The sequence below is a fragment of the Rhamphochromis sp. 'chilingali' genome, assembly GCF_963969265.1.
Source record: "Rhamphochromis sp. 'chilingali' genome assembly, chromosome: 12".
NCBI classification, from domain to species: domain Eukaryota; kingdom Metazoa; phylum Chordata; class Actinopteri; order Cichliformes; family Cichlidae; genus Rhamphochromis; species Rhamphochromis sp. 'chilingali'.
This window is the reverse complement of record NC_137939.1, coordinates 20,676,682-20,746,123: the sequence shown is the minus strand read 5'-3', so window position 1 is coordinate 20,746,123 and position 69,442 is coordinate 20,676,682. Positions and strand designations below refer to the sequence as shown.

The following is a 69,442-nucleotide window of genomic DNA, read 5'->3' as shown; positions in this document are numbered from 1 at the left end:
AAGATGAGCTGCAGCAGCAGAAGACCACACTAGGCGTCACTTCCCAAGCTCTGATCTCATTCCAATAGCTCACCTTTGTAATGTGGTGGAACAGGAGATTTGCGTCATGGATGTGAAGCTGACAAATCTGCAGGAACTGTATGATGCTATCATGCAAATATGGATCAAAATCTCTGTGAAATCTTTCCAGTAACTTGCTGAAAAACTAAAGCAGTTCTGAAGGAAAAAGGGGGTCCAAACCAGTGCGAGCTAGGTGTACTTAATAAAGTGGTGCGTGAGTGTATGCATGCATGAGTTAAACCATCAGAGCTACAAACACTTTATATTTGTTCTGTCTTTCAGATGAAAGTGAAGATGACGGTGGGGATGACGATGATGATGACGATGAATGGGATGACTGATCTAGCTGTTCTTGTTTTTTGTGAATTTTCCACTTGCTTGAGTTCTGATGTTTGTTTTAACCCCATGAACTGTTACACTGTTACATGCGATGATCTGTTACAGATTTGTTAACTGCAAACTGGAGTATAGCTTGGATATGTGATAAAGTACTGTTTGTAGGGGATTCGTAAAAAAAATGAAATAAAATGAAAGAAATATTTCAATATGAAAGATCGAAAGGAACAAATTGATGAGAATTCTGAAATGCTTATATTTTTTTCTAACACTTCCAGTGTAGGATTCATCAGCATCACAACACATAGCAGAGGTGAAAAGCGGCTCCGAGTGGAAAATATGCTTAAAGAGCCATTTAAAAAAGACACAAACCCAAAAACCAACCTGTGACTACAGCTTATGACAGAACACCAACAATACTAAATCTGAGCCAGTTTCGTTCCCATTTTTATAACATACTATACATAAAAAAAAGTAGGTTCCTGTATCATATTCTCAAACATCTGTGCAAAAATCCCCAGTTCCCTCAAATACCACCACCTACAAAGTGCATGACTGGAAGAACACTGTACGCTATACATAGCCTCAATACTCACATACTGTAGGTCACTAATGCACAGGACAGTAAGGGAGTCATTGTATGACAAAATCCAATGGAATTAGCTTAACATAAAACAATACACCTTACAAACATCGTAACACACCAGAAAACAGAACAGTTAAATGTACAACTTGCAACAAACAACAACAGTACGCATGCAAAATATGCATTCTTGTCATCGTTATGCAAGAGCAATCCAATGACTGCATCACGACCTTATATATTATATTCACAATCAATATATTACATTTCTGTTTCAAGATACTTAAAAGAGAACATACTTGTGTTTTTGCGTGTTGGAGCCCGTTAGCTATATCTTACATATACTTTACATCACAGTCATTCTTTGTCCAAATCAACACCAAAGTGTGTGTGAAATATGTGATCAACCCCAATGTGCAGTCTGTTATTCATTCATTTTTTTTAACCACATTGGTAATACAGCTGTGTTTTGGAGAATAGAAATGTATGCTACAACTTAGAATGTGGTCATCAGTAGTGTAAAATATATTTCATATGTATTTACTGGGCTGGCGTTTGCAAAACCACCAATACACGTTAAGGACAGAAAGACAGCATCGCCTGCCTAATGAATAGAAGTGACACCCAAAGATGTGTCAAATGAAAGTCCACCATAAAGTCTATACAGGCCAGTGCCGGACAGTGTTGGTCCCGTCTCCTAGCCGAGCCCTTGGTCCTGGCTTTCTGTGTGCCTGCGGCTGGTGCGCTTACGCTGCTGCTGCTGTTTGGGACTGATTTGTTCCCAGTAGGACTGACAGTACTGGTTGATCAGTCTAATCTCAGGCGGGAATGGTGTAGAGGCGAGGGAGGACTGCGAGTATGGCCGTGTCTGATGGGTTTTTGGCTCTTCGTCCTCGTCTTGAGCGGTGAGAGCTAAAACGATGTCTCGGTCAAGGATGCGCAGCGCAATGCGGGTCACCGTGTGTTTAAAGTTGTTTTCAGTGGCGAGGCAGTGGTAGAGCCCAGCGTCTGTTTGGTTGAGAGACTTCAGAAGGATGCCGTGGTTGGTCTTAACAACCCCTCCGGCACGGTTGAGCTGAAGGAAAAAGGGTGAAACAGCAGATAAGTCAAAGAAAGGGAACAAGTTTAAATAATAATTTTAAATAATAGGGCAAATAATTGTCCTGTGGAAACACAGAAACAGCCTCTTATATAAAAGGTAGCAAAATGCACGTGTTCTTATTTTAATATGTAAAATTATTTTGCTTTATATACACAGGGTCTGCTGTTGCTTACAGCATTGTGTGGCTATTTCTAAGCTGGAAGAAGGGACTTTTTTTCTTTGTTGCCAGTGATCACAAACCTCGATACTTACTGGAAAAAAATAAACTCTCAGCAATAAAAGCAATAAAGATAGTTACCAAAAAGTGAAGTGATTCCTTTTGCATCTTTAAAAAAAAAAGGAAAAAGAAAAAAGATTGCTCTTCCTCACCACTTTCCTCTTTCCTTCTCTCTGGAAGAGCCACTTTACTGTGGCCTGGGGAGAACGAGGCTGACACTCCAAGAAGGTGCTGCTGCCCTCTACTCCAAACTGCACTGTCTCTCTCAGACGTTTCTCAACTGGACATTTAAATGGTAAAAAAAAATTAAGTTAAAAAAAATGCTAAATTTTGAAGTTTACATCATTTTAAAAACACATAAAATTGCCACACCTTTGGCGTTAAAGCCTCTGCACTGCCTCAGCGGGTCGCCGTGTTTAACGTCCTGTCTTCTGCTTCTCCTGAGACAGAATTCAAATTCAAATTCATTGAAATTTGACGTTATATTGTCACATCCTTACTTTATAGTATAGAGGTTTGTGAGACGTCCCTAACCTTTTGGTTGATGGCGTGAAAGCAGAGCAACTCTCTCCATCCCAGGCACAGTAGGGGTCCCGAGCCAGACAGCAGTCAGAGCAGGCCCTGCCGTACACCCCGCAGCGGTGAAGCGACACTTGGGTCAGCCCTGCGTCTGATGACACGTACAGCTGTTGCTGTGGCAACACAAGCAAAAAAAACAAACAAAAAACTCAGCAAGTGTCTGTGGGGCATTTGTTTTAATACATGCAAAGAAATGTATATGACCAGGTTAGATTTGTCTTACTCTTTTAGATGATATTTTCATAGTCTTGACTGGTGCTCTGGTCTAAAAACGTATTAAAAAAAGAAAAATGTAAAAATAAATGACCCCTTTTCTTAGAACACACTGCACTGTGTACTTTTTAGGACCACACATTTAGACATACCCGAAAAACCTCCACTTCCTCTAGTGTCAACTCCTCCATGCTTGTTGGGTCCTTAGGCAAAACTATTACCTTTTGCACAGTGCCTCGATCTAGAAGTATGAATGAATTATGATCAAAAACAACATTTGCATGAAAAAAAAGAAAGAAATCAACTTCAACCGAGCATGTGCAATCATCCCTGAAGTTGTCTCACCTGTCCCCAGGAAGAGCACTTCATAGCGCCCATCAACAGCATCCACCTGATCCACCACCAGGGCAGTGTACCTATAGTCCACACCAGTTCTCACCACCAGGGGGCGGCGATGGATAGGGTAAACTGAATGAAACATGAGGGGATGGGCTCTGATGAAATTCACAGCCTCATCTGAAAAGTTCTTTGAGGATCGGATACCAGGAGTGAAGGTTCCTCCCGGACACTGGGTGGAAAAAAAAAGGAGGGGAGATTTCGTGTGCATCATCTGGTGACTTCCTTTTGATTTAAATTTCAGCATCTGGGTTTTATTCCATTGTGTCATTTTGGACATTACGTGACAGAAACCTACCGTTCCAGGCCTTGGGTAGGGAATCTTGCCAGTGTACTCTGTCCATTGATAATTATGGCCATGTTTGTGGGCAAACGGTCCGTTGAATACGTTGCGGATATCAGCCATCGAGTAAACACAGACTGCTGATCCCTTGAACACAGAGCTTGAGCACAAACAGACAATTAAGGTAATAAGTAGAGGTAGGAGACAGCTTGCACCCTACCCATGAAATTAAGTTATGTCCACAAAAATGTGTGAAAATAAAAACTGAGTTAATGAGATTGAATGAGAAGTGAATTCATTGGGCGAGTCTCCAAATATGTCTCACCCTGCTGTAGTGAAGAGAACGTACACCATAGGGTTTCGTTCATCCTGCGTTGGCTGTATAAACACATCCCCTATTAAAAGAATGACATGCAAATCAATAACGCTATAGGCAAGTTATAATGCAACCAGTTTAAACACAGTGCTTATTTTATTATGACTTTACGTAGTTCGTCAAATCGTGTCTCCACTCCGTCTTCTCCTATCACCGAACAGATAAGACGAGCCTTCAGGAACGTCGTCCAGCGGTTCACCAGGGACTTCTGTCCTCCTTCGTCATTCTAGACAGGAAAGAAATTAGGTCAATGCATTTTATATTAAAAAGGTGAGCTGCTTATAGTTTCACAACTTGCGCAGTGTGCTTTGGCTCACCAGACACACTCTTCCCACCCTGGCTAAAACAGTGGGACTCGCCCCGCCGCTGGAGTCTAGACTCTTCTCTCGGAAAAAGAAGTACAGTTTGTCGTCATTCTTTTCTGCACTGTCAGGGATCTGCTGGATTCGAATAAACACAGGCTCTGGAGGATAAAAACAGATAAGCAGAGAGAGGATTGAGGCAAGTGGTTGTCAAAAAAATGAACGGAACAATAACCTGTAATCAGTAATATTTACCTACTCAGACCCACACTTACTCACCGTTGAGCCATCTGGAGTCATACTGCTCTGTCCTGATTGCCGTTCTTCCTCCCATGGTCCTAAACACAGCAGCATCTGTACTCATGAAGTCGATATGTACCCCTGCATATAGATTACCATCTGCACAGGTGGGACAGTAAAAAAACAGGGTGGTAAAACAGTAGCTTAAGGAGTTTGAGAAGGAATTTAGTGGGTTTTTTTCTGGCTATAAATCAGTCATGTCTTACTGATCAAAACTGCAACATTCTCCTGTTTGGGATCATAGGAACATTTTCCCTTCCCCGAATCCACATACCCAGGGACCAGCCTAAACAGGTAGTCCTGCAGAGGCAGATTAGATAGTCAGTATGCATGAAAATAGACCGCTAAGACATCACAAGGGAGCATGGGAAATCATAAACAAATCAGCGCCCCGGGTGGTAGCTGTGAAATATTTAGCGAGGACAAAGCTGGAGGGGTTTTGCTGTAAATGCCTCTAAGGGAACGGTAATCGTCTTGTTCACCTCTGCCCTCCAGCCTCTGTTGATGAATGTGCAGATGGGTTGGTACGCTCCTGTTCCACAAGTGTAGAGGTGGGTGCGGTTCCACGGCTCTATCAACCGCACAAAGTTGGCACATTCACCCTGACAAAGGAGAGTAAGACAAATGGAATCCAAACACTGTATCTTGAAAGCAGGAGCCTCCAACTTTTTTGAAAGAACAGGATGTAAATACTTGACGCTACCTGTTTTCCCTTTCCTGTCATCTGACATTCTCCCTTTCTCTTAGCAGATGCTGGCCAGTGGATCTGTTGTTCCAAAAGCACAAATAGCCCCAAACAGTGAATTATTAAGGATCAATGCACTCTGAGACTAAATACCACATACCAAATGGCAGAGCGGATTTAGGAAGAAAGGAATTTATACACACTATGAGTGGCTCCTTGTTAACATTGTGCATGTCCAGAGCCACCAGGTACTCCCGGCTGCCCAAGTACAGACGTCCCTGGTCCTGATCCATCAGAAGTACACGGTAATCGCTGGTATTGAAGGTGAAGCTGAAGGGTCGTGCCGCTCTTGTGTCCATCAGTTCTGTTTGGAAAGTGTTGCCAGTTTGTTAAAAAATAATTACAACTTCGCCACTCGGAAAAACCAGCGTCATGTGGAGAAAATCCAGTCATATTATTCCTTTTATGCTTTTACCATGTTTCATTACAGACTTGGATGAACTTATGGTCCCTTAAACAGCATACTTCTCACTTGTGTGCAGGAAAATGTGTGTCACAGATTAAATATAACTCAACTTAGAGCATTTTAGGAAACATTTTCGCTTTTAAGATCTTAATATTTTATGCGTCCTGGCTGTCTGATTGAGTTTAAGGCACCGCGTGCCCTGTGGAGTTAGACGAAAAAGCGAGTCCCTTAGGAAACACGGTCAGTGGAACTCACGGCTAATTCTTAAGATCAGATTTGTGTTCAGCAGAGCGTAACCTGTTAAGACATGCAGTGAAAAATGTTTCCCCCTTTTTTGTTCTCCTGAAAACCCCGATTAGGCTATTTTCATCTGCTGCAAGACAAATGGACTCTACTGTGGAGGACTTTACTTCTGAAAGTTTCCATTCTTTCATCTAACAACTAGTTTAAACACATACAAAGTAAGACTCGCTCATACATCTGTGTCATGTGCAAAATTCTGACCACCATATGTGCACACTGTGACATGGCACACTCATGGTAAAGACAGCAGGATTATATATTGACAAATGTTCACAGAGACCCTTAGAAGTGGGCTTACAGGGAATCAAGAGGAAGCACAATCTCTATTTACATCAAAGCACCTTCCATTTTCCTTTTGAGGCCCGTGTTAACAGGATGCAGTCAAGGTGCAACAAAAATAAGCTATGCAATCGGATCTCCGGGCAACATGGGATGGAGTCTCAGAGGTGGGATGAGGTCTGGTTCTGTTCCCAAGAGGTGAACACAGGATAACAAGCTTCTGGACAAGCGCCACATCACTGGGTCATAGTGGATTCACTGAACAGGCTAAATGTAGAAACACCACACCCCTATACATGTCTCCATTCTCCAAAAATAGCAAACAATGTACTGCCATCATCTGGTAAACATTCAGCAAACACTTACCCCCTGACAACATTCTGACACTGACAGGGAAACACTGGGAAGGACACACAATTCAAGTATGAAGCCACAGCTGGGCCACTATGAGCTCTCGTGTTACAGCTTGACAACATATTGTCACTAAGGCACTAATGACTGCTGCCATTTACTGTAGTCCCAGACGTCTCTCGAGTATTAGCTAACTGCTGACAGCACTGCGAGGGCATAAGATTCTAAAACATGGCTTCAGTTACACTGCCGATTCTGCTCTCTAGCAACACTAATTCAACCGATTTACAGTTATTCCCATTTCGGCGCTTATGACTGATACAACTTCCCAGCAGCAGGGAAGTCAGTGTAGTGTTCCTTTCCTCTCCAGGCCTCCTGTACCCCCAGAGTGTCACTCAGCCCGGCTCATTCGTTCAGAAGAGTCACATGTCCTCCAGCCTCCTCAAAAACCTCCTCCACAGGCGCCTCAAGGGAACAAAGAGACTCGCTGTCACAAACAATGAACAATAAATCCTTGGAGTCGCAGAAAAGAATTGCAGAGTAAATCCAACTTTTTTCTTTTCCCTTTTTTGTTTGGTATTAGGGGGAAGGGTGACTTAAGTCTGCGAACGTACTCTTACGAACAATCTAGCGTTCACCTTTCAGCTCCTACAAACATCCTCCTGAAAGTGAAATTGTCAAGGACAGCTCCTGACAGATGTGAATTCCTTTTTCTGAGAGGAACACGATCAAGTTCAAGACCGAGCTTGCGCAACTGGTCAGACTTCTACTTTGTTCAAACTGCTGCAAAAACTCACTGGTATGTATAAGCTGTTTACCAAAAGGGGATTAGCGTTAAAAGTCACGCAAAAATGCACAGCAATTACTTTCTCGAGCCCCAAATGGAAAGTGTCTCCGTATGCAAGAGCTGTCAACAGCGTGTCTTTGGTGTTACAAAATCAGCTGAATTCAAAACAGCACTGGCTATAAAGCACAGATCCCGTGATTAGTTCACCTCTAATCTGCCTCAGGTGGCTTTTCTTGAAATTGTACCAAATCATAAATGTTTCCCATTAAATCGCTGCACTAGAAGAACGTAATGAAGCAAGCATGTCAGCACTGCCTAGACCTGACCTGCAAACAGAAGGTTCTGACTCAACTCCACATGAAAGCGCTCGGGAACGTTATAAATCTCACTCACACCTCTAATTCTCACTTACACGAAGTTCAGGTGTGATGCCCGCATGTGTGTGTTTGTGTGTCTTTCTGCGAGTTTAAGTGACAACATGATAGGGATGCAGAAAATACCTGTAATCATCCGACATTGTTTGGATCAAAGGTGTCTTCCACATATTTGTAACACGAATCTCTGCTATTATAGTTAATGACGACAGGGAACAGACAACACGGGAAAATCCCAAACACCTGCGAAAAAAAGCTTCAAAGAAAACACTATCTGCCCCATCTCAAATCTACTCTGGCTTTCAAAAAGGTCATGATCAAATTTCAGCTGTTTCCTTCTTGTGTCAGACCGTCAGACGTCAAAAAACAAAGAACTGACAGGCCACACTGTAGTGCGTGTGGATTTCAGGGTGTGGGGACAAATTGTTGAAGGGCACTACCAGTATCCACACGTAATATCCACCTTTTGTTTTCAGCGTTGCACAGTTTGACGTGTGGCAGGAAATACGTTCTTTACATATGCATGAAAAGGAAATAGAACCGCTAGTTCGGATGCGCGCGTGGGTGTATGGGTGAGTTTTTGCGCAAGCGAGTGGCTTTGCAGGAGAAACCAAAAAAGTACAATAAACTATTACGATAATCCCCGCTGACAGAAGAGTTCTAGTTAATCTGAACGAACTCACCTTTAAAGGAGAGGCGAACCCGAGGAGCAGACTGCTGCACGCCCAAGCTTCTGCAAACACAGAGGGCCAAAAGGAGGAGCTGGGCTCCAGATGCTGTCATGGTAACAGTCACGCAGGTAGCCCACAGAGATCTAAATCTGGACGAAAAGAAGAAAGACGAATGAACTATTATTATAGAGTGCCCCATGAGAAATGGGAGACATAAAAAGAAAGAAGGGAGGACAGGCAAGCTAGTCTCTCTCACTTTCTCTGATCTCTCTGATCAGAAGTTTGGCCTGCAGCCTTCCAAGGCAAGACGTCTCGTTTGGCAGGAGAGAACAACGTCCAAATCTTCGCACCTGCGCTGGAAAATATGACAGGCCTATTATTTATTTAAAGTGTAAGCGTAGTGAGTTATGTGTCAAGACTGTATAATAATACTTGTAAGTATACAGTCAGTTGGAAAAAGAAGACTAATGCCTTGTGGTCTTCATCTTGTACACATTACAGTTTGTTTTGCATAAATTTTGCCCATGTTTCTTTTAGAAAACTGTATCAAAAAGATGATGAAGATGCCCATCAATGAGTCCCTCTGGTTTTCCCTCAGTCTTTTCAACAAAGCATGTCAGTGTACTTTCAGGAGCTGAGAAATGAAATATATGACAGTTCAAAGACACAGGTAGTCCTGGCCGAAACAATTTCTGACAGTTTAGGGGTGTTGAAACGTAGCCTAACTGTTAGACCTTAACTCAGACATTTATTATGCATCTGCACTTTGCTTTGAGAGGATCCCATATAAATTATGAATACTAAAAGCTGAGTCCATAACATCCATTAAATTGTCTCCCTGAAGGTGTGCCTTGCTCGGGCTATAAGCTATCCCTCGGGCTTTTTCACCCCCTCCTTATGACATCCGTGTAGCCGAGGCCTCCAGTGCACATGGTACAAGCCTGGAAATGAGTTATTCATGGTCAAAAATGGGGTGGGATTTCACAAAAGGTTTTGTTGTTTTTTTTTCACAATAAGCCACTCATTTATCTGACACACATAATACAAAAAAATATGCAGCCATAAAAAAGCTGATGAAACTGAAATGACTGACATGGTAAGAATTTAGAAATTTAAAACAGAAGCTGCTGGGAATACCTCACAGTCTTCTTGGCATATTCACACAATTGCTATATTTACGCACCATGGGAGCTTGATTCCTATTCGCTTTTATCAAACCTCGTATATTACTTGCTAATAACCCGTCATGCACCGTGAGATATTTGAAATGAGGTAGAGACCAATGAAAATACAATGGTGTGAGATTTTTTTTTGTAGTCAGCCCATGTAACATTAACATTATGACTTTATAAATAAAAACATGATATACAAAATATTAATAATAAACTGATACTGACAAATAATTAGAAAACATATTTGACCCTAATTTGAATACATAATGGCTATGACCTGCTGACTCTGAAGGCTACATTTAACCTACCAATATTTAGATGAAGATGGAAAAAATAATTAAAGGGTGAGTCTACTTGAAATGCCTTAAAAATATCGTTACAAATGCAATTAGTGGGTGTTACTAAACCATTATATTGAGCCCGAGGGACTACATGTTCGAGATGGCCTGATTTTCGTGGTATTTGTACAAGTGGCGGCACTCCTGCTGGTTTTCTGTGCTTGGGTGGGATCAGCAGTAGAGATTAAAGTTCTGCTGTGTTATTATATGGTTTCCATTTAAAGAAAAATAATAATAATTACAGGATTTCTATAACCTTGTTCTTTTTTCGGGAGGAGTGCGCGCTTACCTGTGAACTCAACATCCAGAAATAGGAGCCGTGGGCTACAAATGCGTGCACTCCAGTCATCTGCCATCCAGACCACGCTACAGAGTAACCAAACCTGAGTTAAAAGTTAAACCAGAGAGAAGTTAAATGTCCTACCTTTGATACCGGGCTTTCAGATCCCAAACTTGCGGGATGTTACCGCTGCACTCCTCGCGTTTTGCGCCTCGGAGCTGAGCTGGAAAATCTCTGTCAGCAGCTCTGCGCAGGCATAAAACAATCCGATAGGTTTGCTAATTCCTCTTCTGAGGAAAAACCGAAGGCTAATCGGTCGCCATTGACCAAAGGCATTCACTCAACATATTTTTTTTAAAAAGGAGGAGGAGAAGGAGGAGGGGGAAACAACTAATCCTTTAACGCCTTTTCCACTCTTTCCAAAAAAAAAAAAAAAAAAAAGAGAGAGAGAGAGAAAAAAGTTTAAACCTGGATGGCAACAACCATCACCGTGATGTGATCGAGATGTTGGTCCGCTGATCCGTAAAAGTGAGTTTGGAGGTGACTGAGTGAGATTCAAGTGACCAGGTGCAGGTGTTGGGAGAGTGTATGCCCCGCTGTCCTCTCCCTTCTGTTCTTTCCCCACCCAGCCTTCGCTCTCCTGTTGGCCCACAGCAGCATTGGACCAAACCTCTTGGTACACCATATGGGTATGTTAACCCTATCACTGCTGCTGAGTTAAACTCACTGCTCCACTCTGCTGTAAACTGCAACTAATCTATATCAGTCTAATTATTTTAGAATGCTTAAATTATTGCGTATTTTATGGAAACTGTGAAGGGCATACAGTCACTGTTGAATGTTTTTTTCTTTTTCATTTTTAGTTTCTTTGAGGCACCAGAAGGGCCACAGACTATTCTTACACATGATGCAGGGACTGAAATTTACTATTAAGCATCTAGGAGTCGGGTCTGCTACTAGGACAATGTCACCATTACTTTTCAGAGCCAGGTCAGCCAAAAAAGATTCCAGGGATTCCTCTCTGGCTGGCTCCAGCGCTCATGACAACAGTGACAAAGCAACCAGAAAGGGGGGGAGGACTGAATGTAAAGGACATCCATCCTTTTAACGGAGCCTTGAGCTTGAAATTAAAACAGCTTTTAGGGCGCCTCTCATCATTGCCGGCTTTGTGGAGAGTGCTGATGCAATGTGGCGCACTAAAGACACAAAAGCAGACAGTGAGTGTATTCTGAGCAACAGCCCTGTAAGACAGTAAAATAAAATAAACCCATGAGGTGATGTGGTGTGCCAGTGTGTAAAAGGTCACATGGTGGGGGCAGTTCTTGGCAAAGCCTCAGAACACTCTAATCTTCAACGCTTAAATCTATCTTTAATGCACGTTTTCTGGTTTGATTCCTCATCACACCAGCAGAGTATGTGAAATCACTGACCTTATCAGAAGCTGGGTATCAGCCACATGTGATCTACAGGCGGCAAAGTGTGTCAAAATGTATCCAGGAGAGCGCCTTTGTTTCCTGCCCCACTGGAGGCATCCTTCTGTTTCCAGTTGCGGAAATGACTCATGACTGTGTGCCGGGTTCAAGTTTCCATGTGCTCTCAACTTTGGCCATGGACACCAATAAACTGACCAGCTCCACCCTTCACAAGCACTCATTAACGTCATTTGTACAGTATCTTTCACTGCATCATCCTGTGTTCTTATCTCCCCAGCATTCATACACTGCTGCCTCAACTTGCTAAAGTCATAGCAACAGCCCCTCACTGAGTGTTGCGGTTGGTATTTTTGCTCTGTGTACGTGAGTCTATCCCTGTTAACTCCAGCATGATGGATGATTTTGTTGGAGACAGACTGTAGGATTAGGAAACAACATTGGCTGGTTTTCTGGTCCACAAAAAGCCCCCCCTCAAGTGGCTCTTCTTCCCTAATGGATAGGTAATGTGAAATGTGAGGTAGACATTGATCCCTGTAGGCCAACCAAAAACTCCTGGTGAATCCTGGGACCTCAGACCCATCAATCATTTCCAGAGCCAGGGTATTGTCCCCGCAAGGAAAGACAACCTATTATTTTAACCCCCTGATGGGTTTTCATGCAGTGTATTGATGAACTGAAGAGTGTCTGAACATGCCAGCGGCTCTGGGGCATGTCCAGGGCATCACCATTACATGAAATCACCTTAAGAAGAAATTATAGGGTAGAGAAAATAAGACTATAAGACATTCACAAGAATTGTTTGCCCTGTGTTCAGTGACAAAGCTTTCCACGCAGATTAACAAGCCTTGCAATTATTATCTTACAGGTCCGAAAAAATGTAAACATCACAATGGATGAAAAGAGAGCAGGTGCTGTGCGACACTCACGAACTTCACACACCAGTGATTATCAAAGGAGAACAACTTTGGAAAACATCTTTGACATGAAGGGTGCATACGTGGCGCACATTCCAGACACAGCCTGCTCACCACACAGCGGATTGGGAATGAGGTGAGTGCAGACTTTTAGTGCAAACACTCTACAAACATAATGTAGCTTCGGCTTCTTTGAGATGGAGCACCGTCTGCAGTCGTCCAACATGCCACGTGTCTACAGGGCCAGCCAGCCCGCCATCTGCCTTGAAGACAAGACTGGCACTTTCCCTTGTAATAAAACGCAGCTGGGAGATTCAACAGCTGCTGAAGAGAGCTCTTTCCAAATAACAAGGGGTATGTGCGTGCGTGCGTGCGTGTGTGGTTGGCAGGGAGGGTAGCTGTATTTCAAAAGAGGATAGTGAGGATGTAAGCAGATGAGTGCAAGCACAGTCCCCGTGTCTTAAAAGGTAGACCTGTCAGCACTCTTTGAAAAGTCTTTGGTAATAGCTGGTTAATGGTTAAGTGTCCCAGTGGGAGAAAAACAGTTCAAAATGTTATTTGTTTTGAGTATTTATGACTCGAGCTCTATCTTAACCTGTGCCACAGACATTGTTTGCGCTAAGAGAATTAGTGAAAAATGTGGCAAGCTGAACAAAGTGAGAATACAGTGCATGCGGGTCTTTCTTTGACAGATAAATTTGTATGCCGGCGCACATGCATACAGTGTGTGCATGTCGGCACGGAGACACAAACTCGCGCGCGTTCGCGTCTGCTGCTCGAATTGAAATTAAATTGATTTCTCTTATCTCCGTCCACACCCTTGCTCCCTGCTCTCTTCGCACATATCCTTGAGACACCAGACTCCAGGTGAATTTCAATGTCAAAGACACAAAAGGTAACGCAGAAGCTGCAATCTGTTCATTCTGTCAAGAAGTTGTGTGTGTGTGTAGGTGTGCGCGTGCACTTGTGTGTGTGTGTCTACAGTACGTGCAGTGTGATTGGTTGGGGATAGGCCTATTCATCTGTCTGGTGTGATCGTGGCTCTGTAACTGGGCCTAGGCGTGAGTATGCACTCTGTGATCTCCCAGATAAGAGTCATCCATCTGCTGTGTGTATCTGTCAGGGCCCGGGCAGCCCTGCTTATCACTGCACTCATCCATTTCCCTCAGTCATACTCACTCCATTCTCTTCTCATTTTAGCTGTTCTCTCTGCTGCACTACTGAAATGCTGTGCTTCATCTTGATTATCTGATGAGCAGTGGATCCCGCTCGCGTTAAAAACCCGAAGGCGTGTTTATGTGACGCGCGGCTCCTGCAAGCGTGCGTGCACCCCAAAGCGTGCACATCGAACGCAAGCTTCGCAAACAGCACTACAAGACCTACATTTGCAGACACACACTCACACACAGGTAGTTGTTATTCAAGGAGGCCTATCTCACACCGTCAGATTATCCACTATTGATGAGCCTCAGAGAGCAGCTCATGCCCCTTTTTTGTACACATTGCAGGAGAAAAAAATAACCTCCCCCACTTTAATCACAGATGAGGAATTAGCTCCCGTGTGTTGTTCTTTCATTTTTTTTGTCACCGTTAATCGGCCTGAGATTCTTAAGATGCACTGAAAAAAAAAGCGAAGAACATGAAGCAGCATGACAAGATGATTTGTGTACAGTATCAACAAGAGCTCAACCCAGGGTAGTGTAGTTTACGCCGGAGAATCCATTTAGGATTTTGCCACCCCACACATAACAAAGGCTTCACAGACTACCCTCAGACCACAAAGCAGCCTGAGGATGGTTTTACCCTCCCAGCAATCTGTACTTAGTTTGTCACAATCAATATTGTAGGAACCAACCTCATTATTAATTCATAGTCATGAAAACATGTGGTGCTCTGAGATAGGCCAAAAAAAACTACTTCAAAGATGAGACAAACACTGTTTCACATGGGATCACTTCATGTGGCCATAATGTGTTTCATCATCAGTATTAATAGTATAGGCCCATCCTAGACCGCATACCCCGGGTGCTGCTACAACAGGACAGGTTTTCGCTAGTGGAATATTTATAGCTGTGCATTAAAAGTGGAATCAGGGGTTTAAGTGTACCATTGCAACAGCACTGCTGGTCCTTTGTCTGGGCCTGTCCAAAAATGTCTTGCCCGTGGCTATTTGCAGTGCTACATTTGAAATGTCAGTGATAACAAACACTGCCGTCAAATCAAAGTTGGAATACAATAAAGAACAGCTGTATCTCAGCGGGTCTTCTTTGATTCTTCCCGTCAAGATGCAAGTGCTGCAGCCAAACATATCTGAGATCACTTTAATAAGTCACACATCTATAACTTATTAGAAGCGGTTCGTGTTCGTGTGAGACAGCTGAGGGAAGACTTAATCATTTCTCATTTCTACACACCTAATAGCCTAAATGCTGCTGTCAAATTTGGCTGTTTATGAGATATTAGATTCACTCATTAAAAACAAAAAAATTGACAGCTATTCTAACAATAGATTGGCTTAACCACACTGCCATCTTGTGGCTATTTTATTATCATTATGAAATCCTTTGTTTAACTCTTTCCACCTTGGAAACTTACTAGAGGGCAAGCCTTGTTTCTATGAACTGAGTGATTTCTGTCTTGTTTTAATGCTACTTAAAGAACAAAGAGGCTGAGTGTGCATCAGAAGGTAGTGAGGGTGATCCCTGTCTATGCAGTTTATTGGGACTACTCTTGGAAAAACCCAGAACCTATTCTAATGGTTATAAAACCACTTTTTTATTAATGAATACTGAGTTGTAAAAGCTCATCTTTAAAGGTACAGGAGAGGTGATCAAATGTTGTCTTTATGGAAAGAAGAGCTAAACAGTCTTATTGAGATCTGGAACCTTTTTTTAAAGGCAGACTGATATACAATAACCTCAGTAATGTGCAAAAGTTTTGGACCACTCATCATTTCTTTACACTTTGTTTCTAAGCAGCCAGGCGTGCTTGTCATTTCTAAGTTGGCCTTGAGCAATAACACCACAATTTCTGAAGGTCTCTCACAGTTTTTCTTTAATAGTATTTTGCACCACCAAGGTGTTTCTCAAAGAGCTGTTAGCTGAACACTTGAGGAAACTGGACAAGCGATCAAATCAATGATGAATCCAAATGAGATATTTTTGGTTCACTATGTACAGAAGAGATCAAGAGGGAGAAACAACAGTGAATGTCTCCATCAATCTGTAAACATGGTGGAGGCTCCGTCATGGTTTGGGGCTGCATTTCAGCCAGTAGTGTTGAGGATCTCTTCAAACTTGATGGAATTATAAATACAGAAAAGTACTTATTGGGAAAGTGTCAGTGGCTTCAGTCGTGGATTGGCCTCCCTAGAGCCAGTATCGAAATAGTGTGGAATCAGACTGAAAACAAAAGACAAGCCAGCTAACATCCAAGGAAGAGCTTTGGGAGAATTTTCCTTTTTGTACTGTATTTGCATGTACATTTGCACATTTTCTTGGCAAAATGCAAAGAGGGCAATTTAAATCTTTTTCTCAGAAGTGTACTTGCACAACAATACAGGCACACAAACACAAAGAAACACATTATACATGGTCAGAATTAAAAGCAGGTGCAAGTGTGTCACCGAGTGCATTTGTATGCATCAGAGGATCTGAACCCAGATGTTCCAGGCTCGATGTGAATAAGAGGAAGAGAGATATCCAGTGACTAGATGTTGTAAATATTACATATTTATGTTTTTAAGATTTTTTTTATTGCGTAGTGGGGCAGTGAAGAGGAACAGGTAAGTGAGGGGTAAGAAAATATTTAAGAAGCCAAACACATAGCAGCAATTAAATACATTTAGGTATATAGATATGATCAAGACGAGGATCAGAATGGTGATTTAACCCTTGTATGGTGTTCGGGTCTGTGAGACCCGTGTTCATTTTTCTTCAAAAGAAAAATCAAACAATTAATTATTTTTTCACGTGTAAATGTGTTGTGTCTTTCCACTCACTCCACTTGATTATAACTGATTTATTTATAACATTTTATATAAAAGAAAAACGAGAAGCACATTAATTCATAAATGTGATCTAACAAAGGTAAAGGGAAAAAATTAACCATGTTTGCTGTTCATATGTCTTGTAATTGGGATGAAGTAAACATCTGTTGAGTAATTTAACGTAAAATTGTTTGATAGTGTTAATTTGGAAAGCCAAAACTCTAGCGGGTCCACCAGACCCATGAACACTGGCTGAGTAACAAAAATACGAACACCACACAAGGGTTAAGTGATTCAAGTGAGTTGTTAGTGGCAGATGGGCTGGTCTGATATCTGAAATTGCACATCAACTGGGAGTTTCCCACACAACCATCTCTAGGGTTTACAAAGAATGGTCTGAAAAAGAGAAACGATCCAGTGAGTGGCATCTTCCACTGGTGAAAAACTGGTCAGACAAGAATGGCTAAACTAATTTGAGATAAGTGCAACTCCTGTCAGCAGAAACAGAGAAGTGGGTGCTACAAGTGCTACAATTCACACAGAGGTTCACCATAAATTGCTGAATAGAAGACTAGAAAATGTTGCCTGGTCTCATGAGCCTCAATTTCTGCTGCAACATTTGGACGGTGGGGTCAAAATTTGGAGTAAACAACATTCACCCCGCCTTATATCAGAGGCTCAGGCTAGTGGTGGTAGTGTCATGATGTGAGGGGTGTTTTCTTGCCAGACTTTGAGCCCCTTAGTAACAACCGAATACTGTGTAAACACCACAGCATACCAGGATATTTTTGCTGAAAAAGTCCATCCCATTTTGACCAAAGTGTACCCATCTTCTGATGAGTCGCACCAAGTAAAAAGATCTCAAACTGGGATCTTGAACACGATAAAGAGCTCAATGTACTCAAACGTCCTCCAGAGTCGACAGATCTGAAGCCATAAAGAGCACCTATGGAATGTGGTGGAACGGCAGATTCAGATCACGATGTGCAGCCGATAAATCCACAGCAACCGTGTGATGCTATCGTGTCGATACAAATCAAAACCTCTGGGAAATCTTTCCTGCACCTTATTGAATCTGTGCATGAAGAATTAAGCCAGCTTTTAATGCAAACAGGGGTAAAACCGGGTACTAACCAGGTATACCTAAAGAAGTGGCCAGTGAGTGTATATTTGGGCATAAACTCCTTTTTTTTTTCTTTTTCTTTTTTTTTTTTTTTTTTTTAATAAATAGGACAGGGGGAATGAATGAGAGAGAGAGGGGGAGAGAAAGAAAGAAAACCAAAGGGGAGAAGAGACGGTGAGAAGGGGGGGGAAGAGAGAGAAAAAAAAAAAAACTCCTGGGTCACCTGTATGGAGAAAAAAAAAAAAAAAACAAACAAACAAAAACAAACAGAGGAGACAGCAAACAACAAAGAGCAACATAATAATAGAGAAAACAAAGCACCATCACAATAAACTAGCTAGTCATAGATATCAGTATTTACTAAGTAATAAACGATATTGTGCAGCACGCAAGATAGACAGCGCACAGTGTGCTTTGAGGCAGCAGCCAAGAAAGCTTTAGTCCGCGTCTGTGAATACCCATGTGTGCATACCTGTGTGGATCAGCATGCTTGCATTCCAAAGGTTTCTCCATGTAATGATCTGCTAGGGAGTGTGGGGGGGCCACAGCCCCGTCCTCCAGGGTGTGAAGCGGGTATGGAGGAGATCAAAACTCCAGACATCCAGAGGCCCCCAGAACACAAGAGACCATGGAAGACCAACAGAGGGGCAGCCGCGCCACTGTCCCAGTAAGAGCTGAGGAGAGTCCCAGATGAGGGCTCGCCCAGCAGCCGCGGAGCAGAAGTCAGGGGGAGTTGCAGTGACACGCCCGTGAGCTCCGCCGGCCCCCAGCTGCGCCTGAGTGACCGAGCCCTAGGCCGAGAGGCCGGGGGCACCCCACCTCCAAAGGGGCCCGAGCGAGCCCCAGGCCCCGACAAGCGGCCGCCAAGGAGTGAGCCGGTGTGCACCCGGGCATAAACTCCACAATAGATAACAAAAATTTTCTCTAGCACAGCGGTCCCCAACCGTTTTTGCGCCACGGACCGGTTTATGTCCGACAATATTTTCACAGACTTTCCTTTAAGGCAGGGATCTCCAACTCCAGGCCTCGAGGGCCGGTGTCCTGAAGATTTTAGATATCACCCTGGGTCAACACACCTGAATCAAATGATTAGTTCATTACCAGGCCTCTGGAGAACTACAAGACATATTGAGGAGGTAATTTAGCCATTTGAATCAGCTGTGTTGGATCAAGGACAAATCTAAAACCTGCAGGACATCGGCCCTCGAGGCCTGGAGTTGGAGACACCTGCTTTAAGGTGTTGCAGGAAAATACAACAAAATAAAACCGGTACCGGTACCAAAAAAAAAAAGATGATTTATTCATAACACACGGAAAAAGACCCAGGGAAACAGAGTTAATGATAAAAACAATGAAAAATAACGATAAAAACCAATAAAACCCCTGAAAACCATCCATGTCACACCCGAGCCTCAACTCTCGCGGCCCGGTACCAAACGACTCACACATCGGTACTGGTCCGTGGCCCGGGTGTTGGGGACTGGGGATCTAGCATATGTCAACCACACAGACAAAGTGAAACAACTGTCTATTTTATTAGGTCTGAGCAAAAACTTGACATTTATCTTTAAAACAAAAAAAGAAAAAAAATTACCCAAAACAACAAACAAGTAGGTATCTGTAACTACAGTGTTCTATAAAACACAGCACACAAAATATAACCTTCTGATCATGTTTATGAAAAACCCTCCAGATTATTTGATAAATTTATCCATGGATTAAACATGTTTTGCCTTATCCAAAAGACAACGCAGAAGTATTATTTACAGGTTCCTTGCTAAGAAAAGTAAGCAATACAAATACTAGCTTTGTTACAGTGCACCCCATCTGTTGCTGTGAATTTAACATTTACTAACACTGTGCGCAGAAAATTACTCCCCCCCCACACGGCCTTGTAAGGAATATAATCACTTCATCTTATATTTCGTGCTCACAGGCATGCCATAATTTGGATTTGTAGAAAAACAAAGTAATAAATACCATCATTTTAAGCAGATAACACAAACCTTAAACACGTTACATTAGATTAAACCTTCAATGATTTAGAAAGTAAATTTCAAATTAAGTTAAAATCTAAAAGAAAATCAAATATCAAAACTCTTCTTACTCAAGGAGTGCTTTACAAAAATCCACAAAAACGTCAAACTACGCAATGATTTTAAACACCAGAGATGGTTTACAGACTGCTGATGGAGGCTGGTGTGTAGCAAGACAGGACACGTAGAGTAGGGGAGAAAGAAAAACCCGAAACAAAACACAGGTAGTCTATTAAAACAATAATTGTTCCTACTTACTACAGTAGAGTACACGTTTCTTTATACACAACCGACAATAACCAGAGTGTGTAAATGTCTGAAAAGTCAGCACGGTTCTTTCAACGCGACTACCGCCATGATCATCCCTGAGAACAAATTTTGGTTCAGTACTCAGTGCATCTAAAATGTACTGTAACTATATCAAATTTAAACTGTGACATATTTGCTTTGTCACATGTCGATTCCTAAAAAGCCCAGAAAACAAACAAACAAAAGAAAAGCCCAAATGTGACAAGATTGCTAATAAAGCCTCTGAAGGCTTCACTGTTATTTGAAGAATATGCAATGCAAAGTTTTATGCCACCAAATAGGGGCAATCAGAAAACTCACCTACACGCGTACAGGTTGTAGTACAATGCTCTTTAAATCGAAAAACAGTAGAAGAACCAGGAGGCATAATATGCCCAAGAATCTGCTTAGAAAAAAAAAAAAAAAAACAACTGCAAAAAGTGTATCAGAGTACATCAGAAGACACAGTACCAACTGTATAAAACAGAGGGGAAACGCGCTGCCTTGGCTTTGTTGTTACAGTTAAACCTGATTTAAAATGCTTCTGTGTGTTTATTTGTTATAAAAAAACAAAACAAAACTGGATATTCTGTGCATAAAAATGACTAACATCAGGAAGAAGGGTTTAATGTTTGCTGTTAGTCTTCACAAACCAAGCATTCTCTTCATCCTCTCGGTCTCTGGTCCCTGCGGTGACTCCTTCAAGCTCACGTCTTCTTCTTCTTATGCTCCCTCTTCCTCTTCTTCCTCCTGATCGCTGTCATCGGAGCCTACAGGACAAAAATCAGACGTCTATCGTTTCAATGGGTCACTTTAATTATCCCACAAAGCAAACTTTAAAATAAAAAAGGTGAATAAAAATAAAAAAAATACCATAATTTAAAAGAGTAGGAAAGAGGAAAAAGATTATGAATTGAATCCATGTATTGTTCATTCTTTGATTTATTTGTGTTTGGTTTTAAATATAGATTTGGGGAAAATGAATTTTCTTATTTTGTTTCTTTTCTGTTTTGAAACCTAAATTGAAAGGAAAGAAATAGTGATGTTTTTTTATTTTTACTTAAAAAAACAAACAAACAAAAAAAACCGCAGGTAAGCATGCAGTGAAAAAGATTTAGTTTTGCTGTAGTAATTATGGCTCTAATTAAATCCTATGAGAAATGTATTAATGAGCCTTTTAAAATTGGGAAAGCACTTAAGAAAATCACAGCTGGTATGGCTCAAGAATGTTTTATAACACTGAAATAGACCTTATATTGCCTTATTATCCCATCGCTTGTGGTTTCCAAAAGTAGGATGGGAGACAGAGCCTTCAGCTCTCAGGCCCCTTTCCTGTGGATCCAGCTCCCAGTTTGGGTTTAGGAGACAGACACCCTTCCTGCTTTCTAGATAAGGCTTAAACTGTTGCGGTTTGATAAAACTTACAGTTACGGCTGGATCAGAGGACCCTGAATTTTCCCTTAGTTATTCTCCTATAGGCTCAGGCTGTTGGGGGACTTCCCAAATTCTCCACTCCCCATGTAACCCACTACTCAAGTCAATAATGTGTCCTGTAGTTTCTTGTACCACCTGCTGTTCATCATATCCCTATGCTCCTCTTTTCTATCTTCTCCATCTGTGGATGCCTGCACTCTTCCTGAGCCTGGTTTTGCTGGAGACTAAAAGGGAGTTCATCCTCCCCACTGTCACCGTCCTTGCTCACATCATATTACTGTAGAGTCTTGACATCACAATATAAAGTGCCTTGAGATGAAAGTTACAGTGGAAAAAAACTGAGAAAAACTGAATTGTGTTGAAATTGCGCTCTTATTTTCATTATAACACTATAACAAAGTAAATACAAATATTTTTTCAGTCATGGTTTAAAAACTCAAATAAAACAAGATGTTTTCGTTGCTTTTCTGATTCAGCTTAAATAAATCAAAGAATGAAGGATACGCAGACTGAAATGCCACCCGCAGATTCAACAGCCTCCCACTGATTATTTGTGACAATGGTGAATTTGTAGCGCTGCTGTTAAGAGTGATGTCTTACCGTCGATCACAATCTCTCCACCATCCTCCTCCTCCCCTGGGCTCTCATCTGAGGAGGAGATATTTCTTGTCTATTCAGTTTAACCCGCATTACTCATACATTTAAATTTCAGCTACAACACAGCCCAGCGAGCTCAACACTAAATGGACGCAGACATCCATTTTCAAAATAAGCTAGAAGTGAGAATGAGCTTCTGTATAATGCGGGATTTGAACCGTTTTATCCATCCCGTCTTGGCACTGACCTGCACTTTGCCCTCTTTCCTCCTCTTCTTCGCCTTCCTCCTCCTCCTCCTCTTCCTCATCCCTACTGTTGCCTTGTTCAGCTTCACCAGCCTCCTCACCGGGTTCATCATCCGAGTCAGAGATCACAACACAGTCGTCTCCGTTGCCGTTGTCAGCCGTTCTAGCCCCCGTGCCACTACTGCAAAATTAAAAAAAATAAACCTTCACATTAACAGTAAACACGCTCTTTGTTTTGATGTGCAGCCCACTCAGCTACTGAGAATACTTCTGTATTTTACGGCTTACGATGTGTGTTTCTCCCACTGACTGTTAGTTGGTAGGATCTGTAAGTTTATTTTACCTGCCGTTCTCCCTCGGTTCCCAGAGAGGAGTGAGGTAGTATCTCAGAGGGTCTCGGTACAGGTCGTCCTTAAGAATCTGAAGAACAGCACAAATTTCATTTCAGTACATTTCAATATGTTGAGATGCACATGTTCAGTTTCACACACCATGTGCATTCCTGCCAGAGGCAAATGTTTGAATAGAAAACACACAATGCACCCCCACAGACACACACAAACACGTTTTCCTGATGGCATTGTTTAAGAATTTTCCTATTATAGGGCTTCCATCAGAAAATGTAACCCTGGCGGCTTTGGTCAGGTGGGCAATTTAATGTCGCGCTCAATTAATATGGAACTATTAATTCAATCTTTTGAGGCAGAGAAAAAAAACGCATTAACTATTAACTGAAGAGGGAGCAGCATTTGGGCCTCAATGCGTCCCTGCACACACAGCGGGTGATGAGAGAGAGAGAAAAACAACAGGGCATTCATTTCCCAATTTACAGCTTATACCAGTGAAAGCCCACTGAAGCACATCACTAACAAAGGGCAAAGCCTGAGCCAGCCATAAGTGAACAAATATGGACTTAGAAATGGTAAATCGACTGGTATTTTTACAGTGATTTCTACTCTTACTGAGCTCTGAAAGCACTTTTTCACAACACGTCACTTGGATCGGATCAGCTGCCAGTTGTGCTTGGCATGCAAAACATTTATTAATAATCGTTCATCTCTCAATAGTTAAAAACCCTCAAATCGCCAGTAATGGCAGATCAATATATTGATCCGCTTCTGCTCCATACTTACAGTGGCTTATACATTTGTAGAACATGTGAAAAAGCCGGTGTTTAAGACCGAGAGGAGATACAAGGCATCCGGCTTCAAAATCTGGCAAATATCCTGGCGCCATCCGCTGTGGCGACCCCATGTGAATAACGGAGCAGCCAAAAGAAGCTTAATCTGTCACACTCACAAGCTGATTGATGCTTCAGATTAAATTTGGGGTTGCTCAAGGACACTTTGACATGGTGGGAATCAAACCACAGAGCTTCAGATTTGTAGATGGCCCACTGTGCCCATAAGGCCTCTTTCCATTAGTACCTACTTGGATCGACGGGTTTTCTGTTACAATTGAGTACCACCCAATGTGCGAGATCGTTGTCATAGCAACGTGGCTGAACTTCCAGCGATGTAATTAGTATGCGACATGAACGCTACAATCAAGGTGGACGTCGAGCGGTCTGAGGCTTTTCATCAGACTCTGAGACCACCGTGTTGTTTTTGTAGCCATTTCCTTGTTTTCGGGGTTTTAAAAATGTTGGTTTGATTTTCGCGAACGAGACCCTCTCATAGCTCATTGATTGATGCCACTTACCAGCCAATCGGTGGCATGCAGTCTGTTGAAATTACCTTGGGTTGCTTGGAACCCCTTGATGGAAAACCCTGAAAACCGTGGCAAGCCGACCAGAGTAGGTATTAATGGAAAAGGGGCTTTAGTGACCTCATCAACTAAACAGGTAAAAGAGTATTTAGCTATAACGTATGGGTTGGCTCTTTATTTATTTTTAAAATGTCTTTATAGTCTTTTTAAACTGTTAATTTACCATTGAAGCTTTTGTATAAAAATAAATAAATAAATGAACGCACACATTTGCCCAGTGGTGGTCCACTTGATAGACACCCTGATTTTTATATCTGTTAAAAACAAACCAAAACAAAAAAGGAAGTGTCCTTATTGGGGCTGCGCAATTATTTAACATTTATTTTCAACCTCAATTTTGGAAATCAAGATTAAACTGTGTCACATTCTCATTTTACCCCTCTCTTTTCTTTACTTGTGCTCCATCCTTAAAGTCCAACTTTACTCTCAACCAGACTGTGGAAGCTTCAGTTCACTTCACATTTATCTAGTTCAAAAATGCAATTACGGTAACTGAAAGAGGAATTTCTTCTATTTTTAAAGGGTAATAAAGTCGCCATTTTTCCAAAGTCTGACTGTAATCATGTTAACTAAATGTGACATAATTGCTTCAAGCATTTGAACTCTGACCCTTTCAGCACACAGCTGGCACACCATGCTTGCAAATAATGATTGTCTAGCAAAATCTAATAATAGGTTAACAAAATACCTCTGAAACTGTTGCAGCCTAGTGGGTCTGAAAGCTTTCGAATACAGCAACACACATTTAAAACCAGGAGATCCTGTTAATCAAAGCTTCAAATAGAAAATGTTTTACCAAGTGAAAACAGAAACTGGAGCTCCTACAACACCGTTACTAAGTCTCCAGATCTTGATCCAGGTTGATCAGACACAAACATGTTAAAATCTGCACAGTAAATTCTAGTAAATCTGTTTTTATTTTTCTGTTTCGATCTAACCTGCCTGAAATTCTTTACCAGGCAAGGTTACTGTTTCTATTATTTGTTGCTGCTTACTGTTTCTGTTGTATTATTGTATTAAATGTTTGTGGTGGCTGCCGCTTGTCTTTATATTATATTAGGAGTACATTTTTTGCTCTTTCCTCTTGTCTTGAATAGTGAGTGTAATTGTCTGTCCAATTATTGTGTTTATTCTATTATTTGAATCATTTTTAAAAACATCTTGCCAAAGAACTGCACTTGAAAATTAGCCAGCTGACTAACGCTGCCATACTCACACAAATGTTGATCAATGTGTTGTCCTTATAAACAAATAAATAAAATTATACTTATCGATTTATTTTCGCTACAATCCAATATGTGGGTGTACTCTTTTGTACCTGTGCTACATCATCTTGTCCTGGGCTGCTGTGGTCACTGAACCAACTGAAAAACGTCTCATAAACACCACGTGAAGACTTCCTGGGTTCACTGTGGGCTGTCAGGTTGTGTCCACGATGCCATAGAATGGGGTTGGAGAACGACATGGGAGATCCTGAAAACATGAGCAGCCAGGATTAGAACATGATACTGAGGATATAAGCTTCCTGCTTGACATCACAAATGATTCTTTCTATTCATGTGCATGATGACAAAGAGTAAAACAGTTAAAGTAATCTCAGCCAATCCTCCATTTCATAATGCAACTGTGCTGTCTGAATACGGTGTGTGCCCTTCTAAAAGCAAGTTTCGCCACTCACCAGCCGTATTGTAACTGGGCTTTTATTTACATGAGTCCCCTAAATCAGTGGTCCTCACTTTATCTTGAGTGCCCCAGAAGCTGAAGTTCACTCTCGCATTCCTTTTTTTTTTTTTTTTAAATCAAACAGTAAAAAGGAACCCAAACTGAAATGTATTACTTAAAGGTGCAATAACATCAGCAAACCATAAAGATAAGAAACACAATACTTTACTTATCCCAAAGTTAGGAAGAAAAACATTAACAAACATTGACCTTAGTTTCATTTAGTTTATTCCACCTGGCTCACCTGCAGTGAACCTGTATCCTATAGTTTGAAAACCACTGATTTAAATTAACTTTCAATTTAAAAACATAAAACCTGAATGTACAGAATCACTGGTAAGATTGTGGTAAAACAAACAACAAAAAACACATTTGTTGTAACTTCTGCTGCCCTTTTGGCCAGGTCGCTCCTGGAAATGAGATTTAAATCTCAATGAGACTTTCACCTGGATAAATAAACAATAATATAATAATAATGCTTCACAATGTGACACTGACAAATTTGTCAAGTTGTTTGGTTTACTTGCAACTTCTCATTCCCATATATTTTATAGGCAGCTGTAGGGCTGTGCGATATGACCAAAACCTCATATCCCGATATAAGAATTCTATCATCCCAATAACGATATAAATCACAAAAATGTAACATTTTCTGTAAATTCTGTGAATCTCGGGCAGCTCGAATTGCGGGAAGCGTTTCCAGCTGGGCGTCGTGTACCTGGAGTCGAGTGTTTTAACAGATGCATGAAACGATACATTTTTAGACATAAGTTGTCACGGCCGCCGTTTTCTTTGTGAGTATTTATTACATGGCGTGCTGCGGGGAAAAGCCTGTTCTAATGTTTGAGTCTAAGGTGTATTTTTTTTTAGCACCTGGCGGCTCTTTTTTGCTTCTCATCCGTAAATACTGCACACTCTTTCATGCGATTCAGTTTATTTTGAAAAGTTTCAACAGGATCTTGAGCTTTATCGTGAAAGGTTTATGTGGAAAATAAACAAGCAGACACGCGATGATTTTACCGTCGTTGTTGCTAACGACAATGCATAAAAACAGTCGCTTGTCTGTCCATAGTGTGGTTATATTAAATATAAGAGAAAGAGAGAACTTTAAGAAATTAATATAGCCACTACAGGGACCATCAAAACGATCAAAAAAATATTGCCGTAAACAGTTTATTTTGCGACACCACGAAACAAACGATAGCGTAAAATGAAACGATAGATGTTTTTATATCATCATCCGATATATATCGTTATATCGAACAGCCCTAGGCAGCTGTTAATGAAAATTTCCCATTTAGTTGTCATTTTCCCTTCCAAAATATGACCGAATTGGGGGGGGAAAAAAGCAAAATTGATAACTCTACTTTTTAAGATTAACCTTATATGCTAGGGCTGTACTGAACCTCATTTTTCACAATACCAGTGTAAATTTTTAAATGATATTAAAATGTCATATCAATATATTATTGACACACCAATGGCATGCATTTACTTTCCTTAGCACACACTACAATGACTCAAGCCCAGACACATCTGAGAGCAAGAACTGCATGTTAGCCTCCATTAACCACTTTGTACCTAATAAGGGAGCTACCATATCAAGCTCCGACAAAGCACAGTGCTTTCCAAAACATGCAAGAAAATTGATCCCAGTAAAGGTGGAAACGACAAACTTGTTCCACCAGTTGACGCAAAAACACACCGTTCTACACAAACAGGCTATTAAGGCACATGAGGAGGAGATACTAGGAGCTGGTGATGTGTGACCTAAAGTAAACAAATGCCTCACGTAAGCACTGCAGGAGCACTTCCTAGCTGCACATAATGCAACTAGGGAGTAACCCTTTCCTATCATAAGTTCCTATGTGATAGGAAAATCAAATGGTGGATGCAAAATTACTCATGTAGTTGCACGGTGGTAAAAAGAGGGCTTTAAGCAGTCGGTTAAAAAGGTCGACCCAATATACAACATCCCAGGTTGAAAATGTGTTTTAATTATATTTTATTATGTGACAATACTGTGCATATGGTTAAGTAGTAGCTGTCCAACTAAAGTGTGGCAGTTATTTTATGCTTTTTTGGAGAAAACATTTGACTTATGTGGGATGAAAAATGCCCTTCATTTTGATCACACTAATAAATGCTGCAGCCTGCAAGCAGCAACCACTAAAAAAATGTTTTGTGTTTTTTTGTGCACTGTCAAAAATCGTATTACTGTATTCTCCAAAAGACTGATATAATTTTGAGGCTACACTATGCTTTATCTAATATCACTTGATTTTATAATCACATGTTTATTTTTTACCTCCCATTCCGAGGTGCAGCTCTTTCATGATGATGTTGTTCTGAAAGTAAGGGTTTCGTCTGAAGTGGAAGCGAATTCTGTAGCCCAATTTGTTATTCTTGAAAGACTCAATCTGAGGAAAAAGGTAGGAAAACGTGTTTTCTTCCATTCTACAAATATGCATCAGCTGAGATTGTGAGAATAAAATGTCCTACCTCAAGATCAGTCATGTAACTAAGAGCGTCTTCATCGGTCTCATCAATGTGAGCTGAGAGATGAGGATGGTTCAACAGCTGGCACATCGAAGTTACGAAAAAACAACATGACAAATTCACTTTAAATACTCAAACACAGCATGGCAATCGGTCGAGCGTTACACTTTCATATTTTAAGGATACAGCTGTCACCCAAAACCCAGGGATCGTTTTCGTGATAGAACTTCTCTGATCCAGATGCGGGCGCCGCTGACGACTAATCTTCAACTCCAGCCTCTGGTGAAGCCGGGCACTTTTCTTCTCAAGGGCTTCCAGCCTCATCTGTACTTGTGCCAGGAGAGCCACCGACTGCCTCAACTCTGGAGCCATCTTTACAGACACAATGGCACATTCGCCATCATCGTTTTCCTCATTCTCTGATGGGAAAGAGGAGCTCGGTGTGGAGGAAGAGCCAGATACCGATTCATCGCCCTCATCTGCTTCAGGCACATCATCTGTATCCTCTCTGTCAGTGCTATGCACAGATGTGGAGCTATCTGCTGCCGCTGCTTGTGTTTTGGAGCCAACTTTTGAGGACTGGTGTCCCCCGCGCTGTTTAAATTTACTCCCTTGTTTCACCTGCTTGGCCTTTTCAGATGAACAAGGAGTCTCTTGGCTGTCTTCTCCGTCCCCCCCTGTGAGACTGGCCAGCGCTTCAGCAGCTGCTATGGCAGCTGAGTCGGATTTGTCCAGAGGAGCTGTGGGACGCCGCTCTGTTTCTACTGTTTTCTCTGCTTTGTCTTTTGCATGAGCCGACTCCTGCTGATCCGAGGACTGCGGCTTGTCGGTGCTACTGCTGGTGTGGTGGCTGTCAGCGCTGGAGCTGTTGACAGGCTGTGAACTGGTGCCACCAGCGCCCTCTGAACCCTGATCTGCTTTCACAGCGGCTTGTTCCTCTTTGCCATCTTTCGACTGGCCCTCGCTCCCGGCTGCTTCTTTACTCTCGGCTTCACTGTCTTTGCAACTTTCAGAACTAACCCTCGTTTCATCTGGCTGGTCACTAAGTTTTGCGGACTTGCTGGGAATCAGGCTGCCTTCATCCTTATCGGGTGATGGACACCGTTTCCTCGATGCAGAGTCAGCGGACTGTTTGCAGTCCATCACTTCACTCATGCTAGCTAGCTAACAAGCTAGGTAGCTCGCAAGCTCGTATAAAATAAACTGAAGTGCAAATAACTGCACGACTGCGCTCGTTTCCGAGATAACACTTTTGGGGTTGACGTTGTGATCGTAGCTCAGCCTACATTCTCAATAAAGCAACAACAGGAAGCAGTGCTCGTATTTCTCTGCGGCCTTGCGGAACGCTGAAAATTAGCACGCTGCTGCTAAAGCTGGTTAGCTTACCCAATTCTTGCGTCCTCGCAGTCACGGCCGTACCACATGCTCACAAATAAAATCCTAACAAGAAACACTCGTTCCAGATAATCAAGCCCTGCCACGCTATATCGCCGTTAAGCCGCAATCCGCCTTCTTTATAATAGTTTGTTTTTGCATTATCCGTTAGCTTACTATCCGTGCACCGACGTGATAGAAAAACAATCCTGTGATTGGCTGTGGTACGTCGCGCTAAAATGTCTCGACCAATCACATACAAGGGTGTGTTTACACGGTAATCTGTAGCGGAGCCGCCGCGGGTTTACTGCGCAGCAAGCGCAGGGTCTCGAAAATCATTGCGACAATACTGGGAAACATATTTAAGTGTTTACACGACAGCAGTAAAAAGAGACACTTTACACCACGCTGAACAAATTATGTTAAAATGAAAATATGCATATTAGCCCACAAAAAACCCGCCAGATGTAAGCAAGGACTTGGCTTTGTTTGCATATGAAATCATCTGCGGTGCCCACAGTGGCTTGTGTGGTGGTTAACTGAGTATTGCAGAACGGATGCAGCTTGGGCCTATTCCAAGAGACGATTTCACACATATAGCCATGCATCATAGCCTATTCTGTATATAGGTTGCGTAGCTTCTCCCCCTCGTCAAGTTGCTGAAGGTTATACAGAAGAATCACAAACCAGAGGTCATCTGATCCAAGATAATCAAATCCAAGCAAGAGTCATCTACAGCCAGGGCAACCCTCCGCAAAAAAGATTCGGAATTATAAGATTATCTTGTAGCATTTCATAATGCAGCCCACAACTAACGGTGTGATTACACTAGAATTAAATGAGATTGCTATGTATTTTATCTGAATTACAATGTAATTACAATTATCTAGCAATACTTGGCAGTAGATGTATTAAAATAAGGAGGTAACAATTCAAGTTTTTACAGAGAAGAAGCAATTAAAAGTAATATTAAGTAATGCTCAGCTTCCAGGTATTATAGCAGACCCCCCCCCCCCCCCCGCCCCCAAAGTTTCCCATCTTACACTATAAATATAGCATGCCATAATGTTCATCATGGATGCTCCACTATTGAGTTCTCCATTTGTATTATATATAAAATGTGATAAGGACTGTTCTCCCTTTGCTACACCGGCAAATATCACAGGGCACAGGTCCATACGGTCTTATCATTACAGAGGCCATAGTCTGCATTGCGTGCTGGTGTTTGTTGTTTCTGCTATATGCACGCCAATACAAGGTATAATTGAAATTTATACCTTGCATTACCAAGTTAAGCCACAAAAAGTGCAGTGATTTTAGAGTGTAAGCTGGAAAATTAGTGTTTTTCTGCTAAAATACCTGGAAATAATACATTTCTTAAAATTATTGGCAGTGTAATTTTTTTCCTGTGAAAACCTGAATTGTATCAACTACAAAGTGTTCCTAGGTAAATATATCACCCCCCTAGATACCCTTGCACTTTGAGAATTTTGTTCTTGGCAAGCTCTCAAATCTTACTTACTTAGGCTCCGTATTTCACGGCCTGTACAATAAAATAGGGCGGTATTATGAAGTCCAATCAATAATCTTTGCATAATTTCATATTTTTATCACAATGGGTTATACTTTAGATTTTCTTACCATCTCAACCACTGCTACAACTGGACTGGTATTAAATTACACTGACAGCTGTTCATACTGAATGGCAAAACTTTCCCCAGTGTGGTGGAATTAAAATGGCCTAAACTCTAACGAACATAATGTATCACAGACTGAGTCTTCGATGAATTCAGGCTTGGAGAGAGGGAATTTGGAGACGCCATCTTGAAATAATAATTCCCACCTGATTGTCTCTAAAGATGTTTCAATAAATACGCATGCAGCCTGTCTTTCCAACGCTGGCATTTATGACATTAATATGCTATTTCCAGCAGCAGGCGCAGAGCCAGGCCGAACCAAATAGAACAAGGGGGAGCCGCAGGATTATACCAACTTATCAACAAATTTAGGGCATGGAAACCCGGTAGGTCAGTGCTAAAATTAGGGGCTGGTGCTTCAACGACAGCAGTCAAACTGCCGTGCATAAAGTCATGTAAAACCAGGGGATACACTATCACAAGGGCTGGCAGTAAAGACAAGGTTTCCATGGGTGACATTTAACGCCACACGTTGACTGAAGAGGCACTGTGCGTTACGCAGCGACAGCGCTGGATCATCACTGACCACAGCTGCGCAAATCATGAGTGTTTGGTAGCTCTTTAGAGACGCCATATGTAGTCTTCGGCTCCTTTGAGTTTTTACGTCTGTAAAAATAATTTAAAAAAAATGTCTTTTTTGACTATACCAAGCCAAGAGGGTCTTTTTAAAACGATAAAAACAGGCAAATCAGGCGAGGACGCAGATAGTAGGTCACCAATGGACGCCGAAGATAACCAGAATGATGACGACGATGATGATGATGACACCGAGGACGCCCGCTTCATCCCAAGATGCTCCCCGGTGCCCAGAAAGCGAGGTGCGTCAATTTTCGATGAGACCGCTGAGTATATGCGGATCCACTTGGCGCTGTCCGCCGGGAAGAGAGTGTCATTTGCCGACACAACAGGTGGGGATTTGGTGGATGTGAAGGAATTTGTTGCCTTTGATTCGGACGATGAAGACTCTATTGCAAAGTGGGACGAAGAGGAGGCAAAGTATCGGAAGCCTGAGCTAGAGCCGATCTATCATGTGCTCCCAGAGTTTCATGCACCCACCGGTAATGCTCTGCTGCAGGCTGTGCGCACCAATAAAGTGGAGGTTGAGCAGATGTCTCCAGCTGAGAACGATCCTCTCGCCTTCACAGGGGTAATACGAGTGCTGAACATTTCCTTCCACAAAGCAGTTTATGTCAGATCGACAATGGACAATTGGGCCACTTACTTTGATCACCCAGCAGAGTATGTCCCGGGATCTCACGATGGAGAAACTGACAAGTTCTCCTTCAAGCTGTCTTTTGCGCCACCTTATACCACACATGGCTCTCGCATTGAGTTCGTTGTACGCTATGAAACCTCTGATGGTGATTACTGGGCTAATAACTCCTCTATGAACTATGTGGTGACTCTGCTCCTGACCTATGAAGATGATTCAGCTCATACAAACATCAACACACAGGAAATGAAAAGTATCCTGAAACCTCCAAAAGCTTACAGGTACATTTCCTGTCACACTTGTCAGTTAGACACCCCAGAGGACAAAGACTTAGAAGGGTATTTGTGTAATATTTTGCCCAGTCTCTGCCTCCCATGCCTTTTATCCGAAACATCCACAGAATTATAAGGTCACCATCAAGCCTCAGTCAGTTTAAGGTCCTCAAAAGCTGTCCATCCTATTAATCAGAAGAGAAATGCGGAGGCTCATAGACCAAAAAGGTTTTACTGAAAAAAAGGGATAATTTCTATATTAGTTAAGTAATTATAAAAAGAGATACGGATGCCACAAAGGTAGGGGCTGTGCAACAGCTACAAAACTATACCTGCTTACTAATTCACTGAGAGGTTTATGCCTGGAATGAGTATTCAGCTCAATGTAGTGGTTCTGCCCAGAGAGTGCATCTAGCCCAGAAAGAACTCAAACAGAGCAGGCTGTTCATAAGAAAAGTGGTTCGGTCTGTTGCATAATCAAAGTACAAGGACAACAGGAAAGCTACCTAGATGAGTTCACAAAGTTTTCCCATTACTAGTTTTACCTTTTACAATCACAGCCTGTAGCAAGGTACAGGAAGAGATTTTTGGAAGAACACTCCCTGCTCAGTGTATCAATCACCCAGCGGTGTCTGAGGCATTCAGAATAGGAAAAGGGCAGGTGTCGTTTTCAGCCGTGGCGTTTCCCTGCACTAAAATTTACCTCTGACCTTTTCTATTGGAGTCATCAGGGGAGCAAAACCATTTCAAAGGAACGGATTGGCTCCTCTCCTTTTTGTAATTAAAGGCTGGCACACAGACCCTTTTTGCTTCATTCGCTACTCCATTAAACTCAGCTAATCCCCTGATTTACTGTAATATCAACATGAAAGTTTGTGATAAATCTCACAATGTTCAAGCTTGGGCAGCACAAGCAATAGTTGCTTGTGTTGCCCAAGCTTGTGAGGACGTGTAAAAGCAGTAAGCTGAATATAAAGTGATGTAGTTGTCATGTAGGTATCCACTGCAGCTGTTTGGAGGGAGGAAGGAAGGCACCAGATGGGTTGTTAGGGATGGATGAGTCACTGATTGAAAAGAAGTTGGTTTGGGAGCAGAATCTGTATCAATCTCCCACCATAACAGCCACTACAGGTTGATTAAGTGCTTTGAAGTCAGCTGATAATTGGATTTTTAACATATTAACAAGGCAGCCAGTAAGATGAAAGGTTATTATGGGATAAAACAAGTCTAGACATGCAAATTTATTACATACTATTGAAATTAACTACATTTAGCCAAAACATTTCCACTTGAAGTAACAGATATCAAATATTAAACACCTGTGTGGAGTAGTGATGTCCTTTTGATTCAGTGTCATCTGCCTTGAGCACTACGAGTTGCTGAGTTTTGCTCGAGTTTTACTTGAGTTTTGGGGCTGAATTAGTCGAGCTTTCGTCTTGACCCGAGTCAAAAAATGTCATATCTGAAGATCGGCCCTTAAGTAGTGCTAACAGAATCAGCTCTATTACTTTATCTACATAAGTCTTTAATGTACAACACCTACCCACACAAAAAGATCAAGCACTATTTATTCTGTTAGGTTAAGATCGGGGTTTGGACTAGACACGTGACTGAGGTGTCTTCTTGGGCCAGATGAATCTCTCAGAGTTACTTCTCAAATCTTGAAAAGGGATAATGGAAAGATTAAAGGGAAATATTTTCCTTATTTTTGCTCATAACACTGTTTTTTTTTTTGGTTTTTTTTGTTTTTTTCAAAATGATCTTTAAATATTAATAACACAAAAATTGTAAGTCCTGACCCACCATATGGAATCTACTCAGGCTTCAGTCAGAATAAAAATGACTGCATACTCCTTTTTACACTACATATTTTTACTATGTACAATTACGTTGTTTGTGTCTTGGCAGACAAAGCCTCTGTGCAGTGTCGCTTTGTGCGTGTATACAATAATAAACACATTTACATTTGCATCTAAAGTGTGCACTACTCAATGGTTTTGTCACATCTTCATGTATTTCTTATAACCCAAATTTCTCTCATCTCTTTCAGTATGAACAATGATTCAGAGGATGAACTGGAAAAGGAAGAAGGTACAGAAGGGCGCAAGGACTATTAAAATGGGTTAAAATGGATATAAGACTATCCTGTTTCATAGTGGGGATATCACAAGTTCACTCCAGCTCAGATTTGAACTGTTTATTTATATAGATTGCTTTGGCAGTTATTGCCCACATTTGGAGATATGGGTTGATAAAATGTTTACCTTCTCTTAGATAAAATAGGACTAAAGGGAAAATGCTTTCTGCTACAAAAAAATGAAATTGAATCCACAAACCTTTTGTGAGCAGTTTCATGCCAGAAATATTTTCTTTCAACAGTCTAAATCCACCAATCAATAGAAGTGTGCAGCTAGTTAACACTTGGGACACCATCAATGTTTCCATGCTGTCACAAGCATGAGACTGTTCAGTTCAGTTCAGTTATTATTTTTATTGTGCCAAATCCCAACAACAGTTGCCTCACGGCACTTATTATTGTAAGGTTAAAGCCCCGCAATAATACAGAGAAAGCACCAACAATCAGATGACTCCCTATGTGCAAATATTTGGCGGCAGTGGGAAGGAAAACCTCCCCTTTAAACAGAACGAAACTGAATGAACCAGGCTCGGTGAGGGGCAGCCATCTGCTATGACTGGTTGGGTGTGAGGGGAGGAAGATTCAGAAACAGACCCTTCTATTGTGATTTTCACACATAACGTTCTGAAGATGAGTTTCATTTAATTCCCTTAGATTATTGATTATATAAGTGGGCACACTATAATATAAATTGCACTAGAGAGCAGAGGAAAAAGTCACATTTGCCACAATCCAGCTCAGTGGCAACATATATCATTATTAGGTAAATATTCCTACCGCCAGGTAGACTTACCCAAGAGTCACAGAGGTATTTACCCAGGCTAAAAAAATACATATTTTATTTTTTGATTAACATAACTTACTAAACACATTCTCATAACTTCTTCATCTGGTTTACAATTACAGAAGAAGCAGGGACCTCTGAGGCTCGTCCGGGACTTCTGCGGCCTACGCCTGTGTGTCCCATCATTGTAAAGCCGGAGATTGATGTAGAGGTAAGAGTAAAGTAAAAGAATGGGGATTGTAAGCCACCAGGAGGAGTACTGATTCATCCTTCAAAAGTTTAAAACAATCCGTTTTGATTGGAACTTGCTCCTATGTTGGCTCACCTGCCAAGAGAGGACACACATTCAGTAAATTACTTGTTGGACTGGTTAAAATGATCTTTATCTGCATGCAATTTTTGACAAATTCACATTTAACAGGTTACCAGGCTAAGTGCTTTATCCCTCTAGACAAGCCATGTATCTAATAAAACATAACAAACATGTTTGATCAACTTTTGAACCTTATCACCATTGGCTTGGTTATTTGTGTTGTTCACAGCTCATTGAAGCTTCAGCAACAACTTAGGTAACGTCTCGCTTCTTACTGCTGTATGTCTCTTTTTCAGTTTCTCATCACATTCATGACGCATGCTGTTCAAGTTTGTGCACACTTTAATTTGAATTCACATCTCTTGTACTTTTACGTAACTCAGGACACTAATATTTTTTTTACCCACATGTGATCACATCTAATATCTTCTATGCTTCCATTGTTTGAAACAGTACTGATGTCCACTGTTGTGCTGCGATGTATTGTTAGCTTTCTTTATGTGGAAATGGTGCTAATATTTGTGCTAGATTGCACACAGTGGTGCACAAAAAAGGAAAACTGAACCACTGAAAACTGAACCACTGTAACCATGCTGATATCTTCAAAGGAAGCGATTAAAAAATAAAATAAAATAAAGAAAATTCAGGAATATAAAGAAAAGCATATTGTGTATATTGCGCATTCATGTGGGATAATAATAATAAAAAAGATTTCCCCCAGTGGGAAGTCATTCTTCTGAGATTGTAGTGCTCCTGTGCCTTTAAGTCTGAATACGGAACCAATATGGATGATACAAAAATGTGTTTTATTTCATTGCTTGGAGTTTTTAAACATGTTCATGAAATCTTCAAGTATCTTATCATTAAAACCCGCTTTATGAGGTATACTTTCTGCAAATATCTAATCAGTTAATCACATAGCAGCAACACAACTTAGGCATGTACACAAGATGGTCAAGATGTTCTGCTTAAGCATCAGAATGGGGAGGGGGGAGCCACTCTGAATGTAGCATGGTTGTTGATGGTATTTCAGAGAACTGCTGATTTTCATGGATTTTCCAACATAACCATTTCTAGGGATTTTAGAGATTGATCAGAAAAAGAGAAACTATCCAGTGATAATGCAAATAACCACTCTTTACAACCAAGGCATGCACAAAACACCTGAATGGACAGTGCATTGAATCTTGAAGCAGATGGTCTACAGCAGCAGAAGACCGCACCAGGTGCCGCATATGTCAGCTAACAATGACAGAAACAGGAAACTGAGAGAAACCTGGACAAATGTTGTCAGGTCTACTGTTGTTGTTTATGCCAAAATGTGCCATAAACAACATGAAAGCATCCTGCCCTGTATCATCAGCTCAGCTGGTGGTGATGGTCCTGCAGTGTTGTGGGGAACATTGTCTTGGGTCCTTTGACACCAATTATGCATCTTTTCTACACCACAGCCACAACTGGTTTCTTGAACACAACAACGAGTTCACTGTACTGTAATAGTCAACAGTCCAGCAGAGCACCTTTGGGATGTGGTGGAACAGCAAGATTCATGTAATGGATCTGTGATGCTATCGTGTCAATATGGATGAAAATTTCCGAGGAATGTTTCCAGCACCTTTTTGAATATATGGCATGAAGAATTAGGGTAGTTCTAAAGGCAAAAGGAGGTATACCTAATAAAGTGGTCAGTGGGTATATATTCATCTGACTTGCTGCACAATTAGCATGAAGACTGAAAACATGGCAATGGAGCAAAAATGCTTCTGTGGAAATCGATATACCAGCTTCCATAATAACTGTGTATTTTAGAAGGGAAAGTTTAATTAGTTCTGCATAACATAAATCAGGGCTCTAGAGTGCGACCAATTTGGTCGCAAATGCGACCAAATTTTTCAGTGGTGCGACTAAAAATAAATATTTGGTCGCACAGGTGCGACCAACTGTTCCGGTAACAAAAAAAAAATCTCTGTAACTCTCCGTGTGGTCAACAACAGACACACATTATGCCCCTATCGTGGACTAAACCAATCAGAGATAGTCAGGGGCGGGACCTCTCTGATTGGCCGTGGTCCAGTTGAAAGTGCAGGTGGAAGAGAGAGGTGAGTAGCTTGAATAAAGCGATATCAATTCATTAACGGATTCCACACAAAGACCTAAACACGGAGCGGACCCAACACATCAGAATCAGCTTCGTCTTTCTCGGCTTTCTCACCCGACGGCCTGAACACGGACACGCTGTCGGAGCTTAGCGATTCTTCGGGTCCGCGCTGTGTTTACGTCTTTTTGCGCTGATTCTGAGCTGCAGGTTTTGCCTCTCTCCAACCAAAATTCACCGAGCCTGCAGCAAAAGAAGCAGCAAACTGCGCTTCACATTTGATCAATGTCGTCATGAATTCCCTCTGACTTTTGCTGTTTTGCTTCCACCACGATAAAAATCACACTTCCTGCACAGCTCTCTCTCTCTCTCTCTGTACTTCAGGAACAGTTTCCCGTCTCAAATCTGTTTTCTGCATTATTCATTCGCTTATTACCCACCAGTCTAGCGTTGTTTACAGCGCTTTTTCTTTTTTCACTTAAATGACCTCGGACAAGAAAGCCTAATTTCTGCTGTTCAATACTGAAGAAATTTAAATTTCTTAAAATTATGCAAAATTGCAGAATATTTTTAAGGTTATCTGCTATAAAAAGCCAGACCAGGAAAATCTCCTTCATGTTTTCCTGTGTTTTATTCTCAGTTACTTTCACACAAAGGCATCTGTTGTGATTTTCACAATTCTGATGAAGTCTCATGTGTATCAGTACTGATAAATGATCAGAATTATAATATTTCTGACTGTCTGAGGCTAAATTGAATCAAATCAGGACTTTGAGAACCGGAATTGAATGGATTATAGAAATCAGTGATGATACTCAGCCCTAGTGAGCAGCCTAGGCCTGAGAGAAGTGGATGTACTGTAGCTGTGGGTAATAAGAAAAGATGAAAAGAACTATTGATAACTTTTTTGTTAAGTTAAGGCCTGATCTGTCTGAAATTCATAGCCAGTGCTCTGACACGGTGCCATCAATATTTGAATGCTGAAAAAGCACAGTGTATCCAGAAAACACATTATATGCTGCAGTAAATGCACTGCCCAAGTGTCCCCTCTCCCCACGGCCTTTCAGCAGCAGACAGCAGCAAACAGGTCGTCAGAGGAGGCCAAGATGATGATTAAGTTTTTAACATTTTCTACAATATTGACAAAGCACTTTAAGCACAAGTTTGTTAGTTAATAATTTAGAAATTAATATTGTCTGTATGGACTTCCCCCCCCAAAGAAAGTGCACATGTAAAACTGCGGTGTTAAGCGATGCGGTTGAAAAATTTGAGTGCGCCTAACTTTTGTGCCGGTACGCCTAAATTTTTAAAGTTAGGCGTACCGGTGCACCCGTGTCAAAAAGTTAGTCTAGAGCCCTGATAAAAAAATTCTCACACTCCACCTCCTAACAGAATAACATGATAACGTGTGATCTGATATTAATATCTCACAATACTACAAAAGTGTCTGTTACGCTGTCCTGGCTCATTCTCACGTTTCACCTCAGTGATCACATGCATGCTTTTTCCTTTTAGCAGAACATTAAAAAAACCCCACAAATAAATAAAGGTGAACATCATTTCCCATCATTCCTTGTATCATTCCGTAGGTTTTGAGAATCTGGGCTTTATAATTCCCAACAAACTCATACCCCAACTTTTGTATAATACATTAAAGTTACACAAAGGCATTAAAACACTGATCTCATTAGCACTCCTTTATTTGAATTGATGGTTTCCCTGAAGCTTTTTAGTCATAGATTGTTGGTCTACAAAGTGATCTTAAATGATTCAGCTGCACATTTTACAAAAAATCAACAATAAAATTCTTTTAAGTCAAATTAAAAACCTTCTTGGAAAGTAGAATCCATTTTTTGGATTAACTGAACAAATATTGCATTATACACAATTATATGATTTTTGTGAAATAGAAGAATCTAGCTACTTTCTGCTGACTAAAACCCACCTGCCCTATCTCAGCTGTTACCGTTTTCATATTTTATGTGTCCAGCTTTTGCATATGTTCTTCTTGGTGCTGTTTTTCTTGTCTGTCTTTTGGTTTTATATTGCAATGATTTCATCTCAATATGACCTTGAATGTTTGTCAGGGCAGCCTCATAGCAGGGAAAACTCCTTTTCCATTATTTGCTAATGGCTATTTTCCTTTTTTGAATAAAATCCTGTTAAAATGTAAATAAGTATTTTTAGGCATTACATTTGGTCCAGTCCCTGCTGTTCAAACAGCCACCCTCACTTCAGTATGTGTAAACGTGGGAAAACTTGAGGAGAAAATAATTAAGAAAATTGCACCGATCCAATTTTCTTCTCCTTTGGATTCACTTGTGCCGTGTCGAGTTCACTTAAAGGAAGGAATATTTAAACTACATTCGTTGTTTTGCCCTCCTGGGAGGGAAATTTGAAGGAAGGAGATTTTTTCCCCCATAATTTTAAAAAAAGATTCCTGTCCACCTCTTCATACTGCTCATGAATTGTTTGCATTTCCTCACAGCTAAAACTTCAGCATGAGTTCCTTTTCACAGAAAAGCATTAGTATGCAGTATAATGCTTTTCTTCCCTCAGCGTGCAATGTTAATGTGGAATACAAATGTTCCTCCTTTGTCTCCTAGCTATCACTGTTGTCTTGCTGTTTTACTTCAGCAGATCGCAGCTCACCCGTCTGGTCCCTTTGTCCCACCCAACCAAGAGCTTCCATCTGACGATGGCACGCTGTCCGCTCACACTGTATTCCCAGGTGAACAGTTTCCTTCTATGTCTTCCCAAACCACACATCAAACTAATTCATCCTTTGTACTCTGTGCCAGCGAATCAGTCCAGCCAAATAAGTCACAGCCTTTACCCAGACTCCACTGTGAATTAGGCAACCAGACGTCTGAGGAGCGCGTAGACAGTAGTCCCTCTACGCCGCCGCCTGCCTCACATCCTTTTCTGCAACGAGACTCCAAACCCAGATCAGACATCTCCCAGACTGGCAGAGAGGAAATCCCTTTAGAAGCATCTTGCATGTGTCTTCCTGCCACAGAGACAACAACAGGAGAGGATGGAGCTGGAGAAAAACCAGCCAGTCATCCTTGCCTTGAACTGCCTGCTGAGCGTGCCTGTACTCCCAGTGTGACACAGGGCTTTGAGCGAGACGTTGCTGTGGGAATGAGCGAACCTGTTGAAGGATTATCAGAAAGTTCCAGCAGGTCTGCAGCAAATCATGAAGCCAGTACGCTTGCACTTTTGTCTCCCGTGGCTGAGACTCAGACATCTCTGAAAGCAGAAGGTGAAGCTCTACCATCACCCGAGCTTCCAGAGAACACCTCAGTGAGTACAGGTGTCACTGAGGTGAGTGAAAACGTAACTCAGTCTGTCTCAGCCTTGGAAGAGAAGGAAGAAGCTGCACATATTTCCCCCGATACGTCATTAGAGAATGAACCAAGCACAGCGTCAGAGTTTTCCGAGCCCCAGTCTGAGCATAACAGAAACAGGAATCTTCTGCCATCTGTCATATTTCTGAGTGGAGTTGTCTCCCTCTCGATAGTGTTGCAGGAACCCACTGCCCTCTTCCTAATTGGACTAATTTTCGTTTTGTGCCGTTTGTGATTTTGCCCCAAATCTTCTGTCAAGCTAAGTGCCTTTTCATGGTTTTAAAATAAGCCATCAAGCTAAGCAACATGCACACAAAGTCCTCTTGAAGTTATGCTTATTTTATGCAAAGTCAAATAGAAGGAGAAAGTAATTATGGCGATATTTTCGTACACATTGTGTTTTCTATAGATATAATAATAATCACCCCATTTGTACAACATTGTGAACCTAGTATTAAAGCACAGTGTAGTATTAGAGCTGTTTTGTAAGTGATCACTAATCACTAACCTTTTCTTGTCATGTGGAGAGTCTCTGTGGTGTTATGTTCTAGTTTATTTAGTCACTATCACAATGCACTTTCACTGTTGTCAATGTAGCAAAGCCTGTTGTTTAAGGACTTTGACTTTTGTGAATTTCAAGTCGTTATCGCTTCAAAAACGAAACAAAAGAACAACAGAAAGATTACCCTAGTGGTAAATATAAGAGACTTACTATAAAAATGGGATTTTGTTTACAAAATGCAAAAGAAAAACATGGTCATGTGTGTGTGTTTTTGCCTTAATACTTAGTGAAAACAAGACGGAAATGGTAGCCGCTTGAGCGACAGCAAAACAAGTGGAAAACTGTTCACCTCACCGTGGCACTTTTCATTTCACAGGTCTTCCTTCTTGCTCGTAAATGCATATTATTCTTGTTGTAGCGCAGCACTCAGCTCGTAACATAATAGACAATCTCACAGACAGACGGAGGCACTGATTGATACGTTTGGAGTGGTGAAAGTTTTTGCAGTGTATTGCCATTAAACATGGTCTCATATCCTGTACCACTTTGTGTCTTTGCTTATCTGTGTTTTTCTTTTCATGCAGTCTGCAGAACAAACACGAACAACACGACAGCTTTATGCACAGTAATGACACTGCGGTGCAGAACAGATCGCATTGAAGGCACTGACACACCTTTAAAATAACATCAGAGCCTTCAGCGCCTCCACAACTCGAGCGTGTTCAGCTTTGCTTGAAGTGGAAATACATAGACAGCAACATGAGCTGCGGATAGAAGCCAAAGGTCAGGCATTGCACTGAAGTCATGGCAGCTTATAGTATACACTGGCCACTGTAAGATGAGCTCAGTGTTTGAAGGCTGAAAATTCTCTGGAAATCTCCTCGGATGTTATACGATAAGACGGCACCTCTCGTCAGGTCTACCTCTTCTTATATTTAGGACTTAGTCTTAATATTTTATCTTCATTTTTGGCCAAATAAAGCTTTAATAACTTTAAACTTTTGATCCTTGGATGTTAGGCACTCTGTGGATTATATGCAGATTACGCATTAGCCTTAAAACTGACGTATTCATCCAAGCACATTTGTATTTTGCAGACTTTTGCAGGGAAAATAGCAGGAGTGACTAATTTGTGTGGTGGTCAAACATTAAAAATTTAGGCAATCTGAAAGCTGTCCCAAGCAGGATAACTGGTGTGAATTTTATAAGACCCACCCTTTGGAATAATTACTGTTTTTTTCAGGTAGTCCATGTTAAGCAGTGATTTCAAAAGGAGATCTGCGAGCGCTGTGGCAATATTAAGAAACAGCAGATAGAAGGGCATCGTTTTCCACCCAGGGTGTGGCGTCACCCTCAGCTTGTTTGAACAGAGGTATTTCATCACGAGAAGCAATTGCAACAGCAGGAGTACCAGCTTTTATTTAAATATTGTCTGTGACAGTGAAATCCTCCAAGACAAGACAAATCGGATTTTCCATAATACCCCTCCTTTAACTTGTCATTGTACTCCTCCAAGCGTGGCCTGTGAATGTTTATTGGTTTTATCAGGTCCATCACAGTTATCATTTCACACATATTTGCCCGTTTAGTCCTTTTTTAATTTTTTTTGTTCAGACGTTTCCATTTCCCAGATCCACAGATTTCGTTAAACCCCCTCAAAACATTTATTAAATGGAGGATAAAAACAAATGAAAAGAAATGCTTCGATGTTCAGTATTGTGCACTTATTTTTAGGCTGTACGCCTAAAGCTGTGAGCCTCTAATATATAGTTGTCATTATTATTGACTGTTGTCCTTCAGAAGGCTTTTTAATATCATGCATCAGTGTTGTGAAAACATTTGAGCTTCTTTTCAACCAAAGGATCCATGATCCTAACACTTATAATAACTGTATTTCATGTCACCTCTGTTATATATCAAAGAAAGTTAATAAGCCTCATTAAATGGATACAAAAATTCTAATTTATCATTTTCATTCGGCTTTGGTTTACTTGTACACTGGTGTTCAAAGACCCAGAACTTTATTCTGTAACAGATGATGGCATCTTATGGCATCTGCCATTGCCAGAAAGAAACAGAAGGCCTTTTGTGACCTTCAGGTGGCCTTAATGTTTAATATTAAATATCTAACCTCAGCATTGCGCTGCTGTCAATGTTCAACTAAGCACTGTTTGTGCCTGGTGAACATTTAGTTCTGTTTATATGTTTGAAATGACAAACTGAAGCTTCTGATTACATTCATCTACATGCTGCGTTAGATTAAAGCTCATTATAATATTAGCTAGCTTTGCCTTCATAATTTAATTCCTATTTTGTTTTAGCTGATGCACTTTTCTTTAAACACTGGGGTATTTCACATGGTTTTAACCTGTTGATTTTGTTTGTTTTGTAATACAACTAAATAAAGTAATATAAATTAAAGGTTTTATGTCAAAAATATTTGACATGTATTTCACATTTAGTATAATCAGCTTACATAGTTTGGCTGGTTAGCGTGTTACCATTTTCAAAGGGCAGTTGATTTCACAATAAAATCTGGGACACTCATTGTGAGGCTAAAAACTCAAATTGTTGTATTAATGATAATCAAATTATTTATTTGTATATTTATATTCAAACAGTAATGCTAACAAGGTCCTAAAGACAGATAATTAGATTTCATGCAGTAACATGTAAAACTCTTTTTTTAAAACTTAAACCTAAGTAGCTCATCATTACCATGAATGATGTAGAAACAAAAAAGCAGAATATACATTAGTAAAACTAACTAACATGTTAAACTGTGCATCCCAGAGTGAGAACTCTTGTTAATAATAAAAAATAAATAAATAATGGTGAAACGTGTTTTTTCCCAGCCGTAGTCGAGCATATATTTTTAACTGCAGATATTTCGTAAACAGAGGTGTATCCAGAAGGGGGTATGGGGTGGCACCAGCTATGACTGAAACTTCAGTTTAAAACCTTTCTCAGACATTTGAGTTAGTAAGTTGAACTTTTGCAATACCTGACTCAAAATTTTGACATAACAGCCAAAATTTTAACTCATGAGTGGCAATTTCAAGCTTCCATACAATAGAGCATGATTTTCAGCTCCTAAAAATAAAACTAGGAGCGCAAACAACCAGAAACCGCAGTAAAAGCCTGGCAGATCCAGGAGGATATGATGCATTAGGTGATATTCATGGATTCTGTACTTCAGACAGTTCTTGACTGGAAATTATTTTCCATCAATTATTAAAACAGTCCTTGTATTTAAAATTATGATAATTTGTCTAATTACTTTTGGTCCATTGTAAATGGAGGAAAATGCATTAAAATGGCTTTAATTACTAAACAGGGGCGACTGTGGCTCAGGGGTTTGGGAAGCGTATCTGTAACCGGAAGGTCGCCGGTTCGATCCCAGGCTCTCTGCCCTGGTCGTTGTGTTCTTGGGCAAGACACTTTACCCTGCTGCCTACTGGTGTGGGCCAGAGGGGCCAATGGCGCGATATGGCAGCCTCGTTTCTGTCAGTCTGCCCCAGGGCAGCTGTGGCTACAACCGTAGCTTGCCTCCACCAGTGTGTGAATGAATAGTGGCATTGTAAAGCGCTTTGGGTGCCTTGAAAAGCGCTATATAAATCCAATCTATTATTATTATTATTAGTTAACAGATATGTGAGGGGCGGGAGCATGGGGTGGATGAGCTGAAATATAATTTGCCTTGAAACATAGTACTAGTTACTGCTAATCTTACATCACCACTGGATGAGCGCATGGATAGGAACAGTAGAAATGTAACTAAATTCATTTCCTCAAGTACTTTACTAAGGTGTAGGTTTAATGTAAAGTATTAAATCTTTAGTTTAGAATTATTCTGCAGATTAACTGCATTATTATAGATCAACCTACCCTGCAATATATAAGTATTGAAAATAATCAACAGCTGGAACATTAAAGAGAAATATATGTACACACATACATGGATCAATAATAGTGATCATAGTGAGTATGCTTACTTTAGCCTACTCAGTATTTAGAATATATATATATTTTGATTAAAAAGCTTGCACGCTATAACCTACTTAAGTAGGATTGCAGCATTTATTTAATAAAAAGTCTAAAGTCTTTTCCCCCCACTTTGATAAAAGAAATTATCAAACACAAAATTATATTTACAGTCTTGTGCAGCATCATGGGTCACATAACACAGTCTTGTTCATTCACATATTGTACACCTACCAGCATCAGCGTAACTTTGTGCTGAACATTGGGGGGGGGGGGGGGGTCAAGATCTCTGTCTAAATAAATAAATAAATCTGGGTAAATTCCCAGATGATTAAACATGAAACTATTTTGCTGGTAATACCTGAAATGAGTAAAGAAAATCAACAGCCTATTTATGCAGAATAATTCATAATTTCATGGGGGGGTGGGGGGGGGGGGGGGCTTATTTTGATTGGGTCTGATTATTGGGGGGATCATAACCCCCCTAACCCCCCTGGAAATTATGCCCCTGGTGTCCATTGTTTTCACCCCAGATGGCAGATGGCTGTCCCTCCCTGAGTCTCGTTCTGCTGGAGGTTTCTTCTTATTAAAAGGGAGTTTTTCCTTCCCACTGTCGCCAAAGTGCTTGCTCAAAGGGGGTCATATGATTGCTGGAGTTTCATCTGTTTATTTTGTATTATTGTAGGATTTTTGCCTTAAAATATAAGGCACCTCGAATCAATTGTGTGTGCTCGTTCTGGTGATGTTTTTAGGTTCTTGCAGAACTTTAAATGAGATGTTTTTCCACTTTCAAAAAGGAGGCCCAATATTCTTCCAGAGCCCCCAGAATTCCTTGGACCCCGTCAGGCCCATGTGTTCCAGTCAACCCAGTTTGTCACCGAGGACAGGAGCACCAGTGTAAGACGTAGCTAGTTGACAGGTGGAGCTCCTCAGTGCACCCATACTGGACAAAACTGGCACGTCATTCAGAGAACATCACTTTCAAGTTATTGGGCCCACAGTACTGCACAGGTCCGCCTCTGTCTCCCTCCCTCCTTCCCTCCCTGCCTCCCTCCCCCTCTCTCTCTCTCCCTCCCGCTCTCTCTCTCTCTCCGAATAAAACCGACGGTTTCCGCGAATGTGCGAGCTGCCTCCTTGCAAGCAGCCATAATTGGGATTATTCAGGAATAATTCGCCTAATCCAGCCGTGCTGTTTTTGTTTTTGTTTTTCCTATTTTTTTTTTCATTTGATTTCGGCAGCGTCTGCGATGTGAAGCCCTCTGTGCCGTCGCTGGATTTGTCCAAAAATCATGTATTTGTTCTGCCACGGAGGCTTTTATTTTGGACCATTAAGATGTAGTCCACCTTCGCTGGACAGCAAAACAAAGACTGCATAATAACAGTTCAGGGTAAATACATCGCCTTTTACGCCGAAAGATGGGGAAAAGAGACGTATCGCGGCTGTTGTCTGTGTGGACTAATTGTCCTGGTGCCACTAGTCAATATAAACGCCAAGACGATTCATTTAGGGGATGCGCGATCTTTTTTTCCTCTCTAACGTTTGTGGGTGGGTTATTATAAGCATTGAAAATCTGACATCATTTGGATATATGAACAGAGCAAGATATGTTATTTTTCCACCGCGTGTGTTTCTAGGCTTCTGGAAACCCATCCTCGACGTGATGCAACATAAAATCTGTTTTCTCGGATGATATTCAGACACCAAATGAGCACCTTCTTCTCCATGAAAATGTAAAAGGGTGGCGGTGGATTTTTTTTTTTGTGTGTGTGTGAGAGAGTGTTTTTTGTATGCATATCTTTTAAATGTGGCTTTACATCAGTCCTCATCCTGGATTTTTTTTTTTGATCAGCTGTTGATTATTAGGTAGCCTCTGCCCGTCTTATGTTTATTAAATGTTGCTCAGTTCGCTTTCCTCGCGATGGATTTATGCATAACAGGTGTTGTTTGAGCCTGAGATCACACAGCAAGACCATGCAGCTTTATTATGTGCTTTTCTCTCCATTTAACGAACACTGAAGCAAAGCGACTGGGATCCCTTTTTTGTTGGTTTTTTTTTTTTTTTTTTTTTTTTTTACCGTGAGGAAAGAAAGGATGCAAAAATGAAGGGATGAAAGGTAGGTTATTATCTCTCTCCCCCTCTCTTTCCATCTCTTTATCGCTCTCTCTCTCTCTCAGTCACACACACACATACACCCACACACACACAATAAAAAAAAAATGATGGTGATTTTGACACCTGTTCATGTGTTTTTCACTCCACCCTGTGTTTCAGGCCTAGCTGCCATGGCAGCCATTTAATGAGGTGAAATGATATTTGTCAAGGTGGCAGAGAGCTGCTATGATTGAAAAAAGAATAAAGAAAAGAAAACAAGCTTACAGTTATGGCAAATCGTATTGGGTGTCATGGCCTACATAGACAAGGCCCACCCATACAAGCAGCACGACTGAGTATTGTTATCATCCTCTACCCACAAATGAGTTTGCAGGTCTCAGATTTGGTTTATATTTGATTTTTCATTCCCAGAATAAGGTTTACGTTTCCTTGCTTCAACACTGATGTCTGCCCGTGGTGATGGCAACAGTGGTTTTATCACCCTGTTGAGTAACATAACACATTTCACACACACACACACACACACACACACACACACACACACACACACACACACACACACACACACACACACACACACACACACACACACAGGCCTTCGGTAAAAACCCAAATGGCTCCGTGCTCTGCCATTATATTTGTTATGTGCTTTGAATGATACTGATTACACCCTCTGCTCTTTAACCGACTGTCACGCATACACGCATGCAGAGAGAAAGCAGAAATTGTTCTTTGCTCATTTACAACATCCCTGTTTGTTGGACATGCCCAGTGTCGGTTGTACTGTGTCTGCTCCAGCCCACCCCCCACCGTACACCCCCATGCATTCACTCAAACACCCACACTTGCACAAAGTATGTGAGCTGTTGTATCTTAGCAACGAGCAAGGTAATTACTGAGAGAGCCAAGGAGCTGGCATGCTGTAGAGCTGCTGATCTGATCCCAGCCTTAGAGAAACAGGAAGGCAGATATTTCCACTGTGTTGCCCAACACAGCACTTCTATATTCACTGTGTTTAAATGTAAGCTTTGCTTCAATTTAGTGGCGAGCGTGTTCGACCTAACGAGCAGGTCAGACGTGCTGTTTTTCGTTCCTCAAAATGTGTGTGTGTCTCTGTTCGCAGGTGGCGAGGTTGTGGACAAAGAGGAAAGATGATTCTGTCTTGTAGAAAAGATCCTTTCGGCCTCTCCTTGTAAAGACGAGAGAGCCGTGGGAGACGACGGCTGTAGGAGGATCTGTACTGTTTTTAAAGGGGCCCAAACCAGGCAGGCTCTTGTGGAAGGGGAAAGAATGGCTAACCAGAGCTTTGCCATCGACGGCCCTGGCAGTTTGCTGGCTGTGCTGGCCTCTCAGAGTGGACTAGCAAGGGGCGGCAGCAGCAGTGACAGCAGCAACAACAATGGAGGAATCTCTGCCACAGATGTGTCTGCCTACTTTAAGCTGGTCTTCTTGGGGTTGATCATCTGTGTCAGTCTTGTAGGCAACCTCTTGGTCTCCCTGCTGGTCCTGCGAGACAGGACGCTTCACAAGGCTCCCTATTTCTTTCTTCTGGACCTGTGCCTGGCCGATGCAGTTCGCTCTGCTGCCTGCTTCCCCTTTGTGCTGGTTTCCGTCCACAACAGCTCGGCCTGGACTTACAGTGCCTTGAGTTGTAAAGTTGTGGCTTTTATGGCTGTGCTGTTTTGCTTTCACGCTGCCTTCATGCTGTTTTGTGTGGCTGTCACTCGCTACCTTGCCATTGCCCACCACCGATTTTACGCCAAACGCATGACCATCTGGACCTGTGCCGCCATCATATGCATGGTGTGGACTCTGGCAGTCGCCATGGCGTTCCCACCCGTCTTTGACGTGGGGACTTATAAGTTCATTCGTGATGAGGATCAGTGCATTTTTGAACACCGCTACCTGAAGACCAACGACACCCTGGGTTTCATGCTCATGCTGGCTGTGGTGGTCCTGGCTACTCATGGCTTCTACGCCAAGCTGCTGCTGTTTGAATACAGGCACCGCAAGATGAAACCTGTCCAGCTGGTGCCCGCTATCAGCCAGAACTGGACCTTCCACGGTCCCGGGGCCACAGGTCAAGCTGCAGCTAACTGGATCGCAGGGTTCGGTCGTGGTCCCATGCCACCTACTCTGTTGGGCATCAGGCAAAATTTACACAATCAGCACCGGCGGCTGCTCGGGATGGAGGAGGTGCGATCAGAGAGGAGGCTGGGCAGGATGTTCTACACCATCACCCTGCTTTTTCTGGTCCTCTGGGCACCGTACATCGTGGCGTGCTTCTGGAGGGTGTTCGTAAAGTCCTGCACCATCCCTCATAGGTACCTTTCCATCACAGTGTGGATGAGCTTCGCCCAGGCCGGAGTGAACCCCATCTTCTGCCTCCTGCTGAACGAGGACCTGAGGAAAGTGCTGAGAGCTCATCTGCCTACTTACTGGAGGACTAAACAACACCTGCCCCAGGATGAGGCCTACTGCATCATGTGAGATTAAAAATGAGCCTAAAGAGGGGGATGTTTCACGTTTTAAGGGGGAATTTGGAGAGCAGAAGGGTTGCAATGCACCTTGCTTAAGTGTCAGTGTCTGTTTTGTTGTTTTGCACAACAAAATCCAAATTTTGCTAACAAATGCAGGCACAGTGCCGATATCTGAAGAATGTTTATATGTGAAAAAATGTGTGAGTTGCAAAGGTTTGGATAGGGCAGTAGAAACGCCCTGGTAACACTTTAAGGGTGTGCACCGCTGATGACGGACTATATAATTAATAAATTGGAAAGATCACAACAATCACCGCTCCAGCTAAGTGTGTCAGATGCCATTTTAAAATAACGTTGCCTTATTTCAGAGGGACACGCCCCAGAGCTTTCAGCTGAGAATGCGTTTCTGTGTCACATAAGGCACAAAACAGACACAGAGAGGCTTGAAATCCTTGAAGAAATGTGCCGTGGACTGTGAATAGAAAGTGTTGATCAGAGCGTTACTAACTCTGAAACACATCAAGGAACTCAAAGGGTCTAAATGGATTGATAGACCACCCTGGACGCCTTTTCATGTATTTCAAAAAGAGACTGCAGAATATCAAGTGGACTCAATAACCTTGGATACATTTAAATAGCTGTTGTGATCCCAGAAGCCCCTAACATGCTTGATTTTTTTGGACTTGATTTAGGGCGTGTCAGGTTTCTTTGTATCATAAAAAAAAAATTGCCTGTTTTCCTTTATTTGTAAACAATACATGTTAAGCAGATGACACTATTTTGAAATATGACTTGATTTCATATTGTATAGACCGTACAGGAATCTATATTCCTGTTTGTGTGTTTTTATAGAGCATTTGTGTGTATGTGTGTGAAAAAGAAAAAAAAAAAGGCAGAAAGAAAAAAAAATGCAGAGGGAAGTGGAAGGAGACAGAAAGAAATAATGATGATAGAAAAGGTTCCAGTAACACTGAGTCAATATGAAAGCAGCCTCATCTTGTGGTCTCAAAATCATGGAAAATTGAGCAATCTCATCATATGGAAATTTATCCTTCAAATGGATTTTTAAGCTGGATTTTTAATGCTAATGTGCAAGCAATTGTGAAATACAGATGGATAATGAAAAAAAGGGAGACAGAATAATTAGAAAACAACAGTTGTACATTGAAAACAGGCCATAGGATTTAATGACTTGAATGATGATGTATATTACGTTATTTGGAAAAAAAAAAAAAAAACCATTAGGAAGTGTACATTTATTTGCAAATGACGATCTTGGGAATGTTTTAAAGTGCTGTTTTGCTCTCACCAGAATACAAAAAAAAAGAGAAAATGAAGTGGCACTTAATTTGAATGAAACTTGAATGTTACCGTGCCATCTTATATCCCCCCCCACCCCCGAACATTAAAGCCAGCACTTGAGTGTCTGGATCACAGTATGTTCAAAATCCAAACATCTTCAGGTTGTATACGACCCCCAATCTGTGTGGTGTATGAAAACTGGCAATGAATACAATGAATTGTCTCTCCAAATTACAATTCATGTGACACAAATGTCTGACCTACGATATGTTAGGCATAGATATACACGTGCAGTCAATTTTTTTTAAATGTGGACACTTGCACAGCATACTGTACTAAGCATGCATTCCACTGCATTTCATAGATTCAAAACTGGGGATTACAACTTGTACAGATGTTGTTATGGAAAGAAAAAGTGAAAAGTGAACAGAGGTCCATAATTTTTACGTCTGGCATTCCCTCGCGAGATGATATTCTGTAACTGTACAGTTTAACTGAGTTGGTTCTTTTGCCCACTCATCAATAAAGACTCTACTTTTGATGCATTCTGATTTATGACCTGTCTCGATTGCGACACGGGCCCAGTGGACAGCACTTTACACAAAATAGGCCACTTAACAGTTTGTGCAGCACAAATTGCACCCTGTGTCCATTGTTGTTCTCGAACACATACAAAAAAGCTGAATTTATGACACATCGGTCTATCATTGTACACTTCACTGGATGAAATGAAAAAGTCATCCCCTCCACTGAGCACTGATCAACAATCACTATACAGTCAAAAAATTTTGTGATTTTCTTCTCCAGTAGCATTTCAGACCTGTGGAGACAGGTGTCACACAAAAAAAAGAACTGAAAACATAAAATATATGGACAAAAGTACCAGCCCACCTACACGTCACACCTGCAGGAGCTTCTCAGCCACGAAAACCAAAAACCATGAAGCTCCTGGTGCACAGTTTTAATGCCAGAGAGGGTTTGTAACTCAAAATGGGACTGAAAACACCTGATAGGCCCATAAAGTGCATCAGTGAATGATGATGTGGATGATGCTTCATAAAAAGGCAGCTTAAATGCTCATTTCCACCTCCATATGTTTATTCAAAGCCGCTTCTGGAGAAGCTTTGAATGATTTAGTGTTAGAAATAATCCCTATTTATCTTATACTTGGTTCATCATCTTGGTGACATCACAGAGAGCCAAAGGTAGCAGAAATGTAAGAAAGAGAGCATTTAGATCAGTTGAAGCCTGAGCTTTTGGATCACAGACATTACTTGCAAATATGCTACCCCTATCCTTGACGCTAATATGAGCGTCTTCTATTGTAACAGTGCATAAATGCAGAAAATAAGGAAAAACCTAACTGGCCTTTTTGAATATAATGAAACATTCCTGCAATAAAACCAAAGGTCACGTTATGCAACTCTAGGATGTTCATAAGGTCACAATAAACTATTGTTTATACCAGACGAAGCTAATCTTTAAGGTTCAAAGTGTACTCAACTGAATGAATGAAATGGATCCATTTGAAAGTGGAATACTGTGTTATTTTCTTTTATACTAATGGTCATGCACAGGAGTAACCTCTGGATATGATGGGTTGCAGTAATTTCATAATCATTAGTATTTCTGTATTGGTTAGATTGTATGGTGTATTCTAAGAGATAACAATTAATACAGCAGAAAACTGAAAAAACGGCCGCTGTATAAATTATGTAAATTAAAAGTAGCTTTTTCTTTCACCTACCGTTTTCAAGTGGCAGCTGTTGAATCTTTTGTGCAAACTGCAGAAAGGGTTTTAAGGGGTATCTAATCCCTCAAAAGATTTTATATTTTAAAATAGGCAGAATTAGTGCTCATGTTAAGATATTTGGATCAATATCTCTACAAGTATCAGGATCCTAAACGAATAGTAGACATACGATCATAGAAAATAATTTTGGATATACTTTATGGTTAACTCCTCTGCAGGATAAGAAACATCAATGTAGTGTAAAAAAACCCCCAGCTCATACAGATTCCACATGTACAGCAAGCCTTATGCAACAGAAGTGCTTCTGACACGTTAAAAGAAAATGGATGGCTTGGAAGAAAAATACTTCATTGTTGTAATTAGGACATGATTGAAATCCAGTCACTGTGTGGTTATGTAATGTCTTGATAAACAATTAGCCTATATTTTAAATTTGAATGAGAGATAATTTCCTTTGTCTTAATTGCTGTGCTCAAGCTGATGAAAAGGATGGTTCTATAGTGAGCAGCATCAATTGTGTGAACGCCCTCTAAATAGTCCAGGTTTAACAGGTTGCATCCAACTGTGCCTCTCTGTCTCCCCAGAACTGATGCTGAAGATTCATCTAAGCGCTTATTTTTAGTTTTATTCCCACTTCTCTCCAAGATTCACAACAACATAGGCGGTATTACTCATTTGTGAAAGCTCACCCCCGCCCGCTGTACGTTCTGAGGATGCAGAGTGCTGCATAGGCCTTGTTGCACTGTCCTATCAGAAAACATGTGGTCACGCGGGTGAAGTTTTGTGTTGACCTCATAGACAATTCTCTTTTTTTTTGTTTGTTTGTTTTTGATCAGCACCTATCATGGCTGCTTCAAACAAAGCCGGCGTTCCTTCCTTGCAGTGTATCCAAACTTGCATGTCGCAAACTCCTTACCAACCTTGAGAAGAATGTAATCGTGTGAAAGTGCTGTGCTGGAAATTTTGAAACTACAGGTTCCTTTGAACGCTGTGCTTTTCAATTACTTTAATTCAATCTCTTTTTCACTTGGTAATTTCTTTCTTTTCTCTGCACTGTGTAGAGACTGCAATGCAAACTGCAGTCACAATTTGTGAGCGCAGTGATTTCCAATGCAGGGGTGTGCAGTCATTTTAATATTATTTTTTCTAATAGTTCTTTTTACTGCAAATTCTATAATATTTTCACCCATTTAAATTTTAGAAACATTATCTAAATTAAAATAAAAGCAACTAATGTTTAGTTAAACTAGCCACACAAAAATAATCAACAAGCGTGACACCACCATGGCCAGTGAGGCCATTCTAACCAGTCCTCTGACCTCACACAACCAACAAAGGCCTGTAAGTTTTGCTACACTTCCTCAGAAAAGACGAGTTAACTCCACTAAACACTGTTTTCAGTGGAGCTTAAATATTATGAGTCTTCAAGTTGTACATCTAAAGAGGGGGAAATTATTATTTAATCTCGTGTTGAATTTGTAAGTTTGCTCACTTACAAAGAAATGAACAGACTCTAATTATATGGTTGTTTCATTTTAATGGAGTGAAACAGAACATCAACCAAAAATTCAGTTTAGAACTTTTTCCGTAATGAGGATTTTTGGTTGATTTCTTGTGACTCCCCCCAAAAATCAAAATCAAAATCAAGCTACCATGAAAACTGGAGTTCATTTCTTTGTAAGTGAGCAAATTTACAAATTCATCAGGGGATCAAATAATTATGTCCCACACCAAATATAGCCGTCGTGAGTGAGTGACTAAAAAAAAAAGTATTTGGAATACAGATCAGTGTGATAAATGTTTCACAGGATGCTCAGAAGAATAACATCAGTTAAAGGATCAGAAAGAAAGAGGAAGTATTGACAAAAGCACTATATTGATAATGTGAGCAATTTGTGACAACTTACATAAAGGAACTTCCCTAATAACAGTACTCAGCAGTGCTTCAAATTCACTGCTAATATCAACATGCTAACATGGTGATCAGATTAAAAAGTGACAGCAGTTCTAGTGTTTAATTTGATGCCAAACTGGAACAAGATACACTCACTGGCCACTTGTTTGCTTATAGAACTGCCTTAATTCTTTGTAGCACAGATTCAACGAGATGCTGGAAGCTTTCCTCAGAGACTTTGGTCCACGTTGACATGATAGCATCACAGTGTAGATTTGTCAGCTGTGCATCCATGGTGTGAATCTCCTGTTCCACTACATGGCAGATGTCCTCTATTGGATTGAGATCTGGTGACTGTGAAACCAGTTTATGACAGTTTGAGCTTCGTGACATGGCGCTTTATGCTGCTGGAAGCAGTCGTCAGAAGATGAGTACAGCAGCAAAACTCGGTGTTGTCACGCTGTGTTGTTTAAACAATGCTCAGTTGTTGCTAAGAGGCCCAAAGTGTGCCAAGAAAATATTCCCCACACCAGACCACCACCTGCAGCAGCCTGAACCACTGACACAAGGCAGGGTGGATCCATGTTTTCATGCCGTTTACACCCAGTTCTGACCCCAGTTGCAACAGCAATTGAGATTCATCAGACCAGGCAATGTTTTAGCAATCTTCTGTTACTCAATTTTGTTAATGCTATGCAAATTGTAGCCTCAGTTTCCCATTCTGAGCTGACAGGAGTGCCACCCAGTGTGGTCTTCTGCTATCTAGGCCATCTACTTCAAGGTTAGAAGTAGTGTGTGTTCAGCAGTGCTCTTCTACATACCTCAGTTGTAACGTGTTGTTATTTGAGTTACTGTTGCCTTTATCAACTCAAAGCAGGTTTTTTCACCCAGAGAACTGCCATTCACTGGATATTTTCTCTTTCTCACATGATTGTCTATAAAAGATGGCTGTGTGGGAAAAACCCAGCAGATCAGCAGTTTCTGAAATACCCAGACCAACCCATCTGGGACAAAAAACCACATTACGTCCAAAGTCGCTTGAATCATCTTTCTTCCCCATTTTGTTACACGTTTTGAACTTCAGCATGTCAGCTTGACTGTGTCTAAGTGTTACTGCCCTGTGATTGGCTGGTTAGAGATTTGCATTAACAATTAGTTGCCCAGGTGTATGTAATGGATTGGCTTATAAATATGGAACCATGGTTATCAAGAATCTGATTACATTTCTTATTAGATTAGCAAAAGAAAGAGGGCAATCACCAAAGTGAAAGTCATCCACAAGTGATACAAAATATTTAAGGTATAGAGATTTTTGAGATATTTCAATTCAATATCCAGTTTTATTTGTGTCAAATCACAACACCAGTCGCCTCAAGGCACTTCATATTGTAAAGTACAGTCCCCACAATAATACAAAGAAAACAGAAAACCCCAACAATGAAAAGAACACCGTTGGAGCAAGCACTTGGCGACAGTGAGAAGGGAAAAAAATCCCTTTTAACAGGAAGAAACCTCTGGCAGAACCAGCCGTCCCTCAGGGAGGGACAGCCACCTGCTGGGATCGATTTCACTCAGCATTAAGGCAGAATGCAAAATCAACCAAGATCAGAAAAGTCAAGATCACTGGATAGATTGCTATTCAGTAAAAAGGACTAGATGTTACAGTCCCCATGCATTATCAGGGACTGTAACATCTAGTCCTTTTTACTGAATAGCAATCTATCCAGTGCATTTTGCCACCAGATTGATGAACTATGTTATATTTTAGTCTTTAAGACCATGTTGGTAGGATGACCTTTATACCCAGAGAAGAATTTACCGCTCTCCATTAGGGCTGCCACAAACGGTTATTTTGATAGTCAACTAGTCACTGATTATTTTTGCGATTAGTCGACTAATCAGATCATCATCCATTGGAGGTAAAAACGTACAGCTTATTGCACCAGCAGCATCTGCTCTTATATAACTATCATTAGCTTACAGCTTTAACTGTTTAAGGTATGTGCTAACTAAAAATAAAGACAAGATGATAGTTTATTAAATTTTAATGAAATTTGCAGATTGTTTCGGTGAAGTTTAATAAACTCCTTGCTATCTAAAATATAACAGGACACTGGAGTATATTCTCCAGCATCTCACACTTCTGATAATCAGCTGTCTGCTTGACGTTTATTCAGCTGTGTAAAAACTATAACTTTAATCTCAGCCAAACCGATTTACTCAGGAACAAATGAAATACTAAAAAAAGCCAAACAATTACATTTTTAAGTTATCTAAGTGACTCATATATCATGTTTAACCTGAGTAGCGAAAGACGGCGGTGGGTTTGAAAAAGATTTGCCGGGAGTCCGGTGTTCTCACGGCTCTAGTTAGCCTAGCCCCCGGCTAGCTATCGAGCTAGTGGGTAACAGACGTCTCCGAAAACGTCGGAGCGCTTTTGAAAATATGCGGTGTCTTGATAAACTGAGCAGATATTTGAGGTTTACACAGCTACATTCTCGCCTGAAAATATGTTAAATGTTTATTTTGTTACCCAGAAAGAATAATAAGAGCAATATTAAAACTAACTAGCTGCCACCATTGTTGGAAACTGCGCTGGGCTGCGCTATGAATTCTGGGACGCTGCTTCTTCTTCTTCGGGGTTTAACGGCAGCTGGTATCCTTGTACATGCAGTGCTGCCATCTTCTGTTTCAGTCCGTTATTACACTCTTAAATCCTGCTACTTATTCCTGCGTTTTTCAGGATCTTACAAAGCTTCAAACGACGCGTCGACTATTAAATCAGTCGTCGACGATTTTGATAGTCGACGTAATCGTGACTAGTCGACTAATCGTGGCAGCCCTACTCTCCATATACAATAAACCATCTCTGAACACCAGAAATGACTGTTCCAGTGTAGATCTTGAAGATCCACACTATGACTAATATTCTCCTACACTGTAGGTTTGACCACTTTACTACTCTGAGCACCTCTGGTATGCACATTTCCGTTTCCAATTATACCGAGATCCATGTATGCCATGAAAAAGGCAGCAAAGGCAACTGACATTTACAATAGTTTATTGTGGATTTGTGAAATAAATTAAATGAATCAGCAACCAGCTTGACCCGAGTATACACGCACACACATACAGGTTAAGTACAAACACCCTTTAATCTTTTTTGTCATGATTTGATATGCCTGATCCGGATTTCAGTTTCATGCACATGGTCTCAAATGCAAAACAGCAACTGAAAGCAAATAAGGCCATTTTACTACACTTGATTACACTGATTGAATAACAGTTACATAAATAGTGAACTAGATCTATGCCAGAGGGACTGTCAGTGTGATATAAAGTGTTTTTTGTTTTGTTTTTTTTGGAAAATTATGTGTTCTCTTCACATGAAGTAGGTCGTATCCACCCAACTTGAGGTCAGCCATGACACATGCATGGTATTAGTGCTCGTTCATTCTTTACAAACCAAAGAAAAAAAAAAGAAAAAGCCATTTCTCAGCTGCAGCTGTAGGAGCACTGACACACACAGCCCACCTCCCACACCATGAATTTCTAAGACATCCCTACCTACACAGCATGGCGTTCTGATTGCACTTGAGTATCATTACATTAAACATTTGACGCAGCCTGTTACATTCCAGTGAAAATCTAAAGACTTGTTATTGGACGGTTAAGGAGCAGCAGGCTTTTTATATGCAGTGGATGGAAGCTTTTTTTAATTTTTAACATGGTTTTTTTCATTAGTGGATCAGTCACTTTTGCTCACGCCTCCAGATGATGACCATGCCGGTGGAATCAGCAGATGCAAGTAAACTCTCGTCGCAGTTGAAGCTGACATCCAACACTGGACCCCCATGACCCTGCAGCTTGTTTACTATCGCCTTGGTGTTGCGCTCGACATCGAAGAAGTAGACGCAGCCATCCTCGCTGCCAGTCACTGCAGCAGAGGGAGAAACACAAAAAGAAATGGCGTGGAGACATTACAAGGACAGCTTGAGAAGATTTAATTTGGGATTGTCTCTAGGCAAGGTGCACACTAATTACTGTGACAACAACAGGATGTATATTATATATTTTTTTCTCTTTCCAGCAGAAAGTAGAATCAACACAGAATTATCTGCACACTCTAATGCATACTTGGCGAAATCAGAAATGCACAGGTGGTCACACACTGCGCCTGACAAGAGGACGGAGACACACAGCTTGTTTATTTTCCACTTCCAGCATGAAGAGAAAGTAACACAGGCTATACACGAAGGAGAGCGCTTAATGAAGGTTGAGCTTATTCATAAATGTTGATGACTTAGCTTGCTGACAGATTTAAACAGACAGATGTTGCATGACCACCTGAAAATAAAATTATACTCCCTGAGCCTTGTTCTGCTGGAGGTTCCTTCCTGTTAAAAGGGAGTTTTTCCTTCCCACTGTCACCAAGTGCTTGCTCAAAGGGAATTGTCTGATGGTTGATGTTTTCTCTGTTCTCTCATTTGGTGCTATATAAACACAACTGATTTTAACTGAACTTATTCAAACATTTCTTTTATATCTTTAAGAGTCTCTTTATACTTTCCATCTTCTTTTTCTATATACAACAACAAATAATAAGAATAACAGGCCAATAAGAATCATTAGGTTAACTAACAGTAGTTTGCCTGGAGACACAAACCTAATAATAAAAACAAGTCTTAAAAATGATTGATAGATAGAAAATAAACCATTAAATCTAGCAAGGACAGACTTTGAGGTTGAGCAGCATTATAGTTTATAAAAGGGGATCCACACACAGGCTCCATATTTCTGTCCTTGGACTTTACATGACCAGAGTAGCTTTAGATGAGTCACAGTTTAAAATAATCTCAGTTCATCCACTTTCTGAGGCCATTTGAGCTCTTCTCCTGACTAAACCAAGCATTTAGAGCAGTATGAAGCCTGAGTGAGGATGAGCAGAAATATTAGTTGATCATCACAAGGGAAATATTGGAATATTCCTTGAATACTGATTATACCTTTGATTCTAATCTCAAATGACTTGACAAACCAACTTCCCTGGAGGATTAGCACTAGAACTCATTTTCATTTATTTACAGAACTATCTGTGTTTTGCATGCTTTTCTTGAAAACAGGAAAAACAGCAAAAACACAGATAGTTCTTTCATGTTGTCACATATTTTATGGGTAAATTCTACTGAACTCTTAAATGCTGGCAAGCACCTTCTAAATAAATGTGTGAAAGTATCTATTTTAAGACATGAAATAGCCTGAGCTTCTGGCTTTCAGAGGTTGGACATGCATATTTTAAACTCGGCTCATTTTTGCTATAAACTTCCATAAATCTAAAATTAAGGAAAATTAAGAAAATAAATAAAAGCATAACAGGTTCACTGCAACCGTGCTGGTCTCATGTTAGCAATTTACTTCATAGGAAAAGTACTCTCTCTCTCAAAAATTGTCTTTTTTTTTTTGTTGTTTTATTCCAGAGGCAGTGGTATGCTATTTTGGTCAGTGTTTTACACTGAATTGCCTGCAGCAGGATATAAACTATGGTCTAATTTTGTATTCAAATATTACAGCAGGAACACTGGGAGACTTCTTACCCACACAGGCCCCCTGTCTGAAAGACATGAGGGGGCAGAAGATGCTATGAACGAGCTGGGATCCATGCTGGATGGGGAAGCTTCTCTTCAGCTGTAGTGTTCCCTCGTTGTCTACCACCCTGCCAATGTGAAGGTGTCATAACTGGTCAAATTCAGCGTAACAGCATAATCACAAACAGATATTACAAGTAAACATGTTACAGCTTTAAAATCTGCACAGTGGAAACAAAGCTGCTTATTAATTAACAGTGACTTGATCTTGCAGACTGACCTGTACAGCAGAAGCTTATTGACACAGGCGTTAACCAGCAGCGAGGGGTCTCTGGCCTCTCGGCTAATCCAGGAACGAGCGGATATGCTGCAGATAGAGCTGCCTTCACTCACCACCAGACGCTTGGCTTTAGTAAGCTTCCCTGTGGTTGGGTCGGGAGGAACAAAACCAGCAAAGACCGACAGAAACAGATCAGCTGCTGACCCTCCAGAGCAGACATACTCTTCAGAGAAAAACTCATTATAATTTCTAATGTGGCCCTTTTCCAAATGTAAATGTGGTAGGTGTACCTGTGGCCATGTCAAAGAGGAAAGAGAAGATGCTCCCCCTGTCATCACCGGCCCAAAGGATCTTCCCTGGAGCATCAAAGGAGAGAGACAGCACGCGGCCTGTCAGCTTACTGGAGCCCCCCTTCACCTTCTTCCCAGTGGAGATGTTCACCACCTGCAGGTGGTGCTTGCTGTTTCCCACCTGGAACACAGATCCGGGAATGAAGACCTTTAATAATTCCACAGCGCTACACGGAGAAACTGACAGTGTGCACCATTTCTTTCTGTTGTAATTTAACCTGCGAAACCCAAATTTATCTTTCTCATGTTATATTTAATGAGGCATAAATGGACACTGCTGTGACAACACGTCTTTCAGCTTACATTCTGTACATCCGTTAAAGTATTTGTCATCAAACAGCTAAGTGAAATCCAAATTATCCGTCACATTTACCACTTCACAAAGGCTGACATTTCATTCTAAAATTTTAATCAATGTCTGCACAGTGGAAGTATTCATTTAGTTATTGAGACTGGGATAAAAGGGTTCTCTTTGGAGGTTATTGCCTCAGCATGAAAGGCTTAATTTAGACTTTACTCACAAAAGGGGAAACATCTGGAATAAATGTGACAATGAATTAATTTCAGAGCGCGCTATGAAGTTTGAAGGAAATAAAAGCTGTAAATGTCCCTTGAGGTTACTCAGAAAGGTAATTTCTTTCAGCCTTTACCAAAAGTGTCGGATAACTGAAGTGTGACTTTAAGCATGCGGAAAACAGTAAAGGTGTAAGCAGACATCTGGTGACGGACTACACAGTTATTGTTCAGGTTTAACTAGTGTCTCGTCTTAACATATCTTAACAACAACTAAAAACTAGCACGCACATTCAATGTGAAGCCTGCAACTAAAGTCCGAGCCCCTGAAATTTTGAATTTCAATTTTAAATGTTATATTTATCACCCAATAAGAGAACATGCATCCAGTCTACACACTCACACATTATTGACTGTCATTCATCCACCTTGCTTTAAGATCCTTTAGGAATTTCAAAGAAAGCCATCATTTATTGTAATATTTTCAGCAACTAATCCCTTTAATCCTTTCAAGCAAAACACATTAAAGAAAAATAATGCAAAATAAAATACATCAATTATATCCTCTGCAACCAAGGATATATGCTCAGCAACCACTTTATTAGGCACACTTTTTCAACTGTTTGCTAAGACAAATCACATGGCATCAGTTCAATGTATTTAGGCATACAGACTTGGTCAAGACAACCTGCTAAAGTTCAAACCAAGCATCAGAAAGGCTAAACTATGGAAGCACCACACTGGATCCACTTAGCACCAATTAACCCTTTAAAACCAATCGGAGCAGGCATGCTCCATTTTGCGTAACTATTTTTAAATGAACTGGAACCACGTAAGCTAGCGCAATAATTTTTTTTGCATTTGAAACCGGAGGAGTTGTACTTACAACTTATGCCATCAGTTTGTCCTAGGTTTCCTTCCACATATAGCTTTGCAAAGATTGCATAAAAAGCACTTGCAGCAACAACAATATAATATTCCAGAAACAGGCTTTGCTGATCCAATCAGCTGTTCATAACACTTCCTACGTGGGAATAGACGTCAGCGCGAACTATCACACATCCGCCAATACCTGCCCGAAACCGGAAGTGGCATCAATTTTGTGAAAATTTAGTTTTTTTACCTTCAGGGCCTTATAAGCCTACACTGGTGTTTTTTATGTTTGACTTCATGCTTTTCTGTATCGTTTCTGGGATGCTTAAAACTCAAATTGTACTGCTGGAAATAGTTTATAATAATGCACATGCTGTTTTTTTTGCAAATTTGCATGATAATATTTATTTTTTCGTTTTCCCTGCAGTATATAACTAGAAACTAGAAATTTCTCTAACTAGAAATATGTGTAAAAAAATGATTTTCAATTTTTTTTGTAGTTTATTGCACTTATTTGCAATTTATGTAGTTACTATGGACTTAATGCATAGATATTATTAAAATTTGGGCTATAATGGTTGTATTGATGTATAGCAACTTGAACTGCTCCCTACAGCATGTAAAAATATAAAAATAAGCTCTGGCGGACTTGGTTCTATGGTAGGTTCTAAAGGGTTAAGCTTCGTTTAAACACCACAGCCTGAGTATTGTAGATGACCATGTCCATCCATTTATGAACAGTGTACCCGTCTTCTGATAGCTGATGATAACACGCCATGTTAAAAAACTCAAATCCTCTCAAACTGGCTTCTTGAACACGATAATGAGTTCACTGTACTCAATTAGCCTCGGTTATTTAGTCATCTTTCACATTTTAGTCTTTCATTCAAGGTGATTTTCAAAAGTAACTTTTATTTCAGTTCAACTTTCTTTGTTTTGTGGTATTATCTTTTTATATCACATGTAATATGGGACTCACCACAGTAAGGTTATTATTCATGGGTTGGAAGGTGCAGCAGAGCAACTCGCTGGATTCTGGGTCTCTGACCTCTCGGATGCACCGGCCATCCTCTGTATTCCAAATACGGAGTGTCCCGTCCAGCGATGTCGACACAATGATGTCATTGCTCAGAGACCAGGCAAAGTCTGTAACTGGACCTCCATGACCTTTTAGGGTCACCTTCACACTGGGAGGAGGTGGTGAGAGTGTCATAATGGACAGAGTGCCATCCAGTGAGCAGCAAGCAAGGAGGTGCTTGTCATCATTGGCAAACTGCAAACGTGGAACTTAAAGAACAAAAAGAGGACAGAAGCGTGGAATACATGGAGATTTTCAGTGTATACACATTGATTATAATGAATTCAAAACCATTTACCTACCAGCAGAGTCGACATGTTGATCAAATATGTGGTGCATGCCAGCAAAAGCATAATTTTCACTCAATGTTGTGTCTCCTGCCATGGCACGACTGGCCTCTGCCACTGAGGTGGGCACCAAACTGCCCGGAGGCCTGAGGTCACAAATAAAAACTGTCACGTAAGCACATAATCAATAAAACACACCTCACAACCCTTGCCTACAGCTGACCACTCAATATAAGAGATCCAGTCATTACTCAGTGCCACATAACTAGAATTACGGCCAGTAAATCTAAACTAACGCATCTACTCATAGCAGAAGTAAATCAAAAATGAATTTAATTGCTTAAAGCAATGAGACAAAATGCTGGATGTGAGCTGGTCTCTGAGTGCACTCTTCTGGGTACCTCTCATCGTAGACAGCTCTGTTCATCTGGGCCTGTAGCTGGTACGAGCCTCTACTGACAGACCGGCGATGACCACGAGCCCCTTGGGCACGGGGGTCCTCCTCAAAGTCCTGACAGAGAGCAGAAGGGGCCGCAGAGAGAGAAAGAACCTCAAAGGAGTGAGTGCAAGAACTCAAGACCTCAAACAATCATGAAACAAAAACAACCACGAAATGTTGAAAACTTGTTGAAATTACCATGCATTTTCAAGTTACTGATACTGCCCACTTACATGGGCAATGCCAGCAATTTCAACCAAGCTGCTCAGTTTAATATGAACGGGCAACCAAAGTGTTGCTTGGCTATGTTGCTCACTGATCAAAACTCACATTAAGCCTTCCAGATGGCTCTTATATCCTAAACTTCCTTTCCAGCTTTAAGTTATTTTAAAATCTTTTCCCCCCAAATTAGTGCAACCACACCCGCCTACTCTCTCGCCTGTTCTACTTTTCCTGCCCTTTCTATTTCTTTGGGTCTGACCTCCATTCGGTCCAGTGTGGTGCGGGAGCTGCGCACACTGCTGGCCCTGAAGCTGCTCTGCTCAGACAGGGGCCCGTAGCGCAGGGCCAGCAGCTGACTGCGCAGCTTCAGGTACTGCCTGCGCAGCCCTGGCTCAAAGCCACACTTGGCGTTCTCTCTGAGCAGCTGGCTGCGTCGGCGGATGTACTGAGTTCGGAACTGTGGGAAGGTAGGCGTGCGGTAAGCATTGTACCTGGAAAAGGGGAAAGAAATGACACAGCACAGGCAATAACTCACAAATGATCCATATACAATTACACGTCTGAATGGCTTCGTCATCAGTTTGGACTATTAAAGCCAGCTGCCTGACTGAATCTCACCTTGCGTCCACTGCCAACACCTGCTGCCAAACTGCTGCCATTCCACAAGCACTCTGGGTAAAAAGGAAGCCACTACCAGGGCAGATACCTGTCACAAGACACAACACAAAATTCACATTATTAGCAACTTTAACGGAAAAAAAAATAGCATGTACCAACTGTATGAGGTCGAAAAAAGACAAGCTAGTATTAATGATGCGCTGATAAAACTGAAATATTACCCCCACCATCACATCCTCAGCGTCAAAGGTAGCAATGATTCAAATTCTAATGGCAAATGAATGGTTGTGTTACTGAAATGTTATGCAATGCGAGTTTGACACTAGAAAACAATCCGTAAGGAGAACCGACATAATCTGCTGAACGGTTTCCGCTTTTATTTTCTCGAAACAATGTAAGCAGACGAGCTAAACTAGCGCTAGCCTGTCATTTAGCAAGTTAGCCACAGCATCATATGCGACTACTGCTCATAAAAAACACTTTCCCGTTCAATTTTCAGCTTAGACACACAGTCTAGGAGCTAACAATTTAATACAGCGTATAAGACATGACTGGTGATCACAGAGCAAAGAAACTCAGTAAAATACGGCTAGAAATCGCTCACCTTCCTTAGCTTTTCTCCATCGCTGCTTTTTCTGTCAAATCACGTGACACACTGTAACCAGCCCAGTCACTGATGTGGAGCTGCTGAATCCGGATGATGATTCACAGCGTTTACATTTAACGTTACATTCAAAATAATTAACCGACCATGGATCGACTGAGGTGCAAAAGATCTAACAGTCCATTAACTCATTAAGTACACGGCTATAGGTTTTTTTTTATTCAGAAATCAATAAAATATTAGGGCTTTATATTTGTTTACTTATAGGAAAAAACTATGCATGGTTTGGTTGCATTATGGTGATCACTTTGACCCGCTGAGAAGCAAAATAATCAATTGATTAATATCAGCAATATTTTACTAGTCCACACAGAAAATGCAAAGCATTGCAAATCTGAGTATAACTTAATGATCCCTGCCAAAACCATCCACTCCTAAAGTGCTGACAAGGCTGGAGGCCAATTCAGTGTAACAATATGTAGCAGAAACATTTAAATTTCTAAGGACAAAGTGTTACCTTCTATCAATGTGGGAGGAAGTGTGATCCATGACTTAGCCGAAAAATAACAACAATAATAAAAAAAAAAAACATGATCACTTTGCCTGTAATATGATGAAAATACTTTCTTGCCATGCACAATAGGTGAACACATGGTTCCAGTGGGTTCACAATGGCAGTATTACAAGGTCAGCTCCGAGGTTTCGCCTGGCTCAGCAAAGACCTGCAGAGCTGTAGGGCGTGCTGCTAAGCTGACGGGGCTCTTTGCTTGTTCATGGTGCTCTTTCTCGAAGGGGCCCCAGTGACAGAGCCATTCACAAGCACGGGCCATAAATGACCGAGCTGAACACCACATTAAGCACTGCATTCTCAAAAAAACCCCACCATCGACTCTGGAGGATAGCCAAAATGCCAGGAACAAAAGGTTAGTAGCATGCAACAAAAAAACCCTAATAATACAAAAATATATTTTAATTTATTTGCATACCAGAGCTCCATGTCCAATAAAATCAGCAAAAGCTACAGAAAAGTTGGCCTTGCTGCCAAATGTTTAAAACTAATCTGAATATTTGTGCCATTTTCAGGTAATAAGTCGGACAAGAAGTCAACTACCAAGGTAGGAATGTCATTATTATTCTAACTCTTGTCTCAATCTGCATTTTGTGCTGCTTGAGTTTATTCGTTTTACTTTAATTTCACAGCAACCTCAGAGTCCTAAAGAGCAGCCGAAGAAAGGTGATCAGAAAGGAGATGATAACAAGAAGCAAGGAGGTAAGCATTTATATTAACTATATTATTTAAAGAAAAATATTAATAATAATTAGAAAAGACATTTATTTTGTGCAGACTTGATTTTGACAGATTGGAGCAGCATATGAAATCCCCTACATGTGGCACATAGGGGTGAAATGAAGTGCTGTGTCCCCAGTGAAGGTATCTGTCTGTGTTTTACCCCCTCGCAGGACAGCCGAAGGGAGAGAAGCAATAACTTCCAGGCATTTGTGAAGATGGCTTTGGAGACACTGCTTGGGTCTTGCCGTCGTAAACATGGGGGTCCTCGGGGCAGACAGGGCTGAGCGCACCTCCCCTTCCCTCCATTTTGCTCTTTTCCCCAGAGCCTGCAGACTGTGCTGTTGTGTGGCCTGGCAATACAGCATATGCTCACCCCTGGCAGTGGCAAAAAAAAAAAAAATTTAACCTGATCTCCATCCATCACCATCTGTCGTTCAACCTTTTTCTGTCACCTTCCTGACATTGTCCTCTTTAGCTTATTGGATGCTCAGAAATAGACTCCAGGTTTGACCAGATCTTTGCTTAAAGATCAAAAAATAAAATCAAAAAAATCATGCAGTCCTTCTCAACTCACCCTAATGCCATGATTGACTTTGTAACAGTTGATACATTATTTTTGTAAATCACTAAAATAAACAGTTATTTATTACAGCAGTCCATGTTTTTATGGCATTTGTTTTTTTAAAAAGAAAACAAAATCTCTGAAATGTCGACACTGAATCAAACAAAGACAACATTCCAGGTTTCATTACAAATTTTATAAAAATATCACAGGTGTACCAGTGCCTTCACATTTACAGGGAAAAAACATTGACCTAAAGTAAATATCAGAACAGGTTTTAAAATACTGAGTGATGTTAGGTCTGCAAAGACTGAGCACTTGTTCTTGGGCAGAGACGAACATTCAGGCTCTAATCTAACACGACATGCTAGGCAAGAAGCAATTCCTTTGACAGTTTAGATTAAGGAAAGACAGACTGGACACTTGTATTATTTTATCAGATCATCATTAATTACATAAATGTGTCATTAAAAGCAGCCGTGTATTAAAAATCTGTAGTTAAGATTGAATATTTAATATCGTGTAATCACATTTTAAATTACCCTGATTCTAAACCTTTTTTTTTTCTGCACTGAGGAATAACAGAGTTTTAAAAATACTAATACAACCTATTCTAAGCAAGAGGAAATAATTCAGTTCAAATGAAATTAACAAATTAACACAAAGCTAAATACAAACACCAGGAAACTCCACCACAAACTTTAATTCATGGACTTACTGAATATTTGTCTTTATCTAAAATTCACTAAAAGGGAAATCATTACTGTTGACAATAAAATTGCTGCCTTGTAACCATAATCTGTGCTCTTTTCATTCAAAATTAATTCCTCATTGTCTTACACATGCTCAAGAGACAAGCTCTATTAAAGAACGAGACTCGTCATTTTCAGTTTTTTTCTTATAGTAATTCCATGAAAAGACCAAAGCTAACACCCTAACTAAACTATAGGAAAGTTTTGTCTCTGCTGTTAACTACA

General features: G+C 40.9%; 7 protein-coding genes and 1 long non-coding RNA gene across 17 annotated transcripts in view; 4 read left to right on the top strand and 4 right to left on the bottom strand.

Annotated features, from left to right (window-relative positions):
- LOC308407010 (actin nucleation-promoting factor WAS-like) overlaps positions 1 to 563 on the top strand; it is a 4,703-nt gene extending 4,140 nt beyond the window's left edge. Inside the window, exon 11 of the mRNA XM_080898380.1 lies at positions 343 to 563. Coding sequence (XP_080754506.1) covers positions 343 to 401 — 59 coding nt within the window. The 3' untranslated portion in view covers positions 402 to 563. The remainder of the gene's footprint in view (positions 1 to 342) is intronic.
- Positions 564 to 685: 122 nt separating this feature from the next.
- Positions 686 to 10,544, bottom strand: LOC308407007 (semaphorin-3F-like). Its single transcript, XM_080898374.1, has 19 exons — positions 10,463 to 10,544; positions 8,920 to 9,013; positions 8,676 to 8,812; positions 5,636 to 5,796; positions 5,451 to 5,513; positions 5,230 to 5,349; positions 4,954 to 5,047; positions 4,727 to 4,846; positions 4,463 to 4,608; positions 4,257 to 4,371; positions 4,095 to 4,164; positions 3,785 to 3,929; positions 3,436 to 3,658; positions 3,243 to 3,331; positions 3,101 to 3,142; positions 2,833 to 2,990; positions 2,671 to 2,738; positions 2,451 to 2,578; positions 686 to 2,054 (listed from the first exon to the last, which is right to left on the bottom strand). The coding sequence occupies exons 1-19, from the start codon at positions 10,527 to 10,529 to the stop codon at positions 1,677 to 1,679; spliced, it is 2,418 nt and encodes an 805-aa protein (XP_080754500.1). The 5' UTR covers positions 10,530 to 10,544; the 3' UTR covers positions 686 to 1,676.
- Positions 10,545 to 20,642: 10,098 nt separating this feature from the next.
- tspy (testis specific protein Y-linked) lies at positions 20,643 to 30,099 on the bottom strand. Of its 2 annotated transcripts, XM_080898381.1 has the most exons (8): positions 28,686 to 30,098; positions 28,503 to 28,580; positions 28,309 to 28,420; positions 25,597 to 25,751; positions 22,855 to 22,931; positions 22,514 to 22,692; positions 22,270 to 22,317; positions 20,643 to 21,005 (listed from the first exon to the last, which is right to left on the bottom strand). In XM_080898381.1, the coding sequence occupies exons 1-8, from the start codon at positions 29,652 to 29,654 to the stop codon at positions 20,959 to 20,961; spliced, it is 1,665 nt and encodes a 554-aa protein (XP_080754507.1). In that variant the 5' UTR covers positions 29,655 to 30,098; the 3' UTR covers positions 20,643 to 20,958. The 2 variants fall into 2 exon arrangements, with proteins under 2 accessions (XP_080754507.1, XP_080754508.1); XM_080898382.1 differs by lacking the exon at positions 22,270 to 22,317 and having other exon boundaries at positions 28,686 to 30,099.
- Positions 30,100 to 31,935: 1,836 nt separating this feature from the next.
- On the top strand, positions 31,936 to 42,753 carry LOC308407008 (protein phosphatase 1 regulatory subunit 3A). 5 transcript variants are annotated; one of them, XR_013973620.1, is made up of 6 exons: positions 31,936 to 33,064; positions 35,106 to 35,146; positions 36,099 to 36,187; positions 36,519 to 36,545; positions 41,025 to 41,115; positions 41,225 to 41,239. XR_013973620.1 is itself a non-coding variant. In XM_080898376.1 (5 exons), the coding sequence occupies exons 1-5, from the start codon at positions 32,199 to 32,201 to the stop codon at positions 41,967 to 41,969; spliced, it is 1,818 nt and encodes a 605-aa protein (XP_080754502.1). In that variant the 5' UTR covers positions 31,936 to 32,198; the 3' UTR covers positions 41,970 to 42,753. The 5 variants fall into 5 exon arrangements, 4 of the variants coding, with proteins under 4 accessions (XP_080754502.1, XP_080754503.1, XP_080754504.1 ...); XM_080898376.1 differs by lacking the exons at positions 36,519 to 36,545; positions 41,225 to 41,239 and adding an exon at positions 41,242 to 42,753 and having other exon boundaries at positions 41,022 to 41,115; XM_080898377.1 differs by lacking the exon at positions 41,225 to 41,239 and having other exon boundaries at positions 41,025 to 41,159.
- A 4,592-nt stretch (positions 42,754 to 47,345) lies between these two features.
- Positions 47,346 to 52,650, top strand: LOC308407016 (putative G-protein coupled receptor 173). Of its 4 annotated transcripts, XM_080898390.1 has the most exons (3): positions 47,346 to 47,608; positions 47,856 to 48,335; positions 49,458 to 52,650. In XM_080898390.1, exon 3 carries the CDS (start codon positions 49,625 to 49,627, stop codon positions 50,822 to 50,824), a length of 1,200 nt encoding a protein of 399 aa, XP_080754516.1. In that variant the 5' UTR covers positions 47,346 to 47,608; positions 47,856 to 48,335; positions 49,458 to 49,624; the 3' UTR covers positions 50,825 to 52,650. The 4 variants fall into 4 exon arrangements, with proteins under 4 accessions (XP_080754516.1, XP_080754517.1, XP_080754514.1 ...); XM_080898391.1 differs by lacking the exon at positions 47,856 to 48,335; XM_080898388.1 differs by having other exon boundaries at positions 47,346 to 48,335.
- Positions 52,651 to 58,899: 6,249 nt separating this feature from the next.
- Positions 58,900 to 66,676, bottom strand: wdr13 (WD repeat domain 13). Its single transcript, XM_080898385.1, has 10 exons — positions 66,613 to 66,676; positions 66,009 to 66,096; positions 65,650 to 65,881; positions 65,131 to 65,240; positions 64,745 to 64,875; positions 64,344 to 64,651; positions 61,919 to 62,099; positions 61,629 to 61,770; positions 61,358 to 61,476; positions 58,900 to 59,700 (listed from the first exon to the last, which is right to left on the bottom strand). The coding sequence occupies exons 2-10, from the start codon at positions 66,047 to 66,049 to the stop codon at positions 59,516 to 59,518; spliced, it is 1,449 nt and encodes a 482-aa protein (XP_080754511.1). The 5' UTR covers positions 66,050 to 66,096; positions 66,613 to 66,676; the 3' UTR covers positions 58,900 to 59,515.
- A 308-nt stretch (positions 66,677 to 66,984) lies between these two features.
- On the top strand, positions 66,985 to 68,555 carry LOC308407019. The gene is made up of 4 exons (XR_013973621.1): positions 66,985 to 67,535; positions 67,696 to 67,727; positions 67,813 to 67,882; positions 68,074 to 68,555. It is a non-coding gene; the product is annotated as an uncharacterized lncRNA (long non-coding RNA).
- A 60-nt stretch (positions 68,556 to 68,615) lies between these two features.
- The window catches only part of LOC308407015 (protein-serine O-palmitoleoyltransferase porcupine-like), a 14,260-nt gene continuing 13,433 nt past the window's right edge, over positions 68,616 to 69,442 (bottom strand). The window contains exon 15 of one of the 2 annotated variants that reach the window (XM_080898387.1): positions 68,616 to 69,442. This exon is cut by the window's right edge and continues 1,817 nt beyond it. The gene's annotated coding sequence lies outside the window, so the exon portion shown is untranslated. The other variant, XM_080898386.1, reaches the window with a different exon arrangement.

Bases quoted from the DNA above. Each gene is read 5' to 3' on its own strand.
- LOC308407007 (XM_080898374.1), bottom strand. From the start codon at position 10,529: ATGGCAGATGACTGGAGTGCACGCATTTGTAGCCCACGGCTCCTATTT. The intron at 8,813-8,919 runs GTGAGAGAGACT...CTTTTCGTCCAG, and splicing joins GATCAGAGAGATCAGAGAAA to ATTTAGATCTCTGTGGGCTA. The intron at 3,143-3,242 runs GTATGTCTAAAT...ATACGTTTTTAG, and splicing joins AGGAAGTGGAGGTTTTTCGG to ACCAGAGCACCAGTCAAGAC.
- tspy (XM_080898381.1), bottom strand. From the start codon at position 29,654: ATGAGTGAAGTGATGGACTGCAAACAGTCCGCTGACTCTGCATCGAGG. The intron at 22,932-25,596 runs GTACAAAAGAGT...GCTGTTCTTCAG, and splicing joins GACAAGATGATGTAGCACAG to ATTCTTAAGGACGACCTGTA. The intron at 22,693-22,854 runs GTAAAATAAACT...TTAATTTTGCAG, and splicing joins GAACCGAGGGAGAACGGCAG to TAGTGGCACGGGGGCTAGAA.
- LOC308407008 (XM_080898375.1), top strand. From the start codon at position 32,199: ATGTCTTTTTTGACTATACCAAGCCAAGAGGGTCTTTTTAAAACGATA. The intron at 35,147-36,098 runs GTACAGAAGGGC...TTACAATTACAG, and splicing joins TGAACTGGAAAAGGAAGAAG to AAGAAGCAGGGACCTCTGAG. The intron at 36,188-41,021 runs GTAAGAGTAAAG...GTTTTACTTCAG, and splicing joins AGCCGGAGATTGATGTAGAG to CAGATCGCAGCTCACCCGTC.
- LOC308407016 (XM_080898391.1), top strand. From the start codon at position 49,625: ATGGCTAACCAGAGCTTTGCCATCGACGGCCCTGGCAGTTTGCTGGCT.
- wdr13 (XM_080898385.1), bottom strand. From the start codon at position 66,049: ATGGCAGCAGTTTGGCAGCAGGTGTTGGCAGTGGACGCAAG. The intron at 65,241-65,649 runs GTCAGACCCAAA...GCTCTCTGTCAG, and splicing joins CCACACTGGACCGAATGGAG to GACTTTGAGGAGGACCCCCG. The intron at 61,477-61,628 runs GTCAGTCTGCAA...TCACATTGGCAG, and splicing joins AATAAGCTTCTGCTGTACAG to GGTGGTAGACAACGAGGGAA.